Source organism: Indicator indicator, chromosome 16 (assembly GCF_027791375.1).
Source record: "Indicator indicator isolate 239-I01 chromosome 16, UM_Iind_1.1, whole genome shotgun sequence".
Lineage (NCBI taxonomy): Eukaryota > Metazoa > Chordata > Aves > Piciformes > Indicatoridae > Indicator > Indicator indicator.
In genome coordinates, this window is record NC_072025.1 from 16,892,977 (window position 1) to 16,943,877 (window position 50,901).

General features: G+C 49.2%; 4 protein-coding genes across 5 annotated transcripts; 1 reads left to right on the forward strand and 3 right to left on the reverse strand.

Annotated features, from left to right (window-relative positions):
* Window positions 1–5,676: 5,676 nt before the first annotated feature.
* Window positions 5,677–12,590, reverse strand: MTFMT (mitochondrial methionyl-tRNA formyltransferase). Its single transcript, XM_054387742.1, has 9 exons — window positions 12,442–12,590; window positions 11,685–11,897; window positions 11,153–11,275; window positions 9,659–9,761; window positions 8,564–8,639; window positions 7,909–8,000; window positions 7,302–7,374; window positions 6,353–6,435; window positions 5,677–5,862 (listed from the first exon to the last, which is right to left on the reverse strand). Exons 1-9 carry the CDS (start codon window positions 12,588–12,590, stop codon window positions 5,677–5,679), a joined length of 1,098 nt encoding a protein of 365 aa, XP_054243717.1.
* A 12,881-nt stretch (window positions 12,591–25,471) lies between these two features.
* Window positions 25,472–28,465, reverse strand: RASL12 (RAS like family 12). 2 transcript variants are annotated; one of them, XM_054388197.1, is made up of 5 exons: window positions 28,357–28,465; window positions 28,185–28,241; window positions 26,959–27,032; window positions 26,679–26,869; window positions 25,472–25,856 (listed from the first exon to the last, which is right to left on the reverse strand). In XM_054388197.1, the coding sequence occupies exons 1-5, from the start codon at window positions 28,463–28,465 to the stop codon at window positions 25,472–25,474; spliced, it is 816 nt and encodes a 271-aa protein (XP_054244172.1). The 2 variants fall into 2 exon arrangements, with proteins under 2 accessions (XP_054244172.1, XP_054244173.1); XM_054388198.1 differs by lacking the exon at window positions 28,185–28,241.
* A 2,541-nt stretch (window positions 28,466–31,006) lies between these two features.
* KBTBD13 (kelch repeat and BTB domain containing 13) lies at window positions 31,007–32,729 on the forward strand. Its single transcript, XM_054388180.1, has one exon. It carries the CDS (start codon window positions 31,007–31,009, stop codon window positions 32,387–32,389), a length of 1,383 nt encoding a protein of 460 aa, XP_054244155.1. The 3' UTR covers window positions 32,390–32,729.
* Window positions 32,730–36,364: 3,635 nt separating this feature from the next.
* On the reverse strand, window positions 36,365–50,202 carry UBAP1L (ubiquitin associated protein 1 like). Its single transcript, XM_054388239.1, has 6 exons — window positions 50,187–50,202; window positions 47,294–47,448; window positions 44,473–45,225; window positions 42,857–43,066; window positions 37,431–37,532; window positions 36,365–36,499 (listed from the first exon to the last, which is right to left on the reverse strand). Exons 1-6 carry the CDS (start codon window positions 50,200–50,202, stop codon window positions 36,365–36,367), a joined length of 1,371 nt encoding a protein of 456 aa, XP_054244214.1.
* Window positions 50,203–50,901: the final 699 nt, after the last annotated feature.

The window sequence follows — 50,901 nt, forward strand, 5'->3', positions numbered from 1 at the left end:
AGATCACAGTTTTATCAGTGTGAGCCTGATCCTGGCTATGAGTTGAGGGGTTTGGTGAGTAACTGGTGCTCCTCCAAGGTCCAGGGCTTGTCCACAGCATGCTGTGGTCAGGGAATCTGTCCCCAGCTTGAGAAGTGGATAGTCAGCAATGGTGCTGGGAGAAGTATAGCCACAGAGTTGGGCAAGGGATACACTAAGAAGGCAGCAGTAGAGCCCCAGAGTGTGACAAGATAGTGCAAAAAGAGGGCTGGAACCCATGCTTTAAGGAATGTAGAATAAGGCTGGGGGAGGTAAGCAGAAAGGAAGGAGGCAGGCTTCCCCACACATTCAGCAGCAGCATGCAGGACACTGCTGGGCAAAAAGCTGCTTTAGGTACAGATGGCCACAGAAAGGGGCAAACACTACAGTGATCCATCTTCAGGTGACCTATTAAATCACCCCAATAAGCCCCCACTACTTCTGAAGTGGAATTAAGGACCTCACCAATGCAGAAAACATCCTGTGTTAACACTCAAACACTGGCAATAAATGTTTAGGGGTGCAGACAAGCCAGCAAGCCTCAAACATTGACATTTCCACCAGAAGAGATCACAAAAACATGGGTGGTGCTACTGGATGAAAACTGGAAACCAACCATGCTCAGGCATGGCTTCCCTCTCCTAGCCGATCCCCTCCTATGAGTGTGAAGCCAGGTCTAGGTTTCAAACTGCATTAAAGTAGATTGAGACTAAACAATAGGAAGAAACTCTTTATTATGAGGGTGGTGAAGCACTGGGTCAGGCTGCCCAGAGACGTTGTGAATGCCTCATCCCTGCAAGTGCTCAAGGCTAGATGAGACTTCAAGCAACCTGATCTAGTGGAAGATGCCCCTGCCCTTAGCAGGGCAGTTGGAACTAGATTTTTAAGGTCCTTTCCAACCCAAAACTTTCTACGCTGTCTTACCTATAGCCAATCAAGGGCATGGGAAACCTTCCAACAGCATTCAGAAAGCTTAGGAAGAGGTTCTCAGGTCTGACAAAGGCATTCAATGCAGAGCTGTGCAGGACTGAGTGCCTATGCAGTGTGAATTATGCTTAAAAATAAACCTTAATCATCCATGTTTTCATGCAATTTGACAGTTATCAAAGAGAAGCAGAAAAGGAAGAGCAGGGGAATACTCTGGCACATCCTCTTCATACCAATGAATGTAGACTCTGTGTTTTCTTTTGTGTTTAGTCTGCTGCAAGGGCTTGGCGTGAGCTGGGGCCAAGGCAGCCAGTGGGGAGCATTAGCTTGGACCTTCCCGCAGAGCTTTTGGCTTGCACTCCAGGCTCACAGAGAAATGTCTCTTCCCTCTTCTCCCCTCCTCCTCTGCAGCCAGCCAGCCAAATCCTGGACTTAGTTTCATCACTTTGAGAGTGAAGTAACACAAATGACTTCTACAGACCAACCCAGGAGGTACATGGATGAAAGCAGCCTCAGAATCTGGTACCTGTGCAGGGGGGCTTGCCAGAGTCAAACACAGCAGGGTACAGGTGAGAAATGTCTGTTGCTTTGGGAGAGAAATGTCTGTTTAACATGAATGAAACAGTCACAGCCCTGCAGCTTGAAGTTCTGCCTATCCATGAAAGAACAAGAAGCTCTCCAAGTTTCCCCAATCTGTCCCCCACTGCAGCTTAACTCTGACTTGGAGGAACAACCTAATCTCTTTGCTCAGTGAGTCCCTGAGCTCTCAGAGGAGGCTGCTGGCAGAGTACATTGGACACAGAGAAGCACAGAGAGGTTTCAGACACGGGTGCTTAAGCACTATCACCAGAAAACAACCCTGGCCCAAAAACCAGCACTCAGTGCTAACACGTAGCCATTACTGATGAGTCACCATGGTAAATGCATTAAGAAAGTTTAGAGAGGACAAAAACTACAGCAGGTCCTGGCAGCCACCACTCACACAAGTTTTCTGCTATAGTTCACCCAGTTCTGACTTCTCTAACTTGGTCAGTGTATGGCAGTGTCCTTTCTCCAACCTGAAACCTAACCCACACTCCCACATATCAAAGGACAGTATCAGCTGGAGGAATGTGGGAAGGCTTCGATTCAGCTTCTCCCTTGGCCTTAACCTTTGGACCACCAACCTTGACAAAGAGGCTGAAGCAGAAGACCTGGCTTCTAAGCATCAGCAGGTTTAGGACTAATGGCAAAAGCATCTTCCATTAGAGACATTTATTTTTTCCAACTCTCAGAAAAATCTGGTGACCTATCCCTCCCCTCCTATTTTTAAGAAAGGGAAAATATTACTTCCCATCAGCAGTTAGGACAAACAAAAGAAGAAATCTTCTTGTCTAATCTCAACCTTCACGTTATTCAGGGATTTTACAACCAACAACAGCACTCCTGTCATTAGTCACATTTTTTATTTGCAGTTTGCTCAGCAGAAAACAGGAATAAAGAGGCTTCCTAGGAAGCAGGGGGAGTAGTAAGGCTTCAGATCAGGAAACAGATGCAGCTAACTGCAAGTCACCAGCATCCTAGGAAATATTACTCTAACATTTATTTGAAATCCATGATGAAATCATCACTATTCAAGACCAGAGCCCTTCTGGTGCCTATTTTGCAGTTCTACCAGTAAATTGGCTTCAGTGATCTTAAACTGAGCTACAGCAGATGCTGGCACTATCAATGCCTCTGCTACTTTCTCTCACTTGCCTGTGAGGAGGAGAGTTAGTTTATTTTGTTGATATCACTTTCCCATTGCTAGAAAGGCTGTACTCGACTTCAGCAGTGGTACAGGGGATTAAATCACCACATCTATGTTCCAGAGTCAGCCCTGACATGCTATTCCACACCTCATCAGAGAATGCCCCATTTTTGTTTTGTCTGTTCTGCAAAAACAATCAGATTTTCATTACCTACTGAGTTAAATCCCTACAGAGCCAGGTGAAGGCAAAGTTTCCAAAGAAACATTTTGGCTAACAGCTGCCTGGGGAGCACAAATTCCCTTCAAAGCTTCACTACCATGCCCAAAATAGCACACTGAAGATTTTCCCCATAAAAACGTAATTATTTTTACCCTCTTTTCCTCCATAAAACAACTGGGGTAAAGTTGTGCTGATTCCAAGCTAGGACATTAACTGCTAAAGCAACACAGAGCCTCTTGCATAGAAAACAGTTCTGAGAAACCTTAAAGCAAACCCTGCACAGATCAGAAGATTAGGTTACATGTTTAAGTATCCTGCCTACAATATGTTTTTGACATTATTTGGTATTAAACAACTAATTGAACACATTCTGTACCAGATTTTCACCATGTCCTGTCCAGCTGACCTTGGTTTTCTCCTAAAAGAGACGCAGCGAGCACCATCTACAGGGTTTCTGAGCACATGCCACCTCTAACTGCCCCAAAGACACTGGCAAACTCTTCCCTGATGCTTTCTGCTTTACTTAAAACTGAAATTACCACCTTACAGCAATGACTAACAGCAGCAGATACCATGAGGTGCAATCTAAAACTATCAGTGATAGTGCCCCACATATTCTCTCTGATACTGACATCCCTTCCAACCCAAACCATTCTGATTCTATAATGTCATAGCAGGTTCAAAACAAACAAACCCCCAAGCAAACAAAAAACCAACCAAACCAAACAAAACCACAAAGGAGTTAAAAGAACTTCAAAGGATGTTTTTCCTGAAATGCCATTCCTAGGACCAAAGCTGTTGATTTAACAGTTTGGTCATCAAAAAACGTTTAACCTTTCGTTGCCTGAACTTTCAACACCACATTTTTTTCTGCAGAAGTCACATCTCACTATTCATTATGCTCAGGTCATAATGAAACACAAACTTGCCAGTTTTCTAACTTCTGCAGCACAAATCACACCCTTGAGGCTGCAGTCAAAGACAAAAGGAATTCTCTACACAAGCCTAACTTCCACCTTGCTGGTTTCACTCTGATTCATAGGCTTGGATTTCTTGGGGGAGGCAGACTAACTGTTGGGCCAATGGCAATTAAAGAAAAATATTGCAGCATCTGCTTGAACATATGCTTCTTCAGAAACATTTTAGTCTGTGTGATGTATTTTTCTACATTTTCTGCTTTGAGTCACACTTAAGAACATCAAGTTCCTTGATATCAATTACCTTGATGTAAGTCCCATGAATTCTCACCTGACTTGAGCCTTAAGTTCCAGACAGGACTGCTTGAAAAGACGTGAACAGGTTGAAGTCTGAAGAGCCAAAAGGACATGTGGAAGAGGATGTAATGGCCTTGATTAATGAGCAGGAGGAAAACAGAAACACTGTAACACCAAGCCTACCCAAACTCTTGCGTTTTTTTTTCCTTTGGAGGCTTCCAAAACGTCAGTGAAAATGCTGAAAATATGAAGCGAACAAGCCTGAAGAGCTCCAGAGGCTCTGGTTTTACTCGTAGGATGAAGAAAAGCAGGAATAAATTGAGCAAGTAACACCAGAGCAGCTCCTAAGATGCAGCTGGTCTTTGTTCTGCTGTTATGCTCCCAATGATACATTATTTCCAGGATAAGAAAGTACAAGAGTCATCAGATTTGGGATTCTTCACATCAAATGCTCCTTCTTATATGTGCCATTAAGTAAAAGCAGGTTGGGTAAAAGCTTGGATTAGATTCACAACTCCTCAGGTAAAAACTTTTCTCAGAGAGGAAGAATGACAGTAGAACATGACATCTAGATGGATGTCACAGATATGAAGTGGAATACATCCTAGGATGTGAAAGCAAATAGGAAGAGGTGGAAAGCAATGATTCAATAGGAAAGGTAAGAAATTGATCAGAAAAGCTAAAAATAGCAAACACCTACACAGGCAAAACCAAACATGATGGTCCTAAGAACTGAATGTCATCTCAGATTAGAAATATGCTGCTTATTCCTTTTCTAAATCAAAGATGCATTGAAACTGAATTCCAGTACACTGGAAATAGACACCTGTAGACTGAGACCAGAAAGAGAATAAGCAGAGACACCCAAGTAATTAAGTAGTTGGCAATAAATACCCAGGTTGATGAGATGGTACATCAGACTGCTCAGAAAACGCCACCTAGCAAATAACTCTAACAAATCCTACGACTGACTGCACACAATTCCAGGCAGAGTGTTAAAGATATGGAATCAGATTCCAGTGAGAAAGATGAGATGTTCTGTGTTAACTGCAGTTGACTCCAAGAAAACTAACACCGGCAGGAAAAGGATCTCCAGCTGCCCCCAGCTAAGGCTTAAATTATTAATCTCCATATGGGGCTACAAAAGTAGTTGAAAGCTCCACAAGCAAAATCATACTAGATCTTACTAGGCTCAGTGAGCACTGAGCTCTGAAGCATGGGATTTTAGTATTTACAGATTAAAATAATTATGCACAATTTGTGTTTGAAGAACGTTTTATCAACAGTCCTCAAAAACCAAACTGAAAAGATTGTATGAAAATAAATTTATTACTCAGTGGAAACAGGGATTTATTCACTGTCTTCAGCATTCAGAGAGATTCTCCTCCTTGATGGGGAAAAAAGTGAGGAATCCATGATGAAAACATGCAGATGACAGTAAGATGAAACACATCGAGAGGAAACCCCTCAAACCACGTTGAATGTTAGAAGTGGGCTTTGAAACAGTTTGTATTACTAATAACAGATGTATTCTGCCACACTTTGAAATACATCTATTGTTTTACATCCTAGTGCAATTTCTCCCTCTCTTTCAGAGTCTTTTTTGCCATGCTAAGTTCAAGTGTTTGAAATCTGCATTCCTCCTGAACTGATCTTGAGTTCTGTTGCAACAAAGAGTGCATATATCCGTTGTAGAAGTCAACTGCTGTAAGATGCTTCTTTAACATGATTCCTTTGATTCCAACCCAGCCTTCCTGAAAATAGAAGGAAACAAACCACCTTGGTGTCAAGTGACAGGACTGGAGGAAATGGTTCCAAGCTGCACCAGGGAGGTCTACGGTAGCTATTAGGAAATATTTCTTCACTAAAAGGGTTCTCAAACATCAGAATAGTCTGCCCAGGGCAGTGCTGGAATCATCATCCCTGGGAGCGTTCAAGCACTGTGTGGACCTGGTGCTTAGGCACATGATTTAATGTTGACCCTTCACTGCTAGGTCAAGGGCTGGACTGGAAGATCTTCTGAGGTCTCTTCCAACCAGACACAATCTGTGTGATTCTGTTTATACTGCAAATCAAAAAAAGCCTGAGCAGAAATCAAGTTCTTCAGCTTATAAAATAAAAAGACTGATGCTGATTTGAGGGAGTTCAGTGAATCATGATGGACAATTAAAAGTTATGTAAGACAAAAATACTAAAAGCCTCATCTTTAAGAGGGTGAACATAAAACAGGTGGGAAAAACTTACCCTGCAACGAGCTATCAGCATTCGGGATGCCTTGTGGTACAGTAGTGAACCAGGAGCAGCTCCACAGCCATTTAATACTTGATCTAAAAAGCAAAGTAAGATTTTCCTGCATTTTTATGCCAATAAACACAAACGTTTGAAACACGCCTCTCTGAAGCATGATAACCATCTTGAGTCACTCTTCTGTTCAAAAATACTTTGTTCTGTGTCTTATTATAGCCAAATGAGCAGGGAAGCAGCAGACCAGTCACTCTCTGGCACTAGGGATAGAACCAGAAGGATGGCCTCAAGCTATGTCTGGGTAGGTTTAGACTGGACATTAGGAAAAAATTTTCACAGAAAGAGTGGTCAGGCCTTGGAACGTGCTGTCCAGGGAGGTGGTTGAGTCACCAACCCTGGATGTATTTAAAGGTCATTTAGACGTGGTGCTTGGGGATATGGTTTAGGGGTGAACTTTGTAGAGTAGGGTTCTTGGTTGGACTTGGTGATCCTGAGGGTCTTTTCCAACCTGAATGCTTCTGTGATTCTGTGCTCCCTAGGTGATCCATGAAGAGCCATTAGCCCTGTGTGCTGTGTCACACCACTCAGGCCACAAGGCTTTCTGACTCACAGACTACGACAGAAAATAATTTGAGCATAGCAACTGGTACAGCTTTCATTGTGAGAGATCCCCAGACAAAGGCAACAGAAAAGGATCTTCTAAAGAATTAAAATCCTCTAATCTCAGGGTTCACTGCTGCTCTCAACACTACCCCAGAGTAGGAACATCCTTAAACCCCTTTCATCCTCATCTTGAGGTACAGAAACCTGCGTATATGTGACTAAGTTTTACTGGAGTATCAGGAAGCACTACTTTATACTATTGTTTAGTACAATTGTGTACATCTCCAAGTCAACATTGGAAAAGGCAAGAAAATTTAACTTAACAGACTAATTTAAAAGTAAATACCTGGAATATTACCCACTTCCACCAAATCCAGAAGCTTAACAGTGGTACCCCTCCAGAGGGTCTGCAAAGGGAACTGGAAACAGAAGCAGATGACATATTCAGAATGGCTCCAGGCAATTATTTAGGTTTTTTTTTTCTTATGCAAGATACCTGTGATAGAAACATTAGGAGGAAAATTTAGGTGTATATCCAGATAAGAGACTTTCCCTTATTATATCAAGTTTTCCTTGATCTTCCTCATCTTATTGACAAGCAATCCATTAACATATGCAGTGAGGAGTTCAGTAGCCATTTGCAAAAGCTGCCTACTGTCATGCAAAGATGTAATCATAGTTTTTTGAAACCCCCTCAAATACATCAGAGGAAATCTTGGAGTTTAACACCACAAAACCACTGAGCTGATTTCAAACTTGGCATCAAATTCATTACAATTCTTCCCCACACCAATTCCACCTTTAAAGCTGGAATTTTAAAATACATGCTAGGTTTTAGAAGCTAAAATAATTAAAACTTGAGATTTAGACATGAATTAAAAATTATCTACACCAAACTCAGACATGCTAGAGGGGCAGAAAGGATGTAAAAAAAAAAAATCCCACTCTCTTACCATACTTCCTATTGCACGATGCAGTTGAAGTATCTGTGCAGCTGTTTGCTCTTCCCATTTTATACAGCTCTTAGCTATAGATATTTTAGGAGCTAAGAAGAAAAAGAGAAGTTATTTCATATAAGGCTTCGTGGTTTGTTTTGCATCTTTTTTTTGCCAACAAACAGCTGTGGCATTTTATCTTATTTTAAACCCAGTTTTATACAGACCAAAAGCAGGTTTACCACCTAGCCACAAATACCTTAGACAGCAATTGGAGAAAAGATTTTGCTACAAAAACCTCTATTTGGATCATTTATACTTTGTTCCAGTTGTCCTCTTACTTCCCCATTGCACTGCAAAGTGATCACATATTTACAAGCACAGCTGTAACCCTGCTGTCTGCGTTACAACCATGAAGAGTAACAAACTCACTCAGATTTTGTAACATTTTGATATTGCATGGCCGATCTACTACCATTAGTGTAATAAGTCTGAAGAAGAATTCTGAAGCATTTTTCCCCCTTTGTGTGATTTATTTAAACCACAGAGGGCAGTGAAGAGACCATATTGACAAAGGTATCTAAAAACCCAAAACAGAACCCAGCACAGCAGAAGATAATTAAGTTTTCCAGCTGATAAAAAATAATTATTATTAAATATAATGTGTACCTACCAAAGGTTACTCCTTCTTTTGGTTGCTCTCTTTTATTTTGTAAGCTTTCAGGCAAGTTTTTCAGGACTGATATAAGCTGCAAAATTAAAGTTTGCACAGTTTCTTAGCAAAGCTAAGTGGAGTCTGTTTATTAACAGTAAATCCAAGACATAAATGTGCAGTACTTAATTTTTCATCAGGGAAACTTTCTTGGGAGCTTTTAGAAAACTGGCTCAGTAGAAGACTTGCTTCATACACATTAAAGCATCCTTCCCACATCCAAGAGAGACAGGGAAGTCCTGGTGAGAGTCCAGCAGAGGCTACAAAGATGTTAAGGGGACTGGAGCACCCCTCTTAACAAGAAGAGGCTGAGAGACCTGGGGCTGTTTAGCCTAGAGGAGACTAAGAGGGGATCTTCTCAATGCTCAGCAAGAACTAAAGGGTGGGAGGCAAGAGGATGGGGCTGGGCACTTGTCAGTGGTGCCTAGTGACAGGACAAGGGGAAACAGTCACAAACTGGAACCCAAGAGGCTCCACCTAAACATAAGGAATATCGTTCCTGTGACAGTGCCAGAGTCCTAGACCAGGCTGTTTGGAGAGGTTGTGAAGTCTCCTTCTCTGGAGAGATTCCAAAGCTGCCTGGATGTTGTGATCCTGGGCAACCTGTGGGTGACCCTGCTTTAGCTGGGGAGGGATTGGACTATTGGACTGGTATTGCTAGCGGTCCCTTCCAACTCCCACCATGCTGCAATTCTGCAAATAACAATTAAAACCCCCAAATATCCTTTTACAGATGATTTTTGTCCTGTAACAGGATAAAAGCTGATTATTAAGATACAGTAGGGATTCACTTCAATGGAAGAATAAAGTGCACAGCTTCCATGAAAAGCACTTGAGTTCTCCAATGAACAGGAGTAGAACAGCAACACATTGGACCAGCACTGACAGCTTATCACACACCGCTCAGATTCCTTCTCAGTGAGACAAAGTGCTCACAAACACAAGTTTTAGACCACTCTCCTCTTACCAGCTGCAGTCAGCTGAGAACAAGAACAAAAAGAACTCTGTTTACACAAGGTACTAATCAGAAGCAACACCAGCTCTGCATGACCTTACCATGTCTGCACCCATCTTTGCTAACATCACTTCCAGCTCCTTTGCAGTACAGCAGGGAGGAACAGCAAACTCTTCTTGCTTAATAATTGGACCTACATCAAACCTGTAAGACAGAAAATACACAGGCTTACTAGAGGAGAAGTTACAACTCAGTTAGCAGTCTGAAGTCTACAATCAATATGTTAACTCAGTTACTAAGTACCTTTTCCCCCCCTCTAAAATTTTATTTTTAAGCACATTGCCAAATAATGTTTGGTTCACAAGACAACACAGGGAAAACAGTACAAGAGATATCTTGGCATGCAAGATTCAGCTCAGCAAGTTGAGGTTGATGTGCATGTACAATTTACAGTTCAGAAGCATAAGACCTCAGAAGAAACAGCCTGAAGTATTCAGAATAAATTTGCTTTATGCTTTCTTGAGATCTATTATCAGACAAGCATCAAGGGTAACTATAAAATGTGCTTTAACAAGGCTTTTATGCCAGAGTTTGTGCTGAAACTATAAACCATAATGATGGGCCACAAAGATGATCAGACAGCTGGAACACCAATCCTATGAACACAGGCTGAGGGAACTGGGGTCGTTCAGCCTGGAAATGAGAAGGCTCTAGTGAGACCCTACAGCAGCCTTCCAATACCTGAGGGGGGCCTACAAGAAAGCTGGGGAGGAATGCTTTACAAGGACTTGTAGCAACAGGACAACAGTTTTAAACTAGAGCACAGCAGATTTAGATTAGACATCAGGAGGAAGTTCTTTACTATAAAGTTGGTGGAACACTGGAACTGGCTGCCCAAGGAGGTGGTAGATGCCCCATCCCTGAAGATGTTCAAAGTCAGGCTTGACGGGATTCTGAGCAACCTGATGTAGTTGGAGATGTCCCTGCTTACTGCAGGAGTTTGTACTAGACGACCTCTAGAGGTCCCTCCCAACCAGTGCATTCTAGGATTCTAATCTCTCTCTCATCCCTAGACAGACAATTGCTTGTCATCTGTTTCACTTACAGGAGGCTACAGGGGCCTCTGAAACCCAAACACCAGATCTTTGCCACATCACAGCAAGCCTCTCCATCTGTGCGGTCATTCTGTCTGCTCCCTGTAATAATGCTAAGAATCACACAGCAAGCGGAGAGTCTAGAGAGCAAATGACACACTCCCTATAGTCCTGTATTTCTAAGTCTCATACAGTCACATGAAAGTTTCTGTTTCAGAGACGTTAAGGTATTTAAGAGACACATGGATGTGGTGATTAGGGACATAGTTTAGCAGTAGCAGTGTGATTGTGAGCTCTAGACAAGTGCTTGGACTTGATCTCCAAGGTCTCTTCCAACCTTAACAGATCTAAGATTCTATGAAGTGTCAATATTAAACAGAAAAATACATCAAAAATAGTGATTACACAGAATGGTTTCAATGATGGCTGAAGTGGTGATGGTTTAAAGTCCTGAGAGGCCACAGAAGCAGCAAGTAGTTTTAGCAAGCAAATCTAACCTACCTTTTTGGTCTTATTTCCATGATTGTGACCCCAGTCACTGTGTCTCCATGAAGCACTGTGTGGATTATTGGTGCAGGACCACGCCATCGTGGGAGGCAGCTGGGATGGACATTCAGCACGCCACTGAATTGAAAGATTTTCAAGTTGAGAGTAGGAACAGTACCTGAAGCTGAACCCACATGTACATAGGTGTGCAACATTAATCACACTGAACCTCAGAATTAACTCTGCAGACCTGCTGAAGTGGTGCTGGTTTAAATATACATTTAAAGGAAATTCATGCTACACAACCTTCAGTTTCTCAGTAAACACAGAAAGGGAGATAAGAGGAATAAAAGTAAACACATGATGAGGACTATTTGCATAGATCTACATCAACACATTAAGGAACAACAGTCAACCTCACAAAGAAAACTAGGACTCAGACTAAGCAGGTGAACCCAGAGAAGTTGACCTCACCTGCTCCAAGACTCAAAAACAGAGTCTTGCTGTGCTAACAAAGCAGCAGTAGATGTTCTGTCATCTCACTTACTATGGGAACTGGAGAATAAGCTCCTTGCTTAGGAGACGTCCAAATGAGGCCACCACACCCACATCAAACTGTCCCACAGGTCCTGTGTGTGGCCACTCGTGAACAGGCAGCTGGAGCTCCTGGGCACAGCTCTTCACAGGCAGGTCCCCACATAGGCGGGAGGGCAAAGTCACCACCTCCAGCCTGGACACGAGCAAGTTCTCGCTGGGCTCCCTGCGGTGGGCAAGGCACTGAAGGTCTCATACACACAGAGCAAGGGAGAGGCAAAGGCTGGTTCATCTCCACCCCTTGTGGGTCCCCTGTGCCCCTTCACATCACCCCCCCTCCAACTCCCACCCCTTACTTGGTTCCCAGCTTCCCTGTGGTGTCCTCAGCCTCCTAACCCCCTCTCAGCCCTACCACCTCTATCTGCTCCCCAGGTTCTGACTCCCTGTATCATCCCTCTCCATCGACCCACTTGTGACACCATGGTCCCTGTCCCACTTTACGTTCCCTTCCTCGCTTCCCTAACAACCTCTGCCCAACCCACGGTTCTTGTCCCACCGACCCCAGCTCAATCCCTAATATCCCCTGAACCCCATCACTGACTCCTACCTTACAACCCCCGGTCCAAAACTTTCCCTCACCGTATTCAGCCTCTCCCTCAACAGCCTCTGCTGTCCCCTCCTCAGTACCAGATTCTTCATTCCGTCTCTTCAGCCCTCGCTCACCGCCCCGGTCCCCTCCCCGCAGGTGCAGCCCCGGCAGCAGGCGGTACCTGGCGGCCTGTAAAGCTCGCAGAGCGGTGACGGCAAAGTGGTCGGTGCCGAAGAAGAGTACCCGCCACGGCGGCGCCCCTGCCCGTCCCGCCGCCCCGCGCACCGCCTTCACCCCCTCCCGCCATGAGCGCAGCGACCGACCCCACATAACGGCGCGTCCGGCGCATGCTGATGGCGCCAACCTCGGGGCGGGGCGAGGGACGTACAAGACCACCCCTCAGGCTAAGGCGGAGCTGCCATCTTGAGGCGGGGCGGGGCGGGGCGGGGCGGGGCGAGAGACGTACAGGACCACCCCTCAGGCTATGGCGGAGCTGCCATCTTGAGGCGGGGCGGCAGGGGGCGGTGCTGGCTCGGAGTGGTGCTGAACTGCATTTCAGGGGCGTGCTTTACTGTTTGAGTGCGGCTTTACGGTTGTTTCGGGAAGGGCGGGCGGCTTTGAGGAGCGCAGATGTCAGCCTTAGCCCCGGTCTCTCCAGCGCACCCCGAGCGCGGCTTCCAACCCTGGCTTTTATCTCTCCACGGCGTCCGTGCTACCCTGGCGAGCGTCTTCCATGGCGGCGGACCCGTAGCCGCGTCCTTCATGACCCTGATTTGGCTGCTCTGCCTCAGTGCGAAGATAAGGCGGAGAAATCGACAGCGGCAGAAAGGGCTGTTGACACCGCAGGCAGTGGGTTTCTGCTGGCTCAAGTCTGCCTCTCTGGACTGCTTTGTTTTAACAGTGATTATACTTTAAAGAATGTTTTACTGTAAACTGTGGGGTCAGAATAACTGACATAGCTAGCTTCTCCCATAACATACGAATTAAAATATTTTACCTTTCTAGCATTCTCTCCCTCCTCTCCCCATCCCCACCATGGGAAGATGGTTTATTTGTGTAGTTCTTCATTTAATGTAAATTACATACACGAATTCCCAACACATCTAAATCAACAGCATATCCGCCGGTCTGTGAAACTAAGAATTTCTCACATGGAATGTGAGAATCGGAACATTCCCTGTATGCCAGTGAAAACATGTAAATTGCTTGGAAATAGGATGGCAGAATTTATGTCAGGCAGGGATAGGGGAGGATCGTTAAGAGGAGTGAAATATTGTGCCTCATTCCACTTTCACATCTGTTTTGCCCATCATTAAAGCTTTCTTTTTGCAGACATGGCAGATGCCTCTGTCTCCAGTGGCAGAAACAACGAAAAGTAATGTAAAAGTGCTGGTTTAAGCTTAAAAAAGAAGAGTCAAGCTCATCCTAACTTAAGTGCCTTTATTCCTGCACCTGAGAAAAAGAGAATGAGCTACTAAATGATAAGGTAGTCTCCTATCTGAGAATCAGTAGTTAAAAATCAGTCGTTCCAGAAAACTTTATTACTTGGGTCACCCCATGAAGGTCTTCAGTTTAGTCACATGCAGTTCACTGATGAATTGCAGCCACATCGCACCAGAGATGAAATTACATGGTAAAAAAATAAAAATAAAAAGATAAATGAGAGGGTAGCAAGGGTGAAGGGATGGCCTCTGCTTGAGAAGAGATAAAGCAGCTGGTGTAGTTCATCATGAAAAGCAGACATGGGGAGAAGGGCAGGTAAGCAGTCTGACAAATAATACAGAGCCAGTAAACAGGGAACAATTGCACAATAACTAAGTGATTACAGGCACTTATGGCTATCAGGCCCCAAAAGAGGGGAAGCAATGTTCCACAACGTGTGTAATTCAACCGCTTATCTCAAAAGCTGGAAAAAAATTGACGGCAATAGTATCTCAGATAGTGAAAAATGCTCATGGTTCCGGAAGCAGCCAGCACAACTGGTGGAAGGAGATGTCCTGTGTTGTGCCAGTAAATACCAGCTCTCTGAGATCAGGGATGTGCCATGTGTCTGGATGGCCCAAAAGATGCCTAAAATGCAGCCAAAAGCTGAGGATTTGAACCCAGTGTTCATTTCCAGGTATCAGATCTTGGCATGGGATTGGTAGCATACCAATGCTGTGTGTGGAGCTTCACTGGTGCTCCTTAGAGAACCTAAACCCTGATGAATTCTCTGTTCTGGCAGTAATTCAGGCTCCTGGAAATACTGAAACTCTTTTTTTTTTTTTTCTCCCAGACTTCTGCATGCAGTAATTAATGTTCCATTTGCAGTGAGTTTATGAAGTGGACTTAAATTCACTCCAGTATCCTTGCTCCCAAGTAATTCATCCTCAGCTGTGATACAACCGCACAGTTCAAACAGATCACAGCCATTACTTAGTATTATGCCTTGGACACAGTGTGCATGAATTTGAACTGAAGATTTATTTTGATGTCATTTTTTCCAGCAGAACTAAAGCAACAATCTGATCATTTCATACACACACATACAAAAAAAAAAAAAAAAAAAAAAAAAAAAAAAAAAAAAAAGCTCTCAAATCGTGCTTTCCTGCTGCATTTGAGCTCTGCTTTTATACATGATAAAAAGAAAAAGCCAACCCTGAATGTTTAGTTATTCTGTAACCAGGCATTTCGGGTCAAAGACACAGAATGGATCAAAAAGGATAAGCAAAATTAAAACGCCAGGGTCAGACAAGTTCTTCCTAAGAGTAGTGAAGACAAATCCAAGGAGGATGCAGAATACAAATCGGTGTCCTGTCTCCACTTTGCTTCCTAGCCAAAAGCACTGAAAATGTCTCCAAGAAGTAAAAAAGATACCTCCTGTTACAGAGTGCCAGTGTTGGCAGGGGAGATACGAAATAAAACACTCACAGCCACTGCTGGAGACATTCCTCTTGAGCAATCATGGTCCTCTGGAGAAGGAGAGGATTACTGGGTGCAAGGGCCAATTCCAAACAGTGGGAAATGGCTTTTATTTCAATGTGCCTCACACTGAGTCATAAAATCACAGAATCATTTTGGTTGGAAGAGACCCTTAGGATCAAGTCCAACCATTAACCCAGCACTGACAGGCTACCACTAAACTATGTCCCTCAGCACTGCATCTCCATGGCTTTTAAATCCCTTCAGGGATGGCAACTCCACCACTGCCCTGGGCAGCCTGTTCCAGGCCTTGACAACTCTTTTGGGGAAGAAATTGTTCCTCCTGTCCAACCTAAGCCTCCCCTGGTGCAACTTGAGGCTGTTTCCTCTTGTCCTATCACTTGTTTCCTGGGAGAAGAGACTGACCCTCACCTTCCTCCAACCTCCTTTCAGGGAGCTGCAGAGAGCCAGAAGGTCTCCCCTGAGCCTCCCTTTCTCCAGACTTAACAACCTCAATTCCTTCAGCTCCTTTCCTGGAGGATGCTTTTCAGAGTGAAAGCTCCCATCCCATTGCTGCCAGGTTGACCGTGAACAGTGAAACATCTCAGTGTTGGGTGTGAGCTGGGTGAAACCTCACCAGGGCAGCCAGGAAGCTCTCCATTGGATGTGATCCAGGATTCAAAGGATTCATCACACTGGAACATGGCTTCAGTGCCAAAGACACTATGTCAAACTGGAAAACACCAAGAACAGGAGACAGCCCATCTCCCATTAAGCTTAAGCTAACCAGTGCTAGCTGTGTGCTCCAAGCCCATCACTGAGAGTTATCTAGATTGCTTTCTGGTGTGCAAGTTCATCCATGGACCAGGTAGGAAGGGGAATCCCTCTTTCCCAGTGTGGCTGGCACAAAAAGACAGCACATCATCCTGGTGATGCCACAAAAGCCTTTTAGCAGCCTGTTGCCTTAGGCAGCTGCTGCCAGTCCCTGTGAAACAGGGGTGAGTGCTTTGCCTGCAAGGTCAGTCTCTCTCATAAAATGTTCTGAGAACCTTGAAATGCTCATCCACTAAAAGAAAAAAAAAAAAAAAGGCTGATAGCTGCTTTATCAGAACATGCTTCCTTTCTGCAGTGAGGACCCAGCCAAGCAGAGTGAAAGTTATCATTCATTTTAACCCTCGGGTAACTTATTACTGAGTGTCACTCCTTCCTGCCTGCTCTTACTCCTGATTGTGCCAAGAGCTTGAGCAAATAGGCTGGAAGTTCCTCTGGTTCACTCTTTGGGAACAGGTCGTTCACCTCGTGTTGTAAATGAACCCACTAAAGAGGTGTGTTTTTTTCAGGGGCTGGAGTGAACCTCACCTTGTTGGACTGGCCTTCACACATGACTCAGGAGCAGAATGAATCACAGCTCATACCGAGAGCAGGAGGAGAGGAGAGACCAGGAGGAGAGGAGAGGCCAGCCGGTCCCCGTGGTAAGGCACTGACGGCTGCTCCAGGGAGACCTCTCCAGATGGCAGGGCTTCAAGAAGAAATGTAGCTTCCTCTTGCTGGTGAGTCTGTGGAGACTAACAGGCATTCCTGCTGGGCTGGCTGGTGGGTTAATTTATAGCTATCTGCAAAGAAAGCCTTGTTTGTTTGTTTATTTAGAAAGCTCAAATCCTTGAAAATCTTAAGCAAAAGCTGTGTGACTGAAGTTTAAGGAGAGGCTGAATAGCAAGTGGGAAGCAGACTGGGATAGGAACAGTCTGAACAGTCTGAAAAGTAGTCAAAAGGGAAATGTTTAGTGTAACTCAATTTCCTCTTTAACTTTTGACTCTACAAAAGTTAGTAAATAGTCCAGAGTACCTTCTTGCTTTAGTGCTTGAAATAGTAAACATTTTTCTTGTCTTTAATTGAGCTCACTCCTTGATGTACCTTTATAAACCAACTCACCTGTTTTTGTCTCCATGGTGTGCCATTGTATATCCTCCATGAATCCCCAAACCAGGCTATCCCACTTTTATAATGCATTTGGAATAACTGACACATTTAACACAAGCAGGACAGATAAGATAACCACCAGAGAGAGAGTCTGGGTGACAAGAAGGGGACACTTCACCAAGGCTGGGATGTTACAAGTACATTGCCCCATGCTGTGTAGTCAGTATTTAGTAGAAGTCCAGAGGGACATTGTCACCTTGTCAGGAGATGGTCTTTCAAGAAGACTTTTATCCCCCTATCTTTACTTATGTCACTATAGTGAGTATCTCAAGACTTCTCCTTTGCAGAGTGAGGACAACATACGGGTTGGTAAGCAGCCTCAAGTAGCAGATCTGGTAAAACCCAACCTGCAGAGCACTTGGTGGTTTCCCAGCACCATGTGCTGTGCCCTGGCTGGAAGGAGATCATGTGCAGCTGGGGACATGTACATTCCCATACACACTCCATACCCTCTCTCTGGGTTATGCCAACCTTTAAAGTCACTTATCCCTCAGCTCTGCCTCATGCGTGTGGTGAGTCTCAGATCTCCAAAGGTTTCCATCATGAGGGAGAATTTTACCACTTAAGCTCTGGCATCAAAATGTAGAGCAGAAACCAGCCACCTGCCATTTTCCTGTAGTTTCTTGAGATTTCAGAGGATGCCACCAAAGTCCACAGAACCTGGTTTGCAGCAGAAGGATTTGGGACAGCATTGGTGTATAACTCTTTGATCCTGAAGTACACACAGCACATAAATTTTGTAGCTTTTGATGTGAAAATCCCATTTGCAAAAAGAAGGAAATCACAAAAATGTTCAAGTTGATATTTAAACTCAAGATAACACAGTAAAATGTTTCTTTGAGAGGTGTTGTCTTCTTTGTTCCTTCTACCTTCTTCTTCAAAGGCATAAAAACGCACATGCTTTCTCTCATTTGAGCTTCCCTTGTTGGGTATTGGGTGTCTTCAGAGGGCTAGGAGACCAAAGCCCACAGCTTGGAGTTGTCTAAGGCCTGGATCTAAGCTCTTATCCACACCCAAGAGCAGCCAGAGTGTCTGCTGAGACGTGTGGGCAGGGTAGCAGTGGAGAAGACATCTTCCACACTCTCTCAGCTTGTTTGGTGGAGCAGTTCTCACCTACACTGGGATGTGGGCAGCAGGGCAGAACAGCTATGCAGGCTAATCTGAAGGAGGCCACTTTAAAATCTCTCTTTCAACCTCCAAATTCTCTTAAGGGCATTTCCAGTCCAACTGTGGGACTCACTGTTTCCTTACTGGGAAAGCTGGTGGTGCAGGCAGTGTTCTGGATCCTGCTGGGGTAGGTAGCCTGGCCTGAGAAGATTTTATAGCTCTGATGAATGAAGCTTCCAAACTAGTTTGGTCAGTTTGATGTAAAAGGCCTTTAAAATAACGGGGCTTTTCCATAAAGTCTTTCCCTTAAATTTCCTGCTAATGCACAATAAATATCCATTCTACTACCATATTGCACCACCTCCCATAGCTGGGGGGAGATTTGGTGGTACTGAAGACTTTACAAAGCAGCAAAGTACTTTTAGCAGCTTCCTAGCATCCCTGCTGTGCATGGCAGCTTTGGGGCGGACACCAGGAGGCGGCCCACAGGTTATGAAACACCTTAGGAGAAAACCAGCAACATGCATGCCAAATGTTCCTGTCCAAGCAAACAATTAGACAGAAGCCTTGCACAGCAAGATTTCACACGTTCAAGAGGCACTTGTTATTAGGGTGTAGCAAATTTGTTATTTGATTTCACTGGCACCAAGACTCTATTTCCTCCTTTCTGAGAAGTGGATAAGCTCCAGCCTCCTGGATGTAAGGTAATTGGGATTCCTAGCTGCAGGGAGCAGCTTTCCCCCTAGTTTCGGAAATGCAGAGTCAATGTGGACCATGTGTTTGAGATTCTTGACCTCAAAGAATTGCTAACAGGTGATTTTTCTGGCAGCAGGGAGCAAGCCTCTACGCCTGGTTGGCTATCAAATGTGAACTTTGAATTGTGAAGGCATTGAGAAGGGGGGGAAATAGTAGCAATCATTAGGTCTATAACCGACAGGACAAATGCTTCCCTGAGGAGTCAGCAGCAGTGTTGTTGACACGCCTGGTGTGGTGGAACATGCTCCTGAGTGATTTCCAGGGAACAGTTTCAGACAGTGCCAGGCCACACTGTAAGGCAGACCGAAGTTGAGAGTGTCGCAGAAGTCTGAGTCTTCACATAATAATTAATGGCCTCTGGGGCCAGCATGTCTGAGTGACTTCTGTGTGGTGGTGTCACTCACCTGCGAGTGGATGGCTGTTCAGATGAGCAGCAATGGAGCAGTGGGCTGAGGAGAGCTATCTGAACATCTCACATGAACTCACGGCGGATAGATGGGAGCCCTCTGCTCTGGTCAGGTCCTCCAAAGAAGGCTGAAGAACTGAGTGGGACAAGCAGCCATAAAAACTGGATTGATGCCACTGGTGAATGAGGGACTAAAGGTCAAGGAGAAGCTTTTTGCTTCCCAGAAGAATGGGAAGATACCTTTGCCTCCATGGCAAGCCAGCTATTCCTCCTCTTGAGGCTGAACCCTCCACCTCCTCGTCTCCACACCCTTATTCTACCATCCATAGACCAGCAGCACATAGTCACTGTCCACAAAGTATGAATTCTCTAAGGATTGTGACATGGAAGCAAGAAGGGAAGCAGTGAGCTTAGCTGAGGAGGAACTGGCTCTCAGCAGCAGAACTCCCATCTACACCGGGTCATCTAGGTCATCTCTCTATCAGAGAAGGGGGTCAGGAAAAGGATGGAAGACCTGTGGGTCAAGATGAAAATGGATTTATTGAAACAGCCAACCTGATCCCTGTGCCAGTATGAAGTATATAAAGTTATTCTCAGCCCAGGGAATGTAGGGTGATCACACTAAATGGAAGGCAGTCATCAAGAGCAGAAGAAGAAAAAGTAACGAGGTCAGGAGAAGCCCAAGTAGGAGACCCCATCCTTAGCAAACTTCCCCCTTTATACTGACCAGAATGTTTCTGGTCTGGGATACACCTGTGGCCAACTCAGCTCAGCTGCCCTGGCTGATTCCAAACTGGTAGGAGCCTGCAGCCCATGGCTGGCCTGGAATTCTGTCCCAGCTAGAGTAGGACATAGACTCAGTCTGCTATCATCTCAATGGCTGCCAGGATCTGCTCCCTGTCCTGGCAGCTCAGATTGACTTCTGCAGAAGAAAACAGATGCCACAGCTTCAAGGTTATCCCTCTCCTCTCTCTCTGTCTTTCCCAGGCATCTGCACATTGAAGAAGCACCAGTGAAGGTGTGATCCATCCCATACAACTATGAAGTTCTTCTGGATAATCTCATTTTTCCTGCTGCAAGGTAGACTCTTGGCTTAGAAGATAATGGTGTGGGTGAAGTAGGTCACACTTGCTGAGGCTGTGTCTCTTCAAAGGCTCTCACCCACTCCAGGCTCAGCAGGGATTACAAGAAAACATTGTCTGTATGGCACATTCATGGGAGCTAGATGTACACATGCAAGAGCTTCCAGCATTGTTGTGTGGCTTTATGAATGCCTCACAGGCTGAGGCAAGCACCTCCAGATAGTATATGGCAAAGGCACACACCACAGATCTTAACTCTCTGCAAACAGGGCTTCTTCCCTCTGTGGGCCCATTTTTCTCAGTGCACACCAGCAGCAGCCTGGCTCAGCCATGGGGACAGCTGCACCCTGAGCCTGTGCTTAGAGCACTTGCAATCTGTAACACCAAGGAAGACACCCACCTTATGGATATTTGATATTTTTTAAACAAAATATCAATATCTGTGGGGACTTTCTGCACCTCTGCTGTGCGGAGGGATGTTACAGCTGACACTTCACGACTAGAAGGTGAAACTGGAGAGATCTGAGCCTCGAACTGTTCTCCCCAAGTTCCCCAGAAAGGGAGACATTAGAGGTAGATCATCCCCCCAGATCAGGACACCAGGGTATCAGGGAAGCCAGCAATGATGCTTACCAAAGGGCTCAAGACTAGGAGATGAGCTTGCCATCATCTCTCCTCCAGGGAACAGCAGTTTGCCTCTTGAATGCCTTTCTCCCTGCGCTGATTTCCCGGTTCAGAATCAGACGTCATTCCCATCTGCCCTGTGCTCTCTGTGTGTCCTGTGTTTAGAGAGTGGCCACACTCATATGCTGATTTCTTTGCAGACACTGGAGCTTTCCTGATGAAAAACGCTAAAGTCAAGCAGTGTTTACAAGCCAGCACAATGAGTGGCAATGTATTGCTGGAGGACTGTAACCCAGAGTCAGATTTCCAGGAGTGGTCTTGGCAAGGTGATTCTCTGATGAATCACGGCACACAGAGCTGCCTCTCTGTGGTGGGGGACAACAGCGTGCAGACAAGGCTCTGTAGCAGCACAAGCTGGGACTGCTCAGATTCTCTGCTCTCTCCTCTGGGCAGCAGCCAGGGCTACCTGGTGGCCAGCAAGAAAGGAGTCACCCTCAGTGACGTGCAAGGCCTCAAGGCCCAATGGCAAGATGTTGAAGACAGGAGTGTGTGTGAGGAGAAGGCAGGTAAGTGCTGCACGCCTGAGGACACACACACACTGCTGGGGAATGTGGAGAGGCACAAGCAGTGTCATGGGGTCTTTCCAACCCTGAATGCTCCACTATAATGGGGTCTGCAGTGTGAGCCAGAAATGCTCTCCACTTCTGAGTGCATGAGGTAAGGCTATGCCCTCACGGCTGTGTTCTGCCTGCCTGGAGAGACATACTGGGCAACCCTGGGAGCCAAGGAGACAGCCATTTCCCACCTCAAGCACAGCAGTGAGCAACCATTGCATCTTTCTGCTCTTTTCTTCTGCAGCCAAGGCAGAGCAAGGCATGGACTTCCTTGCAGCCCTCGCCAGTACCCAAGCGTATGAGCACGCCACAGGCACACTGCAGGTGCTGGGTATGGATCAGGAAGAGCTGGAGGAGCTGCTCTGGTTCTTCCGCAGAGAAGACTGTAAGTCCCACTGGACTGTAAGTGTTCCTGGGTTGAGAGTTGGAATAGAAATGCACTTCATGGCTGTTCACCCTCCTGCATAGCCAAAGTGCCAGAAAGAATTACCCGAGGAGGTGATTTACCCCAGATATATAAACCCTGAGTCTCATCTCCAGAAGCAGCAGGCTGTGAGCAAAGACAGTCACAAGGCTTTGCTGAGAGAATCTCCTCTCCAGAGAGGGGTTCAGCCTCCTTCCAGGCACAACCTGGAGAGAGCAAAGGTCTGGATGATCAGTGATTTTGTCAGGGTGGAGGGAGCAGACTGATATGAGCAGGTCAGGGCCCTGAGGATCAGCTTCAAAGCCACAATAATCAAGGACAGGGTATCTGCTGCCATCCATGCTACACACCCCAGCCAGTGTTCAAAGGCACAACCTCCCTGCTTGTGTGTGGCAGTGCCAGAAAGGCTGCAGAGCGGAGGAGCCTCCCTAGCTGTGCTGGAGGGGGGAGAGGGGGGAGAGAGGGGGGATGTTTCCACTCACAGATTTGCTCCCACCTTCAGGCAGGGCCACTCACTGCTCTGGGGCAGTGAGAAAAGCCACATGTGGCTGCTGTGGTTGGTGTGAAAGAGGTAGAGCCCCAGCTGGGGGTCTGTGAGTGGCAGAGCACAGTTGTGAAAGTCTCCTGCCCAGAGATGGGGAGTTGTCTGAGGTTACCCCAAAAATGTGACCTGAATACTCTACTCTGGGTGCTGAGCTGGACACTGGCACTCTGAGCTTGGCTGTCCTCACACAACACTGGGCCGGCCTCTGTGTGTGCTAACACTGCCTCTCTGTGCTTCTCTCAGCATCATCATGGAATTACTCCATCCTTGTGCTTTCTTCTGTGGCCATGATTCTGGGTCTTGTCCTCCTGACCATTAACATTTCACGAAACAGGTGAGTCAGGGAATCTGAGAGTGTTTTGGTGTGTGGTGGTGTACTGAGCTCCCCAGACAGGCAGACATGTGGGTTTGGCAGGGCAGCTGAGGCACAGGGCTGGAACAAGCCCTGAGTGATGGCGAGAAGAGCAAAGACAGAGTCTTTGAACTGTACTTTGCTGTAAAATCTTCCCTGGCTCCCTGCTTTTCTTCCGTGTCACTTATAAAGAGCCACTTCACTTCTCCAGGCTCTGTACCCTCTGCCCAGCCCAGCAGGGCTGTTGGGAGGGAAATGTGACCTAAGGTGCTCTCCCATAAGTACCAGGGCTCTGGAGCAGGAATCTGAGACCTCTCCTCACCTGTGTTCCCATGATGTTCCCCTGGGTCCCCCAGTCAGCTTGGGTGCCTGGCACCCAGCAATGGGAGCCCAGGATGGAAGATAATCAATCATTAATCAAGCACAGAGGCACAACTGAGGAGCTGCAGTTGAGGAGCAACTCACTGTTTTGTACAGCAAGTTACAGCCAGGTCAGAGCTTTCATCTTAAAATGGGAGAAAAAGAGCTAATGCTCCAAGTCTGCCCTGCTCTCCTTTTAGTGATGGTTTGCTGGGTGTCACTGCCTCGCTCTAGGCAATGTGGTGCTGTGCTATGTGTTCTGAGTGCAAACTCCTCATCTCTGTGTACTCTCTGTGCACTCAAACACTTCAGAGCATTTACATGACACAGTGCAGCTGGCTGGGTTTGCCCAAAAGCAGCCAATATGTTCCCAGGGCCAGGGGATGTAACCAACTTGCTCCTAGATGTGGACTGGACTCACTGCTTCACCCTGTGTTTCATTTTGTACCTTGCCTGCAGGAAAAGGAAGCTCCTCACGAATCAAGAAGTAGCACAAATGGCACAGCAGGCTGAGCTGGAATCCAAGGAAGCCCTGATGCCTGTGCAGCAGGAAAACAGTCCAGCTGAGCAGGAGAAACAGGAACCAGTGCCCCAGGATCAGAGACCAGGAGATGTGGTGGTCCAGTGGAAGGATGGGACTGTTACATCTCTGTACACGGACAGGCCTGAGCATGCCATATGATGCAGCTGAAGCCAAACCATTCAGGCCCTGAAGAGTGGGTCAGAATGTCTCAGATCACAGTGATGGAAGTTTAAACAAGCAGGTTAGCCTGGGAAACAGATAAAAAAGCAAGGGGCAAACGTGGCCCTGGACTCGAGGCCAGGCAGTGCCTCCCCCATTTCAGCACCTGGCTGGCTGGTCCTTGCCCTCTGTGCTCAGCTGCCTCCAGCCTTCTCTCCTGCACTGGCTTCGCCCCTTCCCTCAGATGCTGCCTCCCTTCACTGCAATTGAGTGGAACTGAGCTGAGGCAGGAGGTGGGAGGTGAGAGGGGGGTGGCTTGCTGTGGCCAGCCAGGGAACACGCTGTCCTGTCCCAGCAGAACAGTCACACTGAAGCCAAGGCACTCCTGTTCTTTTCAGAAATCATCTTTATTAAAATATTTTCCAAAGTGGTTGGTTGAAATCCCACAGTGAAGCTCTCTCTCCATCAGTAAGGTCATATATATACACATATATCTTTATGTATATCTGTACAAATGTACACCTGGATATTTGACTCTGCATCTCCAGGGAGAAGCAGAACATTTAACCTGATTTAGCAAGTGGAACCGAAGGCACAGCCCTTGGCACAGGTGGAGCCTGATCTGCCTTAGGATTCACTTCACACCCTTTCCTGGGTGCATGTAGAAGCCATGAAATAATTTAAGCCATTTTGGGAAACAGATCAGGTTTTGCAAAGTGTGTCCTTGGCAGTGGAGCATCTGTCCTTGTGAAGTCTTTGAAAAGGAGCGATGCAGTGTACAAGCTGGGTTCAAACCCCAGCTGTTTTGGTATATTTCAATGCATGGGAATCAATTTCAGGACACCTGAGGCCTTTAGTTGGCTGAAACAAAATCTGCACCTTCCTCATTTGGATTGAAAAAAAAACAACAAAAATTCCTTCTACTTATTGCTTGGTCAGGGGACCCATAAGACAAAGAAGATGGGTGCCTCTGTGCTTGATTATCCCCCTTCCTGGGCTCCAATTGCTGGGTGCCAGGCACCCAAGCTGACTGGGTGGGTCCTGGGTTCAGCCCTCACCCTTCCAGTGGTAGCTGCAGCTCCACCTGCTCCAGGAACTGCCTGGATCCATATGGAAAGCCAGGCTGGCTTCCACCAGGTGTAAGCACAGCAGCAGGGGATGACAGCCAGGGCAAGGGCAGGCAGAGTGATGCTGCAGCACATTCTGGGCTTTCAGCACCACATCTGCTCACCAATTGCCACTGTAGGCTTTACCCCAGTGCAGAGGTGGGGTCCAGCATCCACCGTGGTGCCTGTGAGTCCACCACGGGTGGGCTCAGCCGCAGCAGTGGGGGAACAGGGGTCTCTCTCCTCCTTCTCCACAGTCCACAGGGACATAAGCTAAAATATCTTGAAGCCTTTCAGCAAGGTCAGCGCAGGAGCTTTCCTCTTGCTCTGAGCCCGTGAGGACTTGACAGTGACCAGCTTGGCCTGGGCCACCGAGGGGATCTCCTTGTAGTTGACAGTGGAGAGGGTGTTGAAGGTGCAGCTGGCCAAGCCCTGGCGGGTTGGCAGGGCCACCGTGGTGGCCAGCGGAGGGCAGGGCTGCTCCTCGGTGATGAAGAGTGGGCGGACAGGCTGGCTCCGCTCCGCCTGGCGCCGTACCTCCCGCACGGCTTCGTGGAAGACCTGCTGTACCCCCGCGAAGTCCTGGCACGCCGACACCTCGTAGAAGAGGCACCCGAACCTGCTCGCCAGCGACATCCCTTCAGCAGCAGGCACCTGCCTGGCGAGAGCAGAAGGTGGAGATGCAGCATCCCTCAGTGTGCTGCAACCACCCAAAAAGCAGAGCAAGGGGTACAGGAGGGGAGCACCCCACATCCCATGCCTCCTTTCCCAGGGCAGCACCTGCTTGTCCTCCATCCTGGGACAAGCAGGGGACATAGTTCCAAAAAAGTGTTGCCTTTCCCATTGTAATGGACTGCTCAGGTCCCTGGGAAATCCTGCAACGTCCTGTGCTGGGTGAGCCTGGCAGGGACCAGTGCCAGGGACACAGTGGGCTGGAAGCAATGGCATCAATCTGGGAAGCAGGGAGGAGATGGGACAGATCCTCACTATGGGGAGGAGGAAGCCTCCCGACAGAATCCGTGCTGGGAGCATGGAGGGTTTCAGCAATGCATGGTGGGGGGGGGGGCAGGGGTTCAGCAACGGATGTGACTCAAGGACCCGTGGGACCAACACTCAGCAGAGCAAAACACACCGGGGACATCCAGTCCTGGCAGCAGGATGGGCTCGAATGGGCTCCAGGGACAGGGCGCATCCAGAAGGGAGTGAGGAGCTGGAGTGGGCTCAAGCCCTGCCCGCTGCCTCACCATGCAACCCAAAAAACATCCCACTGCAAATACCAACGGGCTCAAAATAAACACATTCCCACCCTGGGCAGGAAAGCAGAAAGCTGGGAGATGTGGGAGGACATGGCAAATACTGATGAGGGTGGAAATAACCACAGGAAAAACAAGATTTGGGTTTTCCATCCCAGCTGGAGGGATGGTGGGGATCCATGAGCTCTTCTCCACCAGGAAAAGCTATCCTCGCTCTGCTCTATTACCTGTACTGCTCCATGTCCAGCTTGTTGCCCAGCAGGAGCACAGGGCAGCGGCGCTGGCAGCCCCTTGCGTGCAAGGAGAGGACCTCCAGGTACCTCTGGCAGCCCTCGAAGCTCTTCCTGTCATCGATGCTGTAGACAACGAGGAAGGTGCTGGCCCAGCGCAGGTAACGCTCACAGTTCTCAGGACCATCCTGGGGACAAGAGGAGCAGCTGAGCTCCACCTGTGCTCCAAGCCATGTCAAGCTGAGCCTTCGCCACCAGTGGTGTCTTGGTGCCTCACCTGGTCAGCAGTGTCCATCACCTTCATCAGCACGGGCTGCTGGTCTACCAGCTCCTCTGAAGTGTAGGTGTCCTCTGCAAGGAGAAGGGTGGTTGTGAGGATGGGATGAGGTGTTTCATCCTCTCCAAAGCCAAGCAAAGCCTCGGATGCTTGGGACATCATGAAAAAATCTGTGATGAGAAGCACCCTCCCCCCGATGCCTCCCACCCTGTTCCTTCCAAGACAGCATTATTTTGGGGGGCTGACAGTGATGCCACTGGGCAAGCTCATCTGGGAGTGGTTATTTCCCATCACATGCTGCAAGCATGGGCTCCCGTGGGAGAAAGAGAGAAGGGAGAAGAGCCCAGCTGGTCATCACTGCACCCAGGAATCAGCCTTATCTAAATGCCACGACCTGTCGAGATAGAGCCAGCTAAGGATTGGCACTGGGGCTGCTTCCCAACAAATCAGACAAAAGGAGCACATGTTCCTTGGGAAGGAGGGCAGACAGGGAGAGCTGCTGAGCTGTTCCCCTGGGAGAAAGATGTCTTCTCCCTGCCGGGTCCAAATGGATGCGTTTTGGAAAGGTTTTGACATGGGAAGATGAAACCACATTCCCAAAAAAGAGCCAAGGAGGAAAAGATTTATCCTGCTTTCCTAAGAGCCACTGAGTTATTAGGGGCCGGAGCCAGCTGCTGGACATGATCCATATCGCCCTAATGTCCCTGATAAATCATTTACGGTTCTTCCCCGTGCCCTGGAGTCAGGCCCAGCAAAATAGTTATTAATTACTCAGACTGAGTGGGGGGGGGGAAATGCTCAAAACTGCTTGCAGCAAAGCACAGCCCCAAGTCTTCCCACTTGCCAATCCCCCCCCACCCCTGCCCTTCCCCTGCCCAGCACCCCAGGAGCTCCCCAAGGAGTACTCCCCAGTACTTAATCTTTCCGTTTCTTTGGGGTGATGCAAGGAGCCAACACTCCCCTGTGGGACATGCCCGTGGAGAGAGTGCTGCTTTCACCTCTGTTTTGACAGGCGGGTTTGGGTCAAATCCAGCCCTTCCGTTGTTTTTCTTGTAATTTTGGGTGGCTGTTGGTTTGCTGTTTTGTTTTGTTTTGTTTTGTTTTGTTTTGTTTTGTTTTTCCCTTTAAATGCCATGGTCGTGGGAAAAATAGGAGGTGGGAAGGATGCTCTGTGGGAGTTCATGGGGAACAACCCAGGAAAAACCCCCGCAGGGAAGGCATCTTACCGAGGTTGGGGTCATACTCGCTTATGAACCTCTTGGTTAGAAACTTCACAGTCAGGGCTGCGGGAGGTGAAAGAGGTGGGTGAGATGGGTGTCCCCACGCTGACACCACCACCACCACCCTGGCACCCCACCAACGCCTGGCATTGCAATGGCGTCTGAGCACCCATCTCACCTGACTTGCCGGCGCCTCGGCACCCCAGGATGGCCACGTTGCACTCGGTGAGAGGGCTCTGGGGCGGCCGCTCGCCGGCGGCTCGGGGTTTGCCAAACATCGAGGACATCCTCGGTCCTGCAGAGAGAGAGTGAGGGACGTGGGGCACCCGCTGCCATGCCCGATGAGGACCTCCTCGCTGCTTCTCGTTCATGGAGTGCCTCAGTTTGGGGGGTCCAGCAGCACTGGGGAGGAGGACTTGCTGCCTCCATCTGCATCTTGGAGCCAGGGTGGCCGGCATCACCATCCCACACTAACTCCATCCAAAGAAAGACAGGGACCCCGACGCAGCCCTCCCTTTGCACCCCAGAAAGAGAAGAAAAATGCAGCGTCTCACCTTCAAACCCGCTGCTGGAGAAGGCGTGTGGCCCGCCGCGGTCTGGGGCAGCTGCAGCCCCTCCGCCGCCGGGCTGCGGATGAATGAGACAGGCGGAGGCCAAGGCGGCCTCGGGCCCCAGCCAAACTCCTTGTAAGGAAACTGCTGCGCCAGCGCCGGGCTGGACACACTGCCCGAACACCGCGAGGACATCACACACCGGTCCCCAGAGCTCCAGGGACTTCGAGCTGGGATCCCCCCGGCTTGGTGACCACGTCACCTCGTACTTTAGTGCGTCTCAGCGCCTCACTGAGCACCCCCAGCACCTCACCGTGTCCGCAGCACCTCACCGTGCCCCCAGCAAACAGAAGCCTGGTCCCGCTCCCCCGGCTGAGGCCGGTGCACTCATTGCACCTCCCGCGGAAGACGCACCTCCCGGGGTCGATGCTGCCTGCACAACCCCCTGCCCACCACTCGCCCGGCTCCTTCCGTCTATCTTTTGCTGCCTACACAGAGCGGGAAAAACCCTTTTTTTCCACCCGCGAGTGGGATCCCGAGGGACAGGGGCGCAATGGGAGTACTCACCGCTGCCCGCACCGAGCCATCAGCCGGCACTCAGCGGGCTCCGAGCCCGGGTAGGTGGCGGAGGCTGAAGTCAGCGTTGTCATGGCGATCGCAGCCATTTGGGATGGGACTCAGCGCCCGGGACCGCAGGATACGGCCCCCTGGGCTGGCCCCGAGGGGTGTCTAAGGAGGGGCCACAGCTAGGGCTGGGGGGTGGAGGCTGCTCTGTGGCCGTGCCGCTGGGATTGTTGCCCCTTACTGCAGGCAGGGTATTTTTAAACTCGCCCAAAATAGTCTGGGAGTGTGGAAGTCCCTGCAAGCCCCGGGGATGGAGAGGATGGGTAGCATGGGGAACGTGGGGATGGGGAGGATGGAGATCACTCCCCTGCGGGAAGCACAACCCCTTCGGGGACCTCTGGATCCCAGACCCCCCAACTTTGGGCGCAGATCAAGGTTGCTTTAAAGCCACTGGAGCTAAATGTGGTGTTTTCTGCTGGGTACTCTTAAACATCAAGGACAGTAATACAAGCACAAAGCTCTCACCTTCTCCTCTAAACTCAGATTTTGGGAAGGGGAACCTGCCAAGCCTTCCAATTTTGGGGACACAATCCCGGGGCTTTGCTGTCCTGCGGTGCCCCAGGAGCTCCTGGCTGCTGGAATGAGAGGTTAAGGAACTAGATAAAAATTCACCTTCTACTGGGTGGGCTGCTTTAGGTTTAATAATGCATCAAAACTAAGCAGCATCTGGAGGTGGTGACAGGGAGACTTGAGCAGCAGGACCTCTTGCTGCTGAATCCACTTAGCACCCCAGGACAGAGGTGAAATGGGGTTTCTAGCCAGGAAAAGCTGTAAATAGCCCACAATGCAGTGATGTGCCACAATAAACACTTTTCTTCACCGACAACTTCTACCTGAGTTGTAGCAGGATTGTCCCTGCCTGCAGCTGGGAGCCCTGCTGCTGGAGGGGACTTTTTTGGTGAGAAGCCACTTTATTTTCCTCACCACAGGATCCCAGATGAAGCACAGACTGGTTTGTGACTCCTTGGATGGATGTTGCCCAAGTTTCTTGATGTCAGGAGAGGAGGGTCATAAACGGAATGTCCCCATAGAGGTCTCTCCTTGCCTGTGGCCATGTTTGGTGGTAGGGGGTTGGGTAGAGGGTGGGTGGGAGGGTGGGTATAACAGCCCTTTCCCTATAGCCAGGCTGGATGGCACTAAGATTCACTGACATCAGTTGCCTCCCTGTGGCTATAAATCCCATTTTTAAGGGGGGAGGGGGGAAATAATAATAATGCAGCAACATCCTCTTCCCAGCCCTGCAAAGGTGTTGCCTTCACCAGGGTGGGGACCATCCCTTTAGAGCATCGCGAGGAGAAGGCCTGAGAGTGAGGAGAGCAAACCTGAAGTGGCTGAGCATCCTCCATAGGACAAGCCATGACAGAGCCAGACATTGTCACCATGCCCCATGCTGGCTGGTGACACCAGAGCCCTGCCCGTGCTTTGGGTGGGCAGCTGAGCCTGGCGGATGCCTTTGGAAGGCCCTGGTCACGAGCTCGGCTATCTTTAGCCCAAGGTATTTATGTTACATGGCAGCAGCGTGGCAGCTGCCGGGCACCACAGCAAAGGCATCAAAGGGCAGTGGAAGCAGGAGGGGCTGCACCGGGACACAGCATGGAGGGGCAGCAGGTGCTGACTCCCACCCCCCGAGAGCTGCTGAGCCCCCCAGTGAGGATGGTCCCGGAGGAAGAAGGCACCCGGGCAGGGCCCCCGGAGCGGGTACGTATCTGGGTGGAGGAGCAGTCGTTCTGGGTGGAGAAGAGCTTGCTGGTGGAGAGCAGCGAGTACTTCCGTGCCCTCTTCCGCTCGGGCATGAGGGAGAGCACACAGCAGGAGATGGGGCTGGGGGAGCTGAGTGCAGCTGGGTTCCTCGCCATGCTGCAGGTTCTGGCAGGAGAGAGGCCTGTCCTAGACAGTGAGGAGACCTTCCAGGCGGTCGAGTGTGCTGCCTTCCTGCAGGTGAAGCCCTTGTCCAAGTACTTGATCAACTCCATCAACTCTGACAACTGCATCCTGCTCTACCAAGCTGCTGCCATATTTGGTCTCCTGGACCTCTTCCACTCCGCTGCACTCTACATCAGAGACAGCTATGCTGAGCTGCAGGAGGACTTGGACTGCCTCTCCGATGACCTGCTGGCCTATGTGGAGACCCTCCTGCCCAGCACCTTTGTGGCAGTAGGAGCCCACACACCCACCTTTGAGTTCCTGGAGGACCTTTCCAGGACCATCTGCTACCTGGATGAGGACACCAATACATGGAGGACCCTCTCCTGCCTGCCACTGAGTGCCAGCACGTTCCTAGCCGGCATGGCAACCATGGATAATAAGATCTACATTGTAGGTGGCGTCTACGGGGCCAGCAAGCAGGTTGTGGAGAGCAGCTTCTGCTACGATGCCAACACCAACACCTGGAGCGAGTTCCCCAGCCCTCACCAGCTGCGCTACGATGTCAGGCTGGTGGGCCACGAGGGCTACCTCTATGCTATCGGTGGGGAGTACGAGAAGATCTCGCTGAAGTCCGTGGAGAGGTACGACGTGGCCTCCAACACCTGGATGTTTGTCTCTGACCTGCCGCAGCCAAGCACGGCAGCACCATGTGCCCAAGCCATGGGGCAGATCTTCGTTTGCTTGTGGAAGCCACTAGACACCACTGTCATCTACGAGTATGAAACCCAGCAAGACGAGTGGCTGCCCGTCACCGAGCTCAAGCGGCACCAGAGCTACGGGCACTGCATGGTGGCTCACCGAGACAAGCTTTACGTCATGCGCAACGGCCCCTCGGACGACTTCCTGCGCTGCGCCATCGACTGCTTCAGCCTGACGGCGCGGCAGTGGACGGCCCTGCCGGGGCAGTTCCTGAACAGCAAAGGAGCCCTCTTCACCGCTGTCATCAAGGGTGACACCGTCTACACCGTCAACAAGATGCTGACGCTCCTCTACTCCGTGGAGGAGGAGACATGGAGGTTCAAGAAGGAGCAGGCAGGCTTCCCACGCAGTGGCTCACTGCAGACCTTCCTCCTGCGGCTGCCGAGGCGTGACCATGACATCGCCACGTAGGGGTCCTCCTGTCCCACCTTGGGATGTTCTCCTTGCACGTGGCCTCAGCTCTGCATTTGCTGCTCCCCTGAGCTCCTCTCCTCCTCTATGGAGCCATGCTCAGGTCCAGGGATGTAACATGTTGGACTTTGGAGATGACATTAGACCCTGGCAGAGGGAAAGGGGCTGCAGGCAGCTGGTGCCTGCTTCTGTCTGCCCTTCATGGGCTGTGTGCAAAGTCCTGCCAGATGTGTACTCATGAGCCAGACACGTGCAAGGCTTGGTGCCTTCTGCAGACGTCAGACACCAGAGAGACACGAGCATGGGTTTTATTCTGACTGCACTCCGGAGGTGTGCAGCATCCCATCTCCTCTCTGCTCTGGTGGGAAATTGTTCATTCTAGCCTGGAATTAAAAGGAAAGCTATAACAATCCTGTGGGATTCATTACTCTTTGGTTTGGGGTGGCTTTTTCCTCCTCTCCTGAAGGAAAATCCCTCCTAACAGGGATCCATGTCAAGGCTCACTCCTGCTCACTGAATGCTTGTTCAGCTGCAGCTCTGTTTCAGAGCCATATGTGGGCACGCGGTTCCCACGCAGCCCCACACTCCCCGGGGAGGCCTCCATGGCTGCTCTTGGCTGCAGTGGAGTTCTGGGAGGAGGAGGAGGAGAGGAGATGGGTGGGGGCGGGGTATGAAGGAAAGCATCTCCTGGGTATTGAGTACTTAATGCACTGAGGGGGCTTCTGGAACCTGGGAACCATCCGTCATGTCCCCAAGTTTCTCCTCCAGGCTTGCCTGCCAAGCCTCAGCACAGACCCAACGGACTGGCAAGTGCTGGAACTTATCAGAGGCTCCTGGTGGTGCCAAGACAAGGTCTTTTTAGCACATGACAAACCTCAGAAATACAGAGGGTTCAAAAAGGGAAGGGAGGACAGGCCACCATTGCATGGTGTTTCCAGGTTTGCAGAGCCCTTCTCCATCAGCAGAGCTCCACGACCAGATGAGCTGTTCTTGCGAGATACCACTTGTGGTATGGAAGGTTGGTAGCCCTCAACACCAACTCTCAGGATGGTTGGAGAACACAGAGCTCCCCTTTGCCATAGCAGCACTGCTGGGAGACCCATAGGGACTAGAACAGCACCAGCCTATGGCTCAGCAGGTTCCCATCCATGGGGCAGGCTCTGGGCTGCCTGTGCCAGCCTGGCTGAGATGGAGCAGGAGGGAATACCAACTGGGATGCCTCAAATGCCTCCACTGCTGGCCCTCGCCAAGTTCTCAGCATTTTCAAAACAGTTCCTGCAGTTGAGAAAAAGTCCCACACAACACAACCACAAACCAAAACAAGAAAACCTCAGCTCGTGTCCACATCCAGACTGAAACTCATTTGATGCACCTTGTCCCCATTTGCCCTCTGACACTGGGCCAGGGCACCACCTCACTGTTCCCCACCAGGGATGGGCACAGCAGGTAGTGGAGGTGCAGGTCTGATGGCAGCATGGGGGAGGCCAAGGACACACGGGTGGACCTCACTCAGCACTACATCATGTTCCAGCATTAGCTGAGTGGCATTACTGTGATCTGGAATACCATTAGGAGAAAGCCCATCAAGTCAAATCCTTCCCTTCCTAGACAAAGCCAATGAACATTTCCCACTGTCTCCTCCTACTGAAGGCAGCACATGGAAGCACACTGCTTTAAAACCACTTTAAGTTGAACAAACAACTTAAATCCTCCATTAAAAGAAAGTTAAAATAATTCTGTTACTAAAATATTTATGAGGGGCTCCTGTGGGTAACCTGGGACAGATGAACTTGGCAGGCTCTCCCCTTCCATCCATCTCTGACACCACCAAGAAGTGCAACATCTCCCCCCACCTTTGCACGCTGTTTTTTTAACAGTTCATGGTCTTAATTTGCCAACAAAGGTTTTAAGCTTTTTGGGGGAAAAGCAGCAGGCACTGCTGAATGTGGCATGGTTACTCCCAAGTGTTTCATGTTGCATCCATCAACCCAAAGCCTGATACAGAAAGCAACATGAGATCATTTTAGGAGCACAGGGTGAAACAAAGACACAGCTCTTACCTCTGCAAGCAGGGGGAAGAAATGACCAGCCAGGACCAAACAGATCTCTGCTGAGAGTGAGAGGGTGCTGAGCCTTGGCACAGTGAGCGGGCACAGTGCTGCAAAGGTGCTTTGCTCCACCAGCATTTAGCCCTCAGTGCTGTGATCACAGGCACCAGCACGGCACCGCGATCTTCCCCCTGCAATCTGCATGGTGTTCACCCTGCCAAGGATCACAGCAATCCATCTAATCACAGTTTAACCTCTTGTGAGTTTCTTTTTTAAGGTGACATCATCTTGGCAAGGACAAACGTAACCAAAAGCTGCCTGTAGAATGGACTTGCCTTATAAGGGCTGTATCAAAAATAAAAGCTTGTATAACCAAGGGAAAGCAGGAGGAGAAACAGGGCTGGGAGCACCCAGAGCAGCCTGGGAGCTCCCCTCAAGTGTCTCCCTTGGCCATACAAGGTACTTCATTTTCATTGTCAGTGCTGGTAAAGAGCAGGTGTAGAGCATCCTTGGGTATGGACAAGTCAAGTCCCCCAAAACCTGGATGCCAAGTATCCTTGTGGCATCCAGGTGAGGATAAAGACAGCCATGGAGGGTTGTGCCCTCTTGATGGGGTTTGTCACCTGCCTAGAGACACTGGGAGAAGGGACATGTTTTAAACTTAAGTCAAGGGGTAGGAGGTATTTGAAAGATGTGTGGATGTGATGCTTTGGGACGTGGTTTAGTGGTAGTGTTTCAGCAGTAGTGCTGGGATTGTGAGCTCTAGGCAAGAGGCTGGATGTGATGATCTCAAAGGTCTCTTCCAACCCTGACAGTCTTGTGATTCTAAGTAATGTTGAACAGGAGATGATTTGGGAGGATACAATGGAAAGATGGAACTAATGGAGGATTTTCTCTGCTGGGTTGTGCCAGTTTGGCATTTTCACAGGAAAAGAGACAAAGAGATTTCAGAAGAACCTCTCCAACCATCTTTACTCAAAGCAAGTACATCTGTATCTAATTCACAGGAAATAACATTCATTTATGTGACAATACGGTCCACTGTTCCACCACCAGGCCAAGAGGCATCCCATAATGTGACCTGAAGGGGTCTCTGTCTTCCAGTTGCACACAAAAAATTCCTTCGGGCATGCAGAATTTCCTGATCCTGACATTCATGCTTAACTTCCTCTGGAGCCACTGTCTCCCCAGTTTAGGGAAGACTCCCCTGGATGTCCCTGATTTGGGCAGAGCACGAGGGACAGCCAAGCTGTTCCCCGTCTCTCTGTTCATGGAATTCCCTGAGCACAAATCCTCACACTGGATAAACCTTGTGTATTTCTGGAGCAAGGGCAGCTTGATTTCTTTCCTGACCTTCAGTGAATTGTGCATTTTTCTCCAGTTTCTGGTTTAAAAGGGGAAGTTAATGTGGTCAGACTGGATTTCAGTTACAATACTCAACCCTAAGTCAGCTGAGACTCCTCTCAAGCAAGGACCAACAAATGTTTCTGCAGGAGCCTTCAGCTTTGACAGCAATCTCTGCTGCTGATTTATATCATCTTTTAAGAATCCACATTTGATTGTAGTTGAAAACATGACACCCATCACCCAGATGGAGGGAAAAAATGGTGGTTTGAGTGCTGCAAAACCTAAGCTGAAGATGATTTGGGTCTTACTGCCTCTAATCTAAACAGCTGAGATACAGTGGGTGGAGATGGGTGGGTGGAGATGAACACTCTATGCCTTTGCCTTAGAACAGTGACAAATCTGCTTATGATGGATGTCCATAAAGTGAGATGAGACACCAAGCTGATGCTGTGTGCCTGGTGAGCTCTGCTGCTCGTGGTGGGGGTGGAGCAGCAGAGGGGTAAGTAGGTGCCAATCCACCCGAGTCCTTCAGTGGTCCAGTCTGGAGAGGGGAAGCTGTGACTGGGGTCCAGGATGCTGCTCACTGGGCTTTCATCACGAGCTCTTCCAGTGCCTTCTCCCTCTGATTCCCACAAAGCAGAAGGACTTCTTTGATTTCATTTTGCTGGAAGCCCATATCGTTAAACTGAGCTAACAAATGCAAGAACTCAGCTGCCTGGAGGAAGAAGGAGGGAAAAGAAGGCTGTTATCCTGGGGTTTAAGGATGGATTTATCATGGAGTCACAGCAGAAAGAGCATTGGGTGCCAAGGCTGCAGCCAGAGGACCTGTCTGGGTTGTGTTACAGCTGAAGGGCACTGGACAGCACTGAGGACACACACACCCCACTGTCAGCATTTAAACATGAGCCTCTGCAGCAGCTTCTCACATAAGCAAAGTTTAATAAAGCCAGCCTCCAGCTTCACTTATTTCCCATGAAGCTGAAGATGAATTCTACGCAAGTGTTTGCATGTGTTGTAAAGAGACCATGGAAAGGCAGCGAGTTCAAGCTGGAATTAATTTGCCCTGTTCCCCCCTTGCTCATGCTGGGCCCCAGCACCACAACAACTCCCAGAGCTGTGTCCTCAGTAAACAGCCCCCTGCCTGGAACCAACACCCAGGCACTCTCCTGCTGTTGCAGCCCTAAGGACTGGTAAGCCCAGCAATCCTGTGTGCCATCAGCATCACCAGCCCAAATTGCAAGCATTCCTGCCCCCCAGGCTCTTTGCTACCCCCATGGAGACCAAAACCAGGACTCTTCCCCCTGGGAGGTAAACACAAAGTGGGGGAGCCAGGAGAGAGGTAGTGAGTGCAGGTGCTGGTGGCCTTGGCGGGGGGATTCCCCGTGCAGGGGCTGGGCAAGCATGGTGCCTGCACAGTGGGGTGACAGGATGGATGGAGAGGAGTGACAGAGTCATGTCCTTCCCCAAAAGGGTCCTTACAGTGACTCTGCCCTGGGGTGTGCTGTGAGTGTGGGCTCACTGCTAGCAGGGCAGTGGGTTGGACATGCTGGGTGGGGTGGTGGAGGCAGAGGAGAGTATGCAGGCTGCTGGAAAAGCGAGCTGGAGGAAGCAGCACAAAAGGTCAGGCTGTGCTGCCCTGCTCTGACCTTTTTCTCTGAGTACTGGAACATTTCCATGGCCTCCTCCACCTGCCCTTCTTCATAGCCTTGCTTCAGCAGCCGGTCACAGGCACCCAGGTAACTCAGGATCTGCAGAAGACAGCCAGGGTTAATCCAACCTTCACAGACATGGGGAATGAGTGCATTCAGAAGCTCACCTTGCCACCTTCCAGGGATACACTCATGGGGAGGACCAGGGTCACTACTGTCCTGCTGTCCAGTCTGCTGTTCAGCCAGAGCAATCTGTTTGTCAGCAGGACTCCCACCAGAAGACAATATCTTGGTCCCCCACCCCCTCTCAGGATAGGAATGGGAACAAGGTGTAGGGAGGACAAGGAGCACACCAAACATCTGAACCATCTGAGATCCAAAGCAATGGCCTCCAGGTTTGTGGGGTGAAGCAGAGGCTGTCCTGGTGAGATGTCTACCCTCAGCTGACCCAGCCTCCCTTTGATGTGCTGGGGTTCAGGCAGCTGTGGGTGTGCTCCAGGGTCTGAGCACAGAACCCCCCCCAGGGGAGACCCATGTGCTGTCATTACTGAACGTAAACAGTTATTTTTGGCTTCCCTCATTGTTCTTGGAGTGCTGACAGCACTACTCCCAGTGGTATCTTCTAAATACCACGAGAAGCATTCGCTGTCCAAAAACATATGGGAGAGACAATAATAAATGAGCTATACAATAGCAAAGGGAATAACAGCATCCCATGGGTCTCCCCACAGCCATGCTGTCCTCATCCAAGGAGAAGCTGATTCATATCTCCCCCAATCCACCAGCACACAGACCTCCACCCTCCCCAGCACCACTGTGGCCAAGGAGAAGGATTCAGTAAAAGACCACAAAACCTGAAAAAGCCCCAGAAGTCCCTCAGATGTTGAGCTGACCTAGTTTGGCTGAAGAGCAGAGTAAGGATTTAGAGAAATGTCAGCCTGAAGAAGGAGATCATCGACTCAAAAATGAGACAGTCACTCGTCACGGGCACTGGCAACCTGGGCTTACTCTCCTTGTTATGTTACTAACTAAAATCACAGAATCACAGCCTGGAAAAGACCTTTGAGATCAACCCTGCTCTACCAAGTCCACCACTAAGCCACATGCCAAGGCACTACATCTACATGGCTTTGAAATATATGCAAGGATGCTGACTCAACCACCTCCCTGGGCAGCCTGTTCCAATGCCTGACAACTCTTCCACTGAGAACATTTTTCATAATGTCCAGAAAAAAGTTGTCCTTATCTCCTAAAATCCCTGGATCACTGCTGAGTTTTCTTGCCCTGCTGCCATTCGCTGTGCCCCTGGTAGAACAGTGACAGACCTGGTGACTTCTTCCAGCCCAGCATGAAATCTGGGTTGTTGTCAGCTCTGTGATTTGTACGATTAAATTAATAACATAGATCCTCAAGATTGAACAAAACCATCCTTTAAATACTATGACCTGCTAACCCTCTTGGGTCTGTAATCAACCCCACCACTCACTGGGGAGGAGGAGGTGCCAATGCCCTCTTGAAGCTCCTTTTCCCTTTGGAGCTCTCCATGAGGCTCTTTAGAACATTCAGACATGAAGTTCCTCCAGTGCAGGCATTCCTGGAGAACTCAGCTTTGTCCTCTACCTGGCCAACCCAATAACCTTGTCATAAACTCTGCCTGTGGAAGAGACCTCCAGGACCTGGTAAATCAGTAACCTGCTGATTTATCTCAACCCCTCATTTGCTGCTACTTGGTGCTACGTGCAGAGATGTGGCTTTTCACATCAGAGACAAGCCTGAGCAGTGATGTAAAGAAAATCCCTCCTCTGGTGAGTTTCCTCTTCCACCTCCCTTTATTACCATCAGAAAGGCTCTTCCCCGTGTGGTCCTCACTTCAAGTGCTCCCACACCTGACAGCTTAAGAAGAGCAAGCAGTTCACTAACCCACCTGGGCCATGGACTACACAAGCTGCTAGCACGTTAAAAACCACAACCAATCACCACCAAAGACTCAAATGCTGATTTCATTGTGGAGGAATAGGGTAAACATCTCCCCAGCCTTGCAGCAAGCTTCAAGCCAGGGACACAAAAATCCAGTAGGCACTACCCCTTAGGTGCTGAGCTCTCTTGGGGACAGGGAGATATCAGCCAGCACCATGGCAGACAGCCCTGCTCAACTCACTGCTGCAAATGCCACCACTGAGAACACAGCTTCTACAAGAGTTGGAGAGGCTCAAGGAGCCACCACTGGTGGGGATGGCTGATGCAAGACTTGTAGGAAGTGCTGAAGGTCTAGATTGTTGCTTAAGGTAAGACAGTAAGTTCTTGTGGGGGAGGAAAGTGGCAGGAGCACATTCTGGAAGCACAACTCAGCATATGTTTTGCCATATTATCAACTTGCAAGAGTCCAACAGTCCATGGGAAGAGGCTCCCCAACTGTGCACAGCCAGGAGATGGCTGGTGCAGTGTGCTGTGTCCCAAGGGGAATGGCCTGCTCTGAACCCCACGTTTATGGCTCTCTGAGGAGATGGATGATGACCAGCTGTAGCCATCTGCCATATCTCAGCTCACCCACTCTGTGGGTCAACAACACATCTTTGATTGATCAATGATCACTGACCAAAATGCAACAATGCATTTTTTGTTTGGCCATGACATCCTAGATGATGAACCCCTGGTGTGTTAGGGCAATTAACCCTGCTTGAGCCTTTTAGAGAGGCTCTACCACCAAAACTGGGATGGCATCAGCTCCTTAAGGCAACAGCCTTGCCTTCTCCACCAGAGTGGGCTCTGCCAGTTTGGCTTGACACTGCAAAGAAACTGAGCAATTTTTGGCTCCCCTCTGGTACTACAATCAATCTTCATGGCTGAAGCTGTCATCGTCACACACTGAAACCCTGCCTGACACCAGCAAGCAACAAAGAGTGCCCAACAGCTCTTGTCTTTAACGTGTGCTGAAACATTTTCCAGGAAGGTTTAGCCTAATTTGGTAGTTTTGTACTTGTAGGAGACACATGAAAGGCTACTCCTTATGTTTTGTTTTGGCTGCACTGGGCATAAATGGGAACTGCTGGTGAAGAAGGCCGAGGATAGAAGGCAGGCCTTGTATTTTGGTGCATCCATCACCTCTCCAAGAGGAGGGGAGTCTCCGTGTTTACACAAAAGGGAGCAGACTGTACCCATTTCCATCCTTAGGATGTGCTGCTCCTTCAGACTGAGACAGCAGTTGCTACAGGACACCCCTGCACACAAAGAATGTGGGCTAAGCCCTGCCCATCTTCCTCTGCTGAGATGAAACCTTTAGGAAATGAAGAACTAAAGCTTCTCTTCCCACCTTGGCCTGTAGTAGTGAGCTTGCCTGAAGCACTAGTGAGAGTCTGGGGAGGCTGGTCCTGCTGGGGGTGACTCAGGAGGGAGCCAGAAGCTGCAGGATGACTCAGCTGCAGAGCAGCTTCGTGTGCCGCCCAGGCAGGGAAGAGCTGGCCCATGCAGCACAAGCAGTTCCCCAGGGAGCACAGGAAGGAGACAGGCACCCAACAGTGGCTGCTCGGTGCTGTGCCTGCTCACACCTCTGCCCAGGGTCTGCTCCTGCCCCCTGGCACAACAGCCAAGTGGACATTCCTCTTGCTAAGCTGTAAGCAAGCCCCTTCTCTCTCTGCAAGAGCTACTTAGATAGTTTAACCCTATTAAACCCTCCAGTGGGTTGGGCAGGTCTAGCCCCAAGCTTGCCAAACCATAGCCAGCAGCATCCTTCATGGCACAAATACTCTGAGCCCACCTGGACCTCAAAATACTTGTCTGGACAAGCCGAGACCTCAGGCATCAGGATGTAGCACAGCAGGCTGGGATATACTCAGCTCCAGGGAGAGGAAGAGGAAGAGGTTGTATGTACATCATTTTTAATAAATTCCAGGTATCACAGAATCAGAGAATCATTTGGGTTGGAAAAGCCCTCTAAGATCATCAAATTCAACCATTCTCTGACTCTGCCAAGTCTGGTGCAAAACCATGTCCCTCAGCACCACATCTCTCCATCCTTTAAGCATCTCCAGGGATGAGGATTCAACCAGCTCCCTGGGGACTCTGTTCCAGTGTTTGAGAACCCTTTCAGTGAAGAAGTTTCTTCTAATATCCAACCTAAACTGCCCCTGATGCAACTCGATGCCATTTCCTCTTGTCCTATCACTTGTCCCTTGGGAGAAGAGACCAACACCACCTGGCTCCAAACTCCTTTCAAGGAGTTGTGCAGAGTAAGGTGTCCCCTCAGCCTCCTCTTCTCCAGGCTAAACAATCCCAGTTTCCTCACAAGATCCGTTCTCCAGAACAGTATAGAGGGTTCCTCAGGAAAAGTGCCATGGGACCCAGCTGCAAAGCCTGCATGGAGTCCTTAGTTGTTTCAACACGAGGAGCTTGTGTTTTGGAGAGAGCCCAAACAAATCCCCGAGGTACTGGTACAGTCCTGCTCTGACAGGATGAGCCATGGCAATAATCATACGAATCTGAGAGCTGGGAAAAAATGATGTGTAAGAAGTTTCCATATACGGGGGCAAAATTTGTACTTCCAAAGGCCAGCAAGCTGCAGACAGCGATCGCAGCGATAGCGCTGCCTGGCTGCCACCGCTCGCTGAAAGCCTGAGGGCAGCTCACTGCTGTGCTATTACAGCACGACTGCAAACGTCTGATCTCGTGCAAAAGCCTGACAACTGAGCTCTGATACCAAAGAGGCCATCAGAAGGCCATCCCAAGCAAGACAGCCATTTTTGTGTCAATGAAAATCCCAGAAGCCCAGCATGGTGGGGATTGGAAGGGACCTCTGGAGATCATGTAGTCCAACCTCCCTGCTAAAGCACCCACAGCAGCTTGCCCAGTCTCACAATGTCAAGGTGGGTTTGGAAAGTCTCCAGGGAAGGAGACTCCACAACCTCTCTGGGCAGCCTGCTCCAGAGTTCCAACACCCTCACAGCAAAGAAATTTCTGCTCATCTTCAGATGGAACCTCCTGGTTTTCACTTTGTGCTCATTGCCCCTTGTCCTGTTCCTGGGCACCACTGAAGAGATTCTAGCCCCACCCTCTTGACACCCATCCTTTAGCTATTGATCAGCACTGAGAAGATTCCCCCCTCAGACTGCTCTTCTCCACACTAAAGAGCCCCAGGTCTCTCAGCCTCTTGCTGTCACAGAGATGCTCCAGTCCCCTCAGCATCTCCATAGCCCTCTACTGCACTCTCATCAGCAGTCCCTTATCTCTCCTGAACTGGGAAACCCATAACTGGACATGGTACTCCAGATGTGGCCTCAGCATGATAGAGTTGAGGGGGAGAAGAACCTCCCTTGACCTGCTGGTCACACTCTTGATGCAGCCCCAGACACCATTTGGTGGCCACAAGGGCACACTGCTCAATTTTCTTTACCAAAACCTTTCCGTGGCACCACACCAGCTCCACCAACCTGGCTTAAGCTTTGCCTTCCAGTCTTCTGGAGGGTGAGGATGGCTTTGCGGGTGGGGTAGCCCAAGGCTATAACAGGCTCGATGAGGTCTCTCTCCTCCTGGCTCAGCGCCGAGAGCAGATCAGCTGCCGAATCCGGCTGGGATCGGTGGGAACTGAGAGGTCGTGGAGGCGTGGAGGCAGGGGGGAGGCAGGCGTAGGGGCTGAGGGACTGCAAGAGAAAAAACAGCAGATGGTCTTCTTGCTCCAGCTCACGAAAGGATGTGAAACAAGCCAGGCTGAGGCAAAGCTTTCAAACGCCAGCAGTTACCTTGCTCTCTCCAGAAGAGGAAAGTTCCCATAGATGGAACAAACCCCCCTGGACATCAAAGGAGACTGGACTTAATTAAATCCAGGCTCAGCTCTAGATGGAGATGAGAGAAAACACCACTCAGGATGGTTCATGGGGCAAAGCAAGCAAAAGCAGCTTCCTTTCCCTGGGAATTCTGGTCACCTCTCCAGCAATAAATGCCATGCTTGTCCTTGACCTGCCAAGCACAAGGCAGCGCTGCCCACAGAGAGGCAATGCAGCAGCTCAGGCAGGAGGCTGCTCCCCCGATGCCCTGTTTCTGCCTGTGATATTTAGCAGATGGATTTAGGCTTCTGTTACAAAACCACCTCCAGGAATGAGTCTGCACATGGATGTGCTTGTCTAGGGTTGAGGCTTTAGCATTCAGCACGGTGCATGTGCAACAGCAGCCAAGCAGGGTGGGTGAGGTACAAATACCTGACATCTAATGAAACTGCATCTAAATAACCCAGCCTTTCATTTATCCAATGGCTTTAACTTCAGTAATTCATCTCCTGAGTCTCTCAAGTGACTTCTTAGAACTCAAGTGATTTCTTAAAACACATGGTGCAATTGAGAATTAAGGTGACAAAGCAATATTTACTCCATCATTTCACACCACTGTCACTCAGCATTGTTTCTAACAGCACCATGAAATCTGAAGTTTCCTACTTTCAGGAAAGGACAGACAGCCACTGCCACAGAGAGGAAGCAGTCCTCAGGGACTCAGGTGAAGCGGCCTTTGTCATCTATAACAGAGTGAAGGAGGGCAGTGAGCATGGGGACAGGCAATAAGGGAGACCGAGGAAAGAGGGGGCACACAAACAGCTCAGTTTTGTCTCCTTTCAAGCCCCAGCTTCTGTCCTGGGGCTGCCAAGAAGAGCAGCTGTGATGGCTGTAAGGGGCATTTCCCCATACACCTTGAATACATCTGTTAGAAGGGGAAATGGAGAAGAAAGAGGCAAAAAACCTCATTTCACTTTGCTTTTGAAAGTGTTCAGATTGAAAATTAAGGAAGATACCTTGCTTGTTGGGAAAAACAGATGTTTTGGTTAGGACAGAGTAAGTAATGTCCTCCCAGAAAGCTTGCCTCTAGCTCCTGGCAAGAAAACCTCTTCCTTCACTTCTTATGAACACTCATCAGCAGATTCTCATGGGTTCAGTGCTCCCAAAGCCCCGTTTTGGTTCCATTTTGCTGGACAGACTGCAGCAAACTGGACTGATTTGATGCCCTTCACCTCCCTCCTGCCTCAGCCACAAGCAAAGAGCTACCAGAGGAAACATCTCACCGGCACCGTGGGTTTGTGCCGTTTGATGGGGGGCATTGGCACGGCTGTGGCTGGAGGAGCTGGCACGTGGGTGCCTGGGTGGGACGCGGCCGAGGCTGGCCCGTACTTGATGCTGTGTCTGGAGTGGGGGCATGGCGGGAGCGGCCACGGCACTGGGAGCTCTCTGCTCTCCGTGGCAGCTCTGTTCAAAGGGTGCACCAAAGCAGCCAGCTTCCTCCTGGCTGCTTCCAGCTCGTTCTTCATGTTGTTAAATATCACCGTGGATCTCCTCTGCTTGTTCGGGTCTGGACTGGCTGGGTTGTGGCCACTGTTCTCTGGTGAGGGCTCCAGCAAGCCAGGTGATGTCTTCGGTCGGTTCAGGTAAAAGCAGGGACGCGGAGGCACGCTTCTCCCAATGCTTCTCCTCCTGGAACCCTTTTCATCCCTGTCACTCTCTTCCCAGGAGGTTGAGGAGTACTCATCATCCTCTGAGTACCCATCCTCCTCAGAGTACCAGGTCTCACTCTCGGTGTCGGACAAGGCAGCTCTGCCCTTGGTGTGCCCATAGCTGTTGTGGGCGGCACTCAGGCTGATGCTGCGCCGCACTGGCCCATCCCGTGCTCTACCCCCGTAGCTCTCAGCAGGGTCCACCAGCAGCAGCCAGCACGGTGGAGCTGTGGGGTCAACTTCAGAGGTGACTTGATGCCGAGAAGTTTGCTGCTGAGAGGCCACCTCAACCCAGTAAAGGACTTTTCTTTCCAGCGAGAAGTCATGCTGTGGGAGAGTGAGAAGAAGCTGGTGAGGGCAGGTGAAACTGGATGGAGTGAACCATGCATTTCATGAGGACATCTCAAGGGCTGCACCTTCCCATGTTGGGTCCTATTTCCCTGTGGGCACAGGGCTGTAGGATTGGGCAGTGCCAGCCTCATGCATCTAGGGAATCTATTTTGAGTTGTATCACCAGATCTTTTGAGAGGCATTTTATGCTCAGAAGAGGTTTTGTGTCAGTTTGGCTGCTGTAGAAGAGGACAAGGAGCACTTCACAGTGACACTTTCGGCGTGAAGGCTCAGGAGCCACCAAGGGGGGAGATGCCACCTTGGGCAGAAACAGGGCCAGCTGTGGGCATCTCTGGTGGCACTAGAAGCTCAGTTGGTCCCAGACCAGAGTCGTCATTTTCACATAGTCTGGCTTAAAATATAAGCATGTTTAATACTGAAATCTGAGGGTTTTCCTGGAACAAACAAGCCTTACCCAACCCAGAGCTCTCCAAACAAGGTCTCCTCTGGACAGGCAGGCAAGTACATTCACAGCCCAGGAATGCTGTTTTTACTGCTCCCTGCTACTTGTCAGCCATTGGCCCAAAGCAGCCTCCCTGAGCAAAACAGCACCACATGCCTCAAGAAGGGTCAACCTGGACCACCAGCACAATCACTCAGCCTTGGCAGGGAGCACCAGGGAGAAGCACAGGGCTGGGGGCTTTTCAGGATAGGACAGGGTGCTGGAGCACCTCATCTGGTCCATGGGGATAAAAACCATCACCTGCCTTTATAGAGATGGCAATACCCACCTGCATTAAAAATGTCTTGCGTGCATTACAACTTCCTTTAGAAAACTCATTTACCATGACCACCACGGCGACTCTTTGTGTTAAACACACCTTGTGGATTTGGGATGTGCCGTTTTGGGGAGAGACAAGCAAAGCTGAACTACTGAAAAGCCAGATGTGGGGTTTGCTGCTGGTTTACCATCACCAAGAGCAAAGCAGAGGCTGTTGGGGATGCCCCAGATCACTTTCCCCCTCTGAAGTGCACTCACCCCATCTACGGGTGAGACTACTTAAGGCTAAACACACAACACAGTTCTGAAGCTGTCTTGGACCACAGTTGTGCAAGCACTGCCCGGAAATCCATGCCTTCAGTGTAACTGTACAGGGAAAGACTTCCTACCCCTTCTAGAGCACAGAGAGCTCCTTCAAATCACTGTGCTGCCATTTAAAATCAGAGACAAATCTGTTACAGCAATAGGTGTAAGCTCAAAAGCAGTTTAAGACTGAGTAATGTGAAAGATCACTAAGGGCTACAGGATGATTTTTTATCATGGAATCAGAGAATAGAAGCATAAAATCGTTTTGGTTGGAAAAGACCTTTAAGATCACCAAGTCCAACCATTACCTAATGCTACCAAGCCTGGTGCTAAACCATGTCCCTCAGCACCACATCTCTGCATTGTTTAAGCACCTCCAGGGATGGGAATTCAGCCACCTCCTTGAGAAGCCTGTTCCAGTCTTTGAGAACCCCTTCAGTGAAGAAGTTTCTTCTAACATCCAACCTAAATCTTCCCTGGTGCAAGGTGAGGCCATTTCCTCTCATTGTATCACTTGTTACCAGGGAGAAGAGACCAACCCCCACCTCACTACAATCTCCTTATATCTATATCTGTATCTATATCCATACACACACACACACATATCTATATATCTGCTTCCAGCACAGGTAGTACTGCCTGCTTACATCTATTTTAGATTAATAAATATCATTAATAAATCAGATGGTGATGATTCCAGAGTAGAACAACCCCAGAGAAGAGCCTGAAGTTTTCCTTCCTATCCCAGAAAGACCCAACCCTCCTTCCTGGGTGGGATTAACAAAAACCAACCTCAAAACAACCCCTTCCTCACTCCCACCCACCATAAATCATCCTCACCTCCTCCCACTCCTGCAAACCAGCCAGTTAAAAGGAGAAGTTTCCCTTCCCTTCTTTCACAAGAAAAGGCAGCAAACATCCTTGACATCATCTCTCCAGAAGAGCATCTGGATGCAGAGACAAGCAGAGTGTGCTTACCATGGTGCTCATGAGGATGTCAGCGCAGTCGGGGAGCTCGATGGCCGGGGCTGTGATGAGAGTGGTTTCTCCCCCCATGTCCCCGCTGAAGCAGGTGGTTGTGCGGAAGGGAACTTCATCCAGGTAGCTCATTGCTGCTGCCTGAGTTCTTGCTGCTGGAGGAAAGAATGAAGCAAAACTGTAAAAGGCAGGTCTGGCACCTTTGAAGTTGGGTGGAAGGAGAGAAAGATGACCTATTTCAAGAGACATCAGCAGAAGGAACGCAGCCCTCAGAGATGCTGCCAGCTGAGTAAGAACCACAGCATGCAATGCCCAGGTTTGCACATTCTTAGTGACTGATACCAGGAAGATCTGTCTGAACTAACCTTTGCTATTCTGAGCTTGAGCCAGCAGGATCTCACTAAGAGATCTGGAGTGCTTTTCTCCTCCATTTCCTCCTCTCTGTATGCCCCCCTGCTTGAGCCAGCAGGATCTCACTAAGAGATCTGGAGTGCTTTTCTCCTCCATTTCCTTCTCTCTGTATGCCCCCTTGCTCCCATCCCTCCTCCTGCATCTCCCTCTGCTGCCCATCACACACTCTCTTTCCCAAGCCAGGGACAAAGCACTTTTTTACAGTTACAGAGGCAGGAACACCCAACAGGTGTCTTTTCTCTGTGAGCTCTGAGAGCACCCACGGTCATGGAGCTCATGAATGCACACACTGCTAAGCTGTCAGAGCTGAGGAGAGGACATCCCCTCCAGCTCCCTAGCAGCTTCCTGAGAGCCAAACAAGGAACTGGTGCATCAGGCAAACGTTGGTGTTACAGGGGTGTTGAAAGAGACAATTTAAGGCCAGATTAGCTTCTAAGAACCATCTATTCACAGAATCCCAAGCACAGTGTGGGGTGGAAGGGACCTATGGGGATCATCTAGTCCAAGCATTACTTGGGGTTGTTGTGACCAAAGTACAGGATGTGAAATGCTCAGTGTGACATCCCTAAAACAATTATTTTTTCCCCTTTAGAATGAAATGGCTCCTAGGACAATGAGGATAAACACTCCACGGAAAGAGTATCAGCAGACAGATATATCCGGGAAAGATCAAGCTGCCTGTTCCACACAAACTACTGGTCTATAACAGGAAACAGCATTCAAGGTCGTTTCCTATGTCAGCAAAGGACTAACAGACTGCTCCCAGCCCACAGAGAGAGAGTAACAGGCACCACAGCTTGGCTCAGCTCAGCTGCTCTGACGAGCATCACAAGTTGTGGCGTGGCTGCTTGCGCCAGCAGCCTGTAATCCCCAGGCTGCAGAGCCCCTAACTGGCTTTCAGCTCCCACACGTGTCCTGCAGCCACGCAAGGCAACGTGTTGGGAGCCCACTTAGAGCCAGGCCATCTGCTCCCCAGCCTAAGAGGGCTCAACCTAAGTTACAGCCCACGTCAGTGCTGACAAAGACAGAGCATGAAAATACGTGTCAGAGAAGCTCCCTTCCCCACCTCTCTCCAGCTCCTGCCCAAGAGACGGTCGGACCCTCCTCACAGGTTATGCTGTAAATCAGCACTTCCAAGAGTTGGGTGGTATGAAGAAGAACATCTTGGTGTTTGCCCTCTGCCACAGATTTACTTGGTTTTAAATTCATAGATTCACAGAATGGTTTGGGTTGGAATGGACCTTAAAGATCATCTAGTTCCAACCCCCCCTTACCATGGGCAGCAACACCTTCCACTAGAGCAGGTTGCTCAAGGCCTCATCCAACCTGGCCTTGAACACCTCCAGGGACGGGACATCCGCAACCTCCCTGGGCAACCTGTTCCAGTGTCTTCCCAGCCTCACTGTAAAGAATTTCTTGCTAATCTCCAGTCTAAATCCACCCTCCTCAAGCTTAAATCCATTCCCTCTCGCCCTTGTAAAAAGTCCCTTCCCAGCTTTCTTGTAAGCTCCCTTCAGTTCTCCCTGGAGCCTTTGGTTCTCCAGGGGTAGTGGATGTGTGTGAAGCCACAATTAAGACAACAGAAAGATGATGGCACCGTATCTCAGTGTATTTCACTGCAGAAACATTGCTCTGAGAAAGGCTCCCACAAGCGTTCATTCCCAAACCCACAATTCAGGAAAAAAAAAAAGAAGTATGTAGGGGTGAGGAGCAATGATAATAGTAAGAGGGTCAGTTGTAAACACAACTTACACCAGAAGCAGCTCCTACAAGGGTTCTGACCTCATGTGCTTCTCACTAGTGCTCTCATCTCAATGACAGACTGGTAAACAAACAAATTCCTATCAGGAAGAGGATGTGCCTGAAAGCAGGAGAAACATTGACTGCATTGAGACCAGGGATGAGAGAGGGTGCAAATGAGTCTCAGAACCTCATAGCCAACTTCTCTTCTGGGCTAGAATAATTTTTTAGATCTGAAAAACAGTATGAAATTCTCTACTCAGACAAACTGAATCTTAAACCTGAGTACACAAAGGTTTGTAAGAACTATTAATCTGTCTCTGTGTATTGCATGAATTAAGACTTTAAACATTCCTCTTCCATCTGTGCTTCATCTTCCTAAAAACACAAATCATTTTATGAAGACATAACAGCCAAGAGCAGGTATGTTGAAGCAACCACAAAAATGACAGAATGGTTTGGGCTGGAAAAAGATCATCTAGTGCCAAACCCCCTGCCATGGTCAGGGCCACCTTCCACTAGACCAGGCTGCTCCAGGCCCTGTCCAACCCAGCCTTGAACACTTCCAGGAAGGAAGCATCCACAGCCTCCCTGGGCGACCTGTTGCAGTGTCTCACCACCCTCACTGTAAAGAATTCCTTCCTAATCTCCAGAAATCTGGAGGGATTGCAATGCACCCAAACCTACATCACCTGCCAGCATTTACAACTCCTATTTAACAAGGAACATGAGGTTGTCCTACCGTCAGACGAAGACATGGAGCTCTTCTGGCAGGGCAAGAAGAACAGGGCTGCTGCTGGGCTGCCTGCTTATCTAGTGCTCAGCTCTGCGCATTCTGCAGCGTCAGGTAAACCCCTGACTGGGATCAGTTTAAGATTATCATAGCTTAAGGGGTTAGTCTCTCCCCTCAGACATGCTGATGGGATAAGGAACCTAACTATTTACGCAGAGCATCCCCTGGTCACTAAGCTCCACAATACAAAGTGCTGTTTCTGCTACTGTTTTGATGCTATTTGAAGTTCTGCTTTTTTGTCAGTCCTCCCAGGATCTGATCCAGTCATAGGTCTTGGGAGTAAGAAGATGCTGGAAATGGTAGCACGGATGGGAGGATGTATACACGGACGTGGAAACCCAAACCCTGGCCTCCAGAGGACTTCACCACCATCTGTATGTTGGGGTGCTATAAGTAGCTGATATGCTAAAGAGCAAGAATTGCAAAATTCTGCACCCAGATTAGTTCTAACTTGAACAGAAATTACCAACTCATGTTCTAATAAATTAATACAAAGCTTCAGCCAAGAACTATTAACATCATACCTAAGATTCAAATGTTTAGTTTAGGCTATTACATGTTTCCATGAATTCCGTGATGTTGTGATGTGAAGAGGTAAGGAATTGGAGATTAATTCAGTCCCCACACTTTATCATTAAGCAAGAATGACTGCAGCTTTGCATAG

Coding starts and splice junctions, on each gene's coding strand:
- RASL12 (XM_054388197.1), bottom strand. CDS start 28,465: ATGTCCTCGATGTTTGGCAAACCCCGAGCCGCCGGCGAGCGGCCGCCC. Junction 28,242..28,356: donor CCGAGGCGCCGGCAAGTCAG/GTGAGATGGGTG, acceptor CACCTCCCGCAG/CCCTGACTGTGAAGTTTCTA. Junction 26,870..26,958: donor TGATGGACACTGCTGACCAG/GTGAGGCACCAA, acceptor TCTTGTCCCCAG/GATGGTCCTGAGAACTGTGA.
- KBTBD13 (XM_054388180.1), top strand. CDS start 31,007: ATGGTCCCGGAGGAAGAAGGCACCCGGGCAGGGCCCCCGGAGCGGGTA.
- UBAP1L (XM_054388239.1), bottom strand. Junction 37,533..42,856: donor GAAGGCAAAGCTTAAGCCAG/GTTGGTGGAGCT, acceptor TGTCTTCTGCAG/ATCCTGAGTTACCTGGGTGC. Junction 36,500..37,430: donor TCCAGTACTCAGAGAAAAAG/GTCAGAGCAGGG, acceptor TTCTTCCTCCAG/GCAGCTGAGTTCTTGCATTT.
- MTFMT (XM_054387742.1), bottom strand. CDS start 12,590: ATGTGGGGTCGGTCGCTGCGCTCATGGCGGGAGGGGGTGAAGGCGGTG. Junction 8,001..8,563: donor AAAAGAAGGAGTAACCTTTG/GTAGGTACACAT, acceptor TTTTCTTCTTAG/CTCCTAAAATATCTATAGCT. Junction 6,436..7,301: donor GGAAGTGGGTAATATTCCAG/GTATTTACTTTT, acceptor TTTGCTTTTTAG/ATCAAGTATTAAATGGCTGT.